The 65,199-nt window shown below is 55.3% G+C and overlaps 2 protein-coding genes across 7 annotated transcripts; one reads left to right on the forward strand and one right to left on the reverse strand.

Moving 5' to 3' along the window:
* The first annotated feature begins 1,476 nt into the window (after nucleotides 1-1,476).
* On the forward strand, nucleotides 1,477-24,186 carry Nr5a1 (nuclear receptor subfamily 5 group A member 1). Of its 6 annotated transcripts, none has more exons than XM_004849395.3 (7): nucleotides 1,477-1,666; nucleotides 4,871-4,987; nucleotides 5,058-5,199; nucleotides 6,993-7,618; nucleotides 14,068-14,187; nucleotides 15,588-15,735; nucleotides 22,682-24,186. In XM_004849395.3, the coding sequence occupies exons 2-7, from the start codon at nucleotides 4,886-4,888 to the stop codon at nucleotides 22,927-22,929; spliced, it is 1,386 nt and encodes a 461-aa protein (XP_004849452.1). In that variant the 5' UTR covers nucleotides 1,477-1,666; nucleotides 4,871-4,885; the 3' UTR covers nucleotides 22,930-24,186. The 6 variants fall into 6 exon arrangements, with proteins under 6 accessions (XP_004849452.1, XP_021117745.1, XP_021117744.1 ...); XM_021262086.2 differs by lacking the exon at nucleotides 1,477-1,666 and adding an exon at nucleotides 2,752-2,981; XM_021262085.2 differs by lacking the exon at nucleotides 1,477-1,666 and adding an exon at nucleotides 3,670-3,720.
* A 1,789-nt stretch (nucleotides 24,187-25,975) lies between these two features.
* On the reverse strand, nucleotides 25,976-50,842 carry Adgrd2 (adhesion G protein-coupled receptor D2). Its single transcript, XM_087183388.1, is given in 19 exon segments — nucleotides 25,976-26,187; nucleotides 26,812-30,458; nucleotides 30,780-31,107; nucleotides 31,535-31,688; nucleotides 31,912-32,014; nucleotides 32,554-32,657; nucleotides 33,254-33,395; nucleotides 34,035-34,090; nucleotides 36,805-36,891; nucleotides 44,939-45,044; nucleotides 45,273-45,399; nucleotides 45,685-45,819; nucleotides 46,490-46,601; nucleotides 47,681-47,959; nucleotides 48,201-48,286; nucleotides 48,607-48,726; nucleotides 49,002-49,577; nucleotides 49,889-50,324; nucleotides 50,807-50,842. Coding segments are annotated over 18 exon segments (3,186 nt in total). The 3' UTR covers nucleotides 25,976-26,187; nucleotides 26,812-30,259.
* Between the last annotated feature and the right edge of the window lie 14,357 nt (nucleotides 50,843-65,199).

Here is a 65,199-nt window from a genome sequence, read left to right on the forward strand (position 1 = left end):
AACGAGTGATAAAAGTCCTTAACTCAAAAACAAAATCACTGAATTAAAATGAAAAAGTAAATAATAAAAATGGGAAACTAAAAGAGGAATAAGCAAATGAAATAAAAATAAAGTGGGGACTTTAGAAGTACATCTTGTAGTAGGTGAAAAAGACATGACTATAAGACCATGTATGTTGGGAAATAAATTGTGTGTAATGTTGTAGGTATAATTAGCATATAATCAGAATAAATGATGAGTGTCAGTGAATTGGTTTTTATATGTTCACATTTTAAAAAATTAGTACCATAATGAGAAAAACACATACTAGATTTTAAATATAGTTGGTTTGATTATAAAATAAACAAACAAAAACCCTTCTCATGGCACGTGAGGTGTTTTGCATTATCTTCTCCTTTTCCTCAAATGAAGGAGTGGGTGTGGGCCAGAGTGCAGCAGGGGGTTCTCAGAAGTGTCCGGTCCCTAGTGTCCCTGTGCCTCTCCTCACCTCCGGACGAATAGCTGGGTCAGGCATCCTCCCTGCCTTTCACTGTGGGGTTCCCAGGGCCTGGAACGGTGCCTGGCACCTAGAGCACGAAGCCAGTATGACATGAAAAGGGAATGCAATGGCGAGCAAGTTGCGCATGAACAGGTACAGGGCCCAGCAGTCTGGGCCTGACAGGACCTGGAGATTGGACAGACACAGCAAAGACTGGGAGGGTGGCCTGGCCTTCAGGATCACACCCCCTTCACCCCGCCCAGTTCGGTCTTGACCTGGCTACAACTAGGTCCAGCCTGGGGCCACTCTACCCAACCACTTGGCTCCAGAAGTATTCTCAGCCCAGCCTCAGTTTCCCCACTAGGACTGAGGATATCCAAGGCATGGTAGATGGTGACATTCAGAGAAGCCAATGTTGATTGCACGCATGAAGGATTCATCATCTCACCCACTCACCTCTGCCCTGCTGTTCCTTTCTTCGTCTTCGGGAAGAGTGAAGGACCAGACCAAAGCCTCCTGGACCACCTGGTCCATCTTGTCAGCCCACCTGGTCGGGTTATCCAGGCCCCTGTCTCCACACTGCCTGCCCCGATTCCACTCCCATGTCTGGACAGAGCCGAACCACGCCAGGCCAGGTCCCAGGGAGGAAGCCATTCAAGGGGGGAGAGGCCAGGCTGCAGGCCAGCTAGGGGAGCAGCCCATAAATCAGGTCCCACTCCCACCCAGTCACTAACAAGCGGGCTGCTACCCGCCTCCGTGGGGTCCCTGCCTCTGGGCTCCCACAGCGGCCTGGAGCAGCCAGCTGGCCAAGGCCTCCAGAGTGCCTTGGCCTCTGCCCCGACCCGCGGCCCCCAGATAGATAGGGGTAGTTCTTTTTTTTTTCCTTTTAAGAGAAGAGAAAAAATAGACCTAAATGAAGAGAAACACCAACAAAGGAGGAGAGAGAGGCCTGCGGAGTCACGTGGGGGCAGAGACCAATTGGGCCTCCGGTAGCCCCCCCCCGGCGGGGAGGAGGAGGAGGACGGACGGACAGGGCCAGTTTGCTGTCCGCCCGCCGCCCACTGTGGTGGGAAGGAGTTCCTGCGCGCCCACCGCCACCATTGCCCCACTTGGGCGGCCGGAGCCTCCCTACCCCAGCCCGTGCCCACCGTGCACCCTCATCCGGTGTGAGAGCTCTCCTTCCGCTCTGTAAGTGAGGGCCCGGGCCCAGGCCTCTAATGGCCAGCCTCCCCCTCAGTGCCTTCCTCTGGCCTGGGCCGGCCACTGCCTGCCCTGCGGAGTCACCAGTAGCCACTGCTCTGGGCAAGGAAGTGGCCAGGGGTCTCCCCAGACCTGCCCTCCCATCATGGTATCCCCTCTTCTTCCTTGGGCCGCTGATGGGAGGAGCTAGGCCTATGGCGACAGACCCTGTGGGGTCCGAGTGTGTCCCGCTATCTAGCGGTGGCTGGGTGCTCACCCGGGGTTGTTAGCTGGAGCCTGGTGGGCTGTGCATGTTTGTGGGCCTCTCTCTGGGTCTTGGGGTCTCTGCCCGGTGTGTGCTGTCTCTCTGGAGATATCCGAGTCTGCATGTATGTGAGAGTGTCTCCAGTGTCCATCTGTCAGGTTGACGGCTGGCCGCCAGGGTCTATGTTTGTGGTTCTGGGCAGGTGGGTGAGCAGCTGAGTTCCTATGTGGGTACAATGGATCCATGGGCCCCCAGCCTGGGACAGAGGGCCCTGGCGGAGGGGGCAGAGGGGGTTCAGAGCCCAGCCCCCACCCACTTGGCCCCAGCTCAGACTTGTGTCTGTGCTGCTGGGACCCCAGGTGGACCCTGCCCCAGAGAAGCCCCGTATCCTTTCACTCCCGGCAGCAGTGGGGGCGCAGTTCCTGGTGTCCCTTCCTGAGGCTCCTCTCTGGCACAGAGTTGCTCTGAGGCAGAAGTTGCCACACACCGGCCATCCTTTCTCAGGAGCTGGGTGGGGAGCCTGCCACTAACTCCTCTCTGGCTATCTCTCCTCCCTGGTCACCGAGATTGTCCTTGGAGTCCCACAGACTCCATCTGCAGGGCCAGCTTTTCCATTTTACAAGTGGAGAAAGGCTCAGAGGAGCAAGTGATTTGCTAGGACTCCCACAGCAAGGGGGCTGCAGGATTTGCTCCTGACTTTTCGGTGAGCTGTGGGGTGATCTGCATGGGTTCTGTGGGCAGAGGCAGGACCAAAGCACCAGCTCCTCCCACAGAAACCCCAGGCCTTCTCTAAATGCCATCTGAAGATCAAATGTTCTGGCCTCACAGTCCCCAGTTCTCTCTGACCCCAGATCCCCAGGGGACCGGGCAGGATAGGAGTAGGTCCCTTTCTCCCTCCTGCCTCAGTTTCTTCACCTGAAAAACAGGAGCAGTGGGTGTTCCCCAGCCCAGGGCAATTGCTCTGCCCATCCCAGCCCTCCTGAGCCCTGGGCGAGCAGGGCCCCCAGCTTTTTGTCCTCGGTGCTGCTGCTGCCCAGCTCCTTTCTCTGCCCTTCCCAGGTGAGGGCTTGCAGGGCTGCAAGTTTCAACCTCCCACTCTGCTCTCCCCACTCCCTCACCACCAGAGCTCAGAATCTTGCAGAGTAGGATTTCCTCCATTCCCATGCCCAGGACAAAGTGCGGCCTACAGAAAGGGGTTTACGTTCCGTTTCCTGCCAGGCATGGGCTTTGTCTCCAACCCTTCAGCTCATCCTCAACCACCCTCTCTGAAGAGCGCCCATCATGCCACTGCACAGATAAGGAAACTGAGGACTAGGGAGGGGACAGATTTGCCTCCAACTCGAGTTAGAAGATGTGGCAGGGCAATGTGAGAACCCGGTTTCCAGCCTTGAACTCTTGCCTCAGGCCCCCAGGGCCCCCACGCTTGCCCTTACTTCCACATTGCAAAACGACCAGCGTCCCCAGATTGGCCCTGGCCACGACCAAGCTGGACTTACACACAGGAGCTCGCCTTCTCCCAGCGGAGGGGCAGCGGGCTGCCGAGGCTCCCTTGCACCCGCCCACCGACACCTGCCCAGATTGGGGAGCTCACGGGGTCGGGGGCGGGTTAGGGGTGGGGGCCGATGGGTGAGGGTGCCGCCGTGAGCAGGCTGGGGGGCGGGCAGGGCACGGGCCGGGCTGGGGGAGGACGCGGGCCGGGCCTCCGCCCCCGGATACCGCACGCGCCCATATAGCGCGCTGCCCGGCTCCGGCGCGGGTTCGCGCGGCGCGCGGTGGCGGCGGAGGGCCCGGGTCCCAGGTGCGCCTCGGGCGGCCCGCGGGCGGGGCGGGTGGGCAGCGCCGAGGCCCCGCGCACCTCGCGCCCCCGCCTCCCCGCCCCGGCCCGAGCGGCCGTCATCGCGGGCGGCGCTGCGCCCGGGTGCGGCTCACAGCGGCGGCGCGGCAGGAGGTGCGGGTCCGCACGGGCGGGACGCGGGGCGCCGTCGCGCCGCACCTCGCGCCCGGGACCGAGGCTGTGCCTCCGCCTGCTCTCGGGGACTCGACTGTCCGCCAAGGTCACTGCCTCGGCCCGGCCTCCCGGAGCCCGCTCAGCTCCTGCGCCCGACGTCTGGGGCCCCGCCGCGCTCCGGGGCCGTCGCGACGCCGCGGCTTTGTCCCTCCAGCCCGCGGGCCCCGGTGGTGGCCGCTCGACGCCTTTGGGCGCTTCGAACGGGGCGCCGTCGTTTTCCGCCCCTCGCGGCTTGGCCCCGGCCGGAGCACTGCGCGCCCCGACCCCTGGCCGGGCCCTCGTCTCTCCAGGTTTTCTCTCAGGGTCTCTGTCCCCGTGCCTCGGTGTCCCCGGTGTCGTGGTCCGCCTCTTGCCTCACGCTGTCTCTGGCCCTGCATCTCTCTCCAGGTTTTCCCTCAGGGCCTCTGTCTGTCCTTGTCTCTGCTTCGGTTTGTCTTTCGTTATCCATCTCCCACCCACCCACCCGTCTGTCCGTCCGCCCGTCCGTCCTTCCATTTCTCCACCCACCCATCCACCCACCGGGCTGCGCGTCTCGCCCCCCAAGGTCCCCTCCGACTCGGCCCCCTGCGTCCCTAGCGCCCGCTCGCTTTCCGCGGACTGCGTCGGTCGGGGTCCCTGGCTGTGGGCCCCGCCCGTCTCCCCGTCCCTCCCCGACTCCGTCCTCCCTGTGTCTGCCCACCTCCCCACTCGGCCGGGGCTCCCTGGCGCCTGTCTCCTCGGCGCCCGAACCCATCTCGTTTTCTCAGAATCGGGGTTTTGTTCTCGGACGAACGAATCCAGATCGAAGCGCCTGGGACCCGAGGGCCGGCGGCCGGGCGCGGCGGCGGCGGCGCGGGAGGATCCCCGGGAGGGCGGGCGGTGAGCGGGGGGCGCGGGCACGGGGCCCGCGGGCCAGGTCGCCCTCGCCGTCGGCCGGTGGTGACCGCGCCTCCCTCCGCAGGCGGACGCCGCGGGCATGGACTATTCGTACGACGAGGACCTGGACGAGCTGTGCCCAGTGTGTGGGGACAAGGTGTCCGGCTACCACTACGGGCTGCTCACGTGCGAGAGCTGCAAGGTGAGCGGGGCGCGGGCGCGGGCGCGGGCTGCGGGCCGGGCTGACCGTCCGTCCCCTCCCCGGCCCGCAGGGCTTCTTCAAGCGCACAGTGCAGAACAACAAGCACTACACGTGCACCGAGAGCCAGAGCTGCAAGATCGACAAGACGCAGCGCAAGCGCTGTCCCTTCTGCCGCTTCCAGAAGTGCCTGACGGTGGGGATGCGCCTGGAAGGTGCGTGCAGCCCGAAACCTCCCACCGGGCCAGGGGAGGGAGCAGAGCTGGGGCTGGGGCTGGGGCTAGGGATAGGAGAGGGGCTAGGAGGGTGTCCCTGGCCCCGGAAAAGTTTCTGGGACCAGCCGAGTGGCCCCCGGTGGTGGTGGGACCCTAGGGTCCTTCTCACAGGGAGAAGTCAGGGCAGAGGCGCTGGCTGGGCCCAGGGCCTGGGGAGCGAATGCCTTTGGCTGGCCAGAGTTAGGTGAAGTATCCAATATCGACCTGGTGAGCTGCATTTCACTGCCCAAAGGGGCCCCACCACAAGACAGAGACCGCATCCCACCAATACTGCACACCAGCCAGAGCCAGAGCTTGAATCCCTTTACCGGGTCCAAGTTGCGGTGGCACCATGCACAGGCTGGGGGCAAGGGCGAGTCCCTTAACCTCTGTGAGCTACAGGTTCTGCACCTCAAACAAAATGGGCTAGAGTAGTGCCTCCCTCCCTCGTTTCTGTGAGGATTGAGGGAAAGCAAGAAAAACTGAAGGTGCCTGGTCTGTAGTCAATACTGCACAGCTTAGCTATTTTTATTACCGTTATATTTTCTATTAAATACCCACATCATTGTCCAGCCTGCCCGTCTGTCTGACCCCTGAAAGGTCACTCAGTTCAGTCATGAGTGGTGGGTGAGATTCCTTCCTGCCATGTTCTTAGCCAGGCCCCCTGGCAGGTCGGGTGTAGAGAACAATCACCTGCCGGGAACCCAGGCCACCTCCACTTCCACCTCCTGCCTCCACTGTTGTCCAGAGAAAGGAGAGGTCTCACCTCTCTCCTCCACCCTGCAGGCCCAGCCAGGTGGTGCACCCAGCCGACAGCTGTTAGCTAAAGTGCTCTTTTGTTTTTGTTTTGCTTTTTGGCTAAAGTTTTTCAACAACGGAGAAGGGCTTCTGAGGGCCGTGTCCCTAGAGCAGGGACTCTGGTCTGTCTCCAGAGCCCACATCTCTATGTCTCGAGGGGCTGGAAAAGCTGGTGGTGGCAGGAAGGCGTGTCACAGCTCCCCTCTCCTACTCTCTCCTTCCTCCACCCTCTCTCAGCAGGGGAGGGGGCTGAGGTCCAGCTGCAGAATGCACCTGTTGGGTCTGGCTGGTGACATTCTTACCCAGGCAGATGGATATGTGGTCAGTAAGAGAGGTTTGCTTCCCCAACACAAAGCCGCGGCCAGCCCCAGGCTCAGCTTTGTCACGGGTCAGCTGATAACCAGCTGGATCCTGGGCACCCCCCTAGGAACAGAGCTGATCAGGACCCTGTTTCTGCCACCGTGTCTCTGCCAGGCCCTGTCACCTGTATCAGAGCTGAACCGCAGGAGATCTAAGCCAGCCACCTGGAGGAGAAATTCTGCCTGCCGGGGCGGGGGGGATGGGCACAATTCATTCAGCGGGGCATTGGAGGCGAGGACAGTAAATTCTGCTGGGTGAATCCAGGAACACTTCCTGGAGATGGTAACACTGAGGCACAAGAGGGAAAAAAATGGTTTTGTGACAGAAGAAATATCAAAGGCAGGGTGGAAGAGGAAGAAGGGCCAGGTGGAGGGGTAGAGAGTGAGTCAGGGAGAGGAAAAGGGCCCCAGGTCTCACCAGGGAGAACCTGGAAAGTGGAACAGGACCTTGAATGCCAGGCTAAGGAGAATGACCTCACTCTGGGGCGGTGGGAGCCATGAAAGGATACTGAACAGGGGCGTGGCACCGATCTGTTTGGGAAGATCTATGGCAGGGCAATGTGGAAGGTAAGCCTGACCCTCTGCTCCTGCCCACAGCCGTGCGTGCTGACCGCATGCGGGGTGGCCGGAACAAGTTTGGGCCCATGTACAAGCGCGACAGGGCACTGAAGCAACAGAAGAAAGCACAGATTCGAGCCAATGGCTTCAAGCTGGAGACAGGCCCCCCAATGGGGGTGCCCCAGCCTCCTCCTCCTCCTCCGGACTACATGCTCCCCCCCAACCTGCATGCGCCCGAGCCCAAGGGCCTGGCATCGGGTCCACCTGCTGGGCCACTAGGCGACTTTGGAGCCCCAGCGTTGCCCATGGCCGTGCCTGGCACCCACGGGCCACTGGCTGGTTACCTCTATCCTGCCTTCCCTGGCCGTGCCATCAAGTCCGAGTACCCGGAGCCCTATGCCAGCCCCCCACAGCCTGGGCCACCTTACGGCTACCCGGAGCCCTTCTCCAGCGGGCCGAGTGTGCCCGAGCTCATCCTGCAGCTGCTGCAGCTGGAGCCTGACGAGGACCAGGTACGGGCTCGCATCGTGGGCTGCCTGCAAGAGCCAGCCAAGGGCCGCCCTGACCAGCTGGCGCCCTTCAGCCTGCTGTGCAGGATGGCAGACCAGACCTTCATCTCCATCGTGGACTGGGCGCGCCGCTGCATGGTGTTCAAGGAGCTGGAGGTAAGTCCTCCTCCCTCTCGCTTGCCTGGCAACGTGTGCCCTCTCGCTGCCTGCACTCCTCCTCAGCCACCCCTTGGATGAGCTGTCCTGCCCTCTGGCCTCAGGCTAAGGAGCCTTTCTGGTCCTTCGAAGCCCCCCCGTGCCCTGCTGAGCCCTGGCCAGTCCTGCTTGTCTCTCTCCTTCTCTGTTTCTGGAGTCTCTGTACCTCACTCCTCTGCTTCTTTGATCTCTGCCTCTGTCTCTCTTTGTTGTCTCCTCCCCACCCCTTTGCTTGCCTCTGCTTCTGGTTGTGTTTTGTATTGCTTCTCGGCCTTTTGGCTAAGATCAAGTGTGGTTGTGTTTTGTTTCAGTATTGGGGGTTGCACTGAGCTATATCCCCAATCCCTTTTATTTTAAGACAAGATCTCACTAAGTTGCCCAGGGTGGACTCAAATTTGTGATCTTCCTGCCTCATCCTACCAGAGAGCTGGGGTTAGAGGCATGTGCCACCATGGCTGGCTTGCTTTTGGGTTCTATAATCTGTTTCTCTCCCAGTCTGAGTTTCTGTAGGCATCTCTCTTTTTTCTGAAACCCTAGAATCCCTGAAAGGACTACCTGGATCTTGTCTCACCCCTTAAGACCCCAGGCTAATGTCGGGAGGGGATCCAGCCCATCCTGTCCTTCCATTCAGGGAGGCTGCCAATCCCTGCCAGCCTCTGCTGTCAGAGACCGACCTCTTGGTGTCTGCATTTGAGATGTGTGTGGCCCTGCGCCTCCCCAGATAGAGTGAAAGGTCTCACTGGCTGGCACCATCTCTGGTGTAGGGTGGTTGCTTCAGTGAGTGCACATGTGTCTAATGTGTGTTTATGTGCTTATATGTGTGCAGTGGGAGCTGGGTGGCCAGATGGAGCAGCCTCCTGTACCTCAAAGCCTTTCTCCTCTGGGGTTGAGGTGCCTGAGGCTACAGTAAGCAGGACAGCAGGAGGAGAAACTGAGGCCAGACAGGGAAGAACTTTCCATCCACCTGGTCTAGTGAGCATAGGTCCAGATACCTGAGAGCTGCCCCTCCAGTGCCCTGGCTCCCTGTGAGGCCTTCCCAGGGGCCCTGAAGCCCAGACCAAGGCCCATTGTCCCAGCCTGGGGCAGTGCTCATGAGCCCAGGCCTATCAGGATTGCCATTCCCAGGTCAGCCGCCCTGGCTATTCCGGGGATTCTATAAACAGCAGGGCCCGTTGCCCTCCCTGCCGGGGCCACGGCAGCCTTGAGCGGCATTGTAGGTGCTGATGCCAGCCAGACCTGGGCTTCCTCTGGGTGCACTACTGGATGGGACAGGGGCACTGCCTGCCCTGGTTGGCAGGGAGGGGAGCAAGGTGAGGCACGGACACCCTGAGCTCTAGGGCACCACAGGGGCCCGGAGGGTGCTGGGGGATTCTGGGTGCCAAGAACTATTGGTAGTGGCTTCAGCTCTAGTGGGGAGGGCCTGTCATGGCTGAGGCCTGGGGATGCAAGTGTCTCGACCCCAGGCCCCTCCCACTCACCTTTCTGCCCCACCTTACTTGATGGGGCGGAAGGCAGGTGTTGGACGCTCCCCTGCCTTCCATCCTACTTGGGCTGAGGACCCCAAGGCCAGTGGGTTGGTTGCCAGCTTCCCCTGCTGACTTCCCATGGAAGCCTTGTGCAAAGGGGAGGAGCAACAGGCCATTCCCAGCCTCCAGACCCTGGATGCAGAGGCAGGGCACTTCCTCTGGCCACCTTCCTGGTATCTGGGGGTTTCACGCAGGATGGGAAGGGCTTTTGTCCCAGCTTTGCTGAGTGTTTTTTCCTGCTTCTGGCTTCTCTGTGGCCCAAACCTTCCTGCTTCCCCTTCCCAGAACCTCTCCTGCATGGAGCCCAGGCCTATGACCCGTGGTCTCCACCTTGGTAAAAGAGCCTTGAAGATAAACACCAGCCCAGCCCCTGCAGTAACTCTTGCGGCCATGTGGACATTTTTTCCCACTGGCTCAGTGGGCCTTGGGCTAGTATCTGCTTGCAGAGCCCACAGGGAGAGTCCAAAAAGGCGGGAGGACGCTGGGTGGCACTGTTCTCCACTTGGGCCCACCATCAGAGTCCCCTCCTCCAGCTGGGTTTCAGCAGACAGAAGAGAGGCTCTCTGGCTCGCACAGGGCAGCCCCTAGGTGGGTGCTGGGGACACTGGGGACCCAGGAAGCTGCCAGGCTAGAGCAGAAGACAGACATGCAAGGTGAAGTCAGTGCAGGGTACCCAGGCTCTGAGACCAATGGAAGGGGACAGAGGGAGCCAGTGGCATTGAAAGAAGATTAAGGGCATTCTGGGCAGTGGGAAAAGCACAAGTGGGGGCCAGAAATGGTGGCCCTGCAAGGCAGACTGGAGAGGTCTGTGGGGTCAAGGCAGAGCATGGAGCAGGAGTGGGCTCTGGGCAGAAGGCCTTATGCCAGGCCGGGACCTGAGCTTCCTGCAGAGGCCCACCCGGCCCTCTGTGGCACCCGTGATGTCTTACCACTCGGGAGGGGAGGCTGGGGCCTCAGCTGGGCATTTAGAGATGTGTCTGACCTCAGCCCCAGGTTCCACTGAGGCCTATCCCTCCTCTGTCCTCTTCCCCAGCCTGGTCAGCTGTCCCTCTGTCTCTGTGTCCCCACCTCCCACAGTCAGAGGGAGTTCTGTGACCACAGCACAGAAGTGAACACTAAAGACCAGAATCAGAGAGACCTGGTGTCAGGTTCCACCTCTGTTACTTAGTAGCATGTGACTTTGCGCCTCTGGGCCTCGGTTTCCTCATGTACAAAACAGGGAGAGTTTAAGTAATGTTCACTCCTGGGGTTGTTGTGAGGGTTTAGTGAGCTAGGATGGGTGAGGAACAGCACAGGGCTCCTGGGAAGGCCCACCGGTGGTCTGTGGCTCCTGTCCTCCTATCCCCTGCGCACCATGCTCTTCAGTGCACACCTGCAGGCTTGTCCAGGCCTGGCTGGGAAGAGAGCAGGCAGAGGTGCCCAGTGTCCACGTCTCCCTGAGCACCTATAAACCTGGGCCGGCATCCCCGTAGGATCCTAAAGCAATATGCAGAAACCCACCTTTCCCTGCTGCTCAGCATGGCAGGGGCCGGGGCCGGGGTCATCAACTCTCTGGACAGTTTTGGAAAGCACAGACCAGGAGGAGGCAGGACAAGATCGCCCGGGCGGCATGGTGCCTAATGACCCATCTTGACATTGCTCACCCTCTGTGTCCCCTGCTGGTGACTGATCTAATTCTCCAGCTCCATGGTCTTCTTTAAGCCACAATAACTCTGTCAGTCCTGGGCTGACAAATGACAGCCCCACAACGCTCACCCAGGGACTGCCATGGCCAGCCCGTGGCATGTCAGCCACTGGAGAATTACCGAGCCCTTGGCCTTCAGCTGCCAGATGGATGAACCCCAGGGGCTCCGGTCAGGGCTGGAGGAGAGGTCAGTGTGGCACCCATAAATACCTCTGCCTGAGGCAGGCTACGGAGTCAAGGCCCGGGGAGATTTGTGACCGTCCTGCGGGAGGGGTGGGCCAGGCTGGTGAGGGACCCTAGGGCCCAGACTGAGAATGTTCTTGCTCCCAGTGTGGCAGGGGACCTGAGGGGAGGGAGGAGAACCTGGAGATTAGGGAGAAATGTTAGGAGGAAGAGACTAGTCCTCTGGAGTTCAGCAGGGCTCTTGGTTACCTGCTTTCCTGTGGAGATGGCCAGCAGTTACAGCCTTCTGGGTTTCTTTTACATAAAAAGATTGTTGGGCCAAGGATTTAGCTCAATGGTTTCTCCGCCTGCTGCACAAGTGCAAGGACCTGAGTTCCATCCCTGGTACCAAAAAAAAGATTGTGTGTGTTTGTGTACACGCATGTGCATACAATGGTCGTCATTTTCAGAATCTATGTGCCCACCTGTCCATCCCAGAAGCAGTTTAACTCTGGCAGGAAAGTTTGCTTGCCTAACGGTTGGGGCAGTGTCCCTAGGAGAGCTGACCATAGGTCCAGAGAACCCTTGTTGACCGGCAACATGTGTCTGTGTGTTTTCTATCACCCAGAGAGGGAGGAATAGGCTCTCCCACTTTGCAGAGCAGGAAATGAGGGCCAGTTAGGGGCTTACACAGGGCATGGTGTCCAAGCTCAGGCACTGCCCTGCAGTTCTCTGCCCTGGTTGGCCCATCAGCCCCTGAGGTCTGGGACAGTGTCTGCTCCCAGGGCTGGGCCAGCTGGGTCACTGTGACCCCTCTGCTTCTGCCTAAACTCAGCCTGCTTATCTCCTAATTCCCCTTATCTCTTCTCTCCCACCCCTTCCTCCAATCTGGGCGCAAGGGTGTCTGCTTCCAGCTCACCGTGGGTGAGGGGCAGAGCCCAGCCCCGTGTGGCCTCCGTGTGGGTCGCAAAGGTGGGCCTGAGTTTGCCTTGTCCACACTGAGCCCCAGGGCAGGTGCCTGCCACCTGGGCCCCAGGGTCCCCCAAGATGGGACATCTAGCTGCATGTCATCTTAGGTGAGCAGTAAGTGTGTGGAGGCACAATGTCGCTAGGGGAGGGCCCAGATCTTCCAAGGATAGGTGCTCTGTGCCCGGCCTCCTTCCTCATGTGGAGGCTCCTGCCTCAGTTGCATGGGGTGGGGGAGGTGAGGCCAGTTGGGGCCCAGCCTGGTCCCTGGCTGGGTTTCTGCATTTCTGTGGGGCTTTGGCAAGGGAGAGATGGCAGTGAGGCAGGGTGATGGGAGAGACACCCACCTTCCCTCTGCTCTCAAACGGCCGGGGAGTGTAGGCTGAAGCAGGCAGACCCCAATAGTAGGTTCAGCTGCTCACTTTTCTCTCCCTCACTTTCTCATTAACTTTTTTTTGTTTGTTTTGGTACCGGGGATCGAACTTGGGCCCTTGCGCTTGCAGGGCAGGTGGCGGAACCACTGAGCTAAATCCCTGGCTTCTCCCTCACTTTCTTGCTTCTCCCAGACACAGGATCCAACGGCCAGAGGGCAGTCTGTCCACTGGAAGAGAGCATTTTCAAGGCCTGGGCCAGGCTCCCAGGGAGCCTGGGGCTGCCCCACTGCTGGGCCTCCTGGGGGGCTTCCTGGAGGAGGTGATGGGCCTACTCCTGCAGGACTGGAAGGGCAGGCCGGGTCATTTTTTCCACTCCTAGTGGTAAAGAGCAGGGATCTGGAGCCAGACAAAGCTTTGTGACCTTAGGGAGTTTCCTTGGCCTCTCTGTGCTCCGTTTCTTCTCTCTATAAAGTGACCAGTAACTGAACCAATCCTGTAGGGTTGTGGGGCTACAGTGCAGCAACTGTTTGCCTTCACCACGGGGTTGGCCATGACTGTGGGTGCTGAGAGGGGTCACATCTGCCCTGCACCTTCCGAGGAGGACTCGTGAGTCCAGGGTTCTTCTGAACACCCAGAAAGGCTTAGTTTGTCCCTGGAGGTTGTGAACCTGCAACGCCAGCCATGAACCCTGGCCTGGCTCTGCCGAAGAGTCACTGGCCCTCTCTGGGTGGCACATTCTTCATCTGAAAAGGAAGGGCTCAGGTAAGGAGTGCCTGGCTCTCTGTGGTTCTGGGGAGAATTTGCTATTGTCATGAATGTCTACCCTTGTTGGGCATGGTGATACACATTTGTAATGCCGGCACTCAGGAGGCCGAGGCAGGACAGTTGCCCTCAGTTTGAGGCAGGTGTGGGCTACATAGTGAGATCCTGCCTCAAAAAAAAGAAAAAGATGTCCACCCTGGTTATGCTAGCATGCAGTGACCCCACAGGGCCCAAGGACACCCACACAGGGGCTGTCCCCACCCCTGGGTGTCCTCTGTAGCCTGGATCTTCAGAATCTACCCCTTGTCACCATCCTGTTCCTGCTTCAGTTGTCAGCCACTGTCCTCTGCCACGCACTCCTGTTATGCCCATGGGCCAGGCAGGCCCTCCCGTCTTTTCTGGGCCTGAAATCTCCACATGTGTGCCCCCAACCCATCGCTCCTTTTTTTTGGTACCGGGGATCAAACTTGAGACCTTGCGCCTTTGAGGCACACGGCAGAACCACTGAGCTAAATCCCCGGCCCACCATGGCTCCTTTGGAGTGGTTGTGGCTGCCAGAGTTGTGACCCCAGACCAAATGGGCACCACATTAAAGTGAATAATCGCCTTTCCATGGTACTCCTGGGGACATGAGCCACTCACATTTCCTGAGTGCTTAAGAATGAGCACTTGGCCCGCTTTCTGGATGAGAGTGCTGAGGTGCAGGGAGGTTGCGGACTTGTTTGAGGCCACACACCTTGGGAGGGGCAGGGCTGGGCTGAGGCCAGGCATGTCAAGCCCCAAGCACCTCTAGTGCCCTTGTCCTTCTTTCTCAAGGCAGACAGGGCACAGAGGGGCAGTCACTTGCCTGGGTTGCACACCCAGCTGTCTCTGAATGGAGCACTAGGGGAGGAGGAGGACGGTCCCCAGCTGACCCTGCGTGGCTCCTCCCCACAGGTGGCCGACCAGATGACCCTGCTACAGAACTGCTGGAGTGAGCTGCTGGTGTTTGACCACATCTACCGCCAGGTCCAGTACGGCAAAGAGGGCAGCATCCTGCTGGTCACCGGACAGGAGGTGACCGACCCTGCTCCCAGAATTCCCAGCTCTGATGCTGTTCCGAGCCCCTCCAGGGCTGGCTTCCGGTGTCCCGAATTCCCTGAGCTCAGGAGACATCCACAGGCAAAAGTTCTGTGGGCCCAACCCTGGCCTGGAGGGCGTCCTGGGGTGTGGGCTGATTGGGGAGGCTATTGGGTGGCCCTGTGTCTCCTAAGAATGGATCCAAACTAAAACCAGACTTGGTAGGATAATCAGAGGTGACACACGGTGGGAACAGCAGGGCCAAGGCTCTGAGAGGGGGTTCCGAATTGCTGCTGGGGCCCAGGAGTGGGGTAAGGTAAAAGATGAGGCTGCAGGGCTGGCTGGGGTTAGCAGCCAAGACCTTGCAGCTTCTAGCTCTTGATTGCTTGAATGAGTGAATGAACAAATGAGTGAATGAATGCACAGGAGACTCCCCAGAGCTCAGAATGGGAATCTGGGTCACTTAGGGCAGGGATATGGAGGAACAGAGGTGGGAGCCACAGGAGGAGGCAGGAGGAGGCGCCAGGATGAGAAGTGGGGGAAGCCTTGGCTCAGAATGGGGGGCTGGGAGGAATACCTATAAGGAAGGGCCCCCAACTGGCAAGTGGATATGCAGGGGAAAGAGAGAGGGAGGGGAGGGAGGTGGTAGACATCAGGGTCTACCTTGGTGGCAGGAGACAGAGGCTCTCTTCCCTGTCCCCCCCGTTCCCATTGTCACCTCTCACCCAGATAGATCAGGACATAGGGGCCAGGGGACAGGGACATTGGTCCTGAGAGTAACTTTGGGGCACTTTCAAGTGCCAGTGCAGAGTGTCTGAGATGAGTGTCCATGCATGGATCAAAGCCCCATGGCCACATAGATGTCCTGTGCATCCACACACCTGTATTTTATTGTGCAGATCTCTTCACACACACAGGTGTGTGGGTGTCACCACATAAGTCTGCATATACACATAGGTGTGTGTCCGTGTTGCCGAGTGACTGTCCGAGGGCAGGCAGGGTGGGTGTGCACAGTTATGTGTGCCTTCTCTGCATGGAGCAGTGACAGCCCTGTGGACATGTCTGGCGTGTGAGTATGAGCTCACACGACCAGGTGTTGTGATCCAGTGTGTAGGGTAAATGTGCGACCACACCCCGTTCCCCAGCTGGACATAGCTCTCACTGCCAGCAGCTGCACAGCAGCCTGCTGTCCGGTTGAGTGCCCACCTGCCCGGTGTCGCCTGCTGTCATCCATGGCTAGGGCCAGGAAGGGCCCTTAGCAGGGGCGGCCTGAACGGGCTGCAGGGCTCTGGGCACATGGATTTGGGGGCCCTGATCGGCACTTCCTGCCTGTACCTTTGGCTCGAGACTCTCTCCTGGCACCCAGGCCCCCTGACCCGCGCCCTCTTGCTGTCCAGGTGGAGTTGAGCACGGTGGCCGCCCAGGCCGGCTCACTGCTGCACAGCCTGGTGCTGCGGGCCCAGGAGCTGGTCCTGCAGCTGCACGTGCTGCAGCTGGACCGTCAGGAGTTCGTCTGCCTCAAGTTCCTCATCCTCCTCAGCCTTGGTGAGTGGGCTCGCGCCAGGGGTGGGCAGTGAGCAGGGTGTGAGGGCTGCTGCCTGCCAGAGCTCAGTGCCTTGGTGTGGCGGCCCCCAGGGTCTGGACACCATCTGAGACTTGCCCTGTGTGGGACGAGGAGCACTCCTGAGAATCCACCCCAGATCATGCCTGCTACCTGCAGAGCTTGCTTTCGCTTCCCAGCTCCCGCCTTCAGGCCCTGCTTTTCCTCATCCTTTGATCCACAGGGACCCACCTTCTGATTCTCAGCTCTTTGGGGCCCAGACCCCTTTGCCCATTCATTCATTCATTCATCCTGCAAACATTTGTGAGGATCCGCACCATGCAAGGCCCTGGGGAAGACACTGAACAAAAAGACCCCAGCTCCCTGCGTCTCAGAGCTGACTCTAGGGAAGGAGACGACAGCGTCATGTGCATAGGGATGTTCAGGGATTAGTGAAAGATATGGTTAGGAAGAGCGTGCCCAGGGGGGAGAAGGAAAAGCAAGCAGGGCACCACGAGAAGGCGAGTCCAGCCCACCTGCTGTTCCTCCCCATGCCCTTCTGCTTCCATCCCGGCCTGTACCCCAAGTCTCCAGGCTCCCTCTAGTCTCTCAGCACCCAGAAAACCATTGCCAGTGCTGTCCCTACGCCCACTGACACTGTGCACCTGGGGTGTTCCTTGCTTCCAGGTGCTCCAGTCTGGGGAAGACCAGCATCCCGTGCCTAGGGCTGGTATTAAGGAAATGGGTGTGGCTTGGGGAATTAGAGTGGGGAGCAAGGCTTTGCTTGGAAGGCTTCTTAGAAGAGGGCTTTTTGAGCAGGGTCTTTCAGGATATGTAGGAATTCTCTGGGTGGATGAAATCTTGTAGCAGAGCAGAGGAGAGTGATGGGATGGAATGTTGGAGCAGAGGAGAGGAGTGCTTCTCACCTGGGGAGGGGCGGCATTGAGATGTTGTCTTTGTGGCAGTGGCATTGTAGCCACAGTCTGGCAAGGGGGTGCCTACCAGAGAGTGGGGAGTACGAGGGGCTGGGAAGGAGAGAAAGGAGTTGATGAGTGGAATTTGGGAGTCCAGTGCGGGGGGACTGGGGAGCCCAGCGTGGCCATGTGGCTGGGTACAGTGGGTGGGTCTCCCGACTAGCAGGATGGCTGCCTTTTGACACCCGCAGGGCCCCACCGGGGTGGCAGAGCACAGCCACTGTGGGGAGGGCCAGAGCTCGTCGGCCACTCAGGAAGAGCTTTTCAGGGCCCTGGCAGGCTGGGGGCCGGGAGGCTTCCTACCTGGCCCACGTGTCCCGAGCTGTGGGCTCTGAACCCCACACAGGCCAGGGCTGCAGGCTGTGGCTGGGGTCCTCGTGGGCTGGGGCTTGGGGACTGCAGGCTTGTGTGTGTACGTTTATTCCACGCATGTACACGTGCTGGGCGCGCACGCTGGGTTGTTGTGGGTCACATCATGCGAAGAATCAGTGTGAGTGAGCAGTGATGGGCGTTGGGGGTATGGGATTTAGAGGTGTGGGGTGGTGCTTGGAGGGGCATGGGATTTGGGTGTGGGATCTGGGGCCCTGGGTGATAGGTTGGTTTTTTGTTTTTGTTTTTTTCTGATACTGGGGATGGAACCCAGAGCCATTACACTGAGCTATATCCTGGCTCTTCAATTTTTTTTTTTAGTTTTGAGACTGGGTCTCTCTAAGTTACTAAACTGCCCAAGCAGTGTTGGAACTTGCCATCCTCCTGCCTCAGGTTCCCACGGTGCTGGGATTACAGGCATGGGCTCCACGCTTGGCTTAGGCAATAGTTCTGACCTGTCTCTGTCAAGGGCCCCTGGAGCGGTCTGGGGGCAGGTGGTGGGAGAGGGCCCCATCTAGGCTTGGGTGCTGTCTGAAGAGCCCAGCCCCTCTTCCGCCAACCCCCTGGCCCTAGGGAGTGACAGGCCCAGCCCAGAGCTGGTGGCCCCTCGGGACTCCCTGGCCCTCAGTGGCTCTCCTCTGCATGTGTGTGTGCTCAGGGCAAGGGCAGGCCCCGGGATGACCTCCTAGATTCTGACTCTGCTCTCTCTGCCTTGGTGCCCTTGAGAAAACCTGCCCTGCCCTGCCTCTACTTCCCTATCTGCAAAATGACCTCCCTAGTGGCTGTTACCTCGCTGAAAAGGGGGCAGTGAGAGAGTTCTCTCTGTAGTATGTGCCAGTGTAGTTAGCATAATCATCCTTATTAAGCTGACAGTCGCATGAACCATTAGTGAATAAGGCAGCTCCCTCTCGGCTCCATCTTTATCCCGTGCTGTGTGTTCCGCACAGGGACGAGGGCCCGCCCGTCTGGGCAGTCCAGAGATCTGGTGACCCTGGGCTGTCAGGGGCCCTGGAGCCACTTGCACCTTGAGAGAGGAGGTCCTGGCCCAGAGGGCTTTGGGTGCCAGGTTCCAGGTTGGGAGGGGATCTAAACAGGCCAGGAGGATGAGTGTGGGGCCAACTCCACCTAGGCCATCCAGGAGGGCTTCTCAGATGAGGTGTGTCTGAGCTGGGTGTTGCAGGATGAGTAGAAGTGTTCTGGGTAAAACAAAGCCAGCAGCAGCTTTAAAGGCTGCTTGAACCAGATTGGAGGCACAGCTTGCGCAAGGTTCTGGGGAATCCTGAGAGTTCAGTGCGGCTGGTGGGGGTGGAGGTGGATGGGGCCGAGCTGTGTCAGGCCTTGAACACCAGGCCAAGTTCCTTGAACCTGCCTCGGGATGGATGGAAGCTGGAGCAACAGGATCTGATTTGCATTTTATCAAAGCCCTTCAGACTGTGGCTGTGGCGTGGGTAAAGCACTGCAGGAGGGTGGCAGGGGCCCTGCAAGAAGCCAGTCCTGGGGTGACAAGGATACCTGGAGTCTAGAACAGAGGCTCCTCCCATGAACCCACCAGGGCCACAGGAGCCGGGCCTCAGGGACCCAGAGAGGGATGGCCACTTGCCTGGGACCTCGAGGTGGCAGGCCAGGTGCCACCTCGGGCAGGCAGCACCTCCCAGGCTTGGGCAGCCCGAACCTGCTCGCTGCATGCTGTCACCCACCCATCCCACCGCCACCCTGGTGCGCTGCTGCTGCTGCTCCTGCTGCTCCTGCTGCTCCTGCTCCTGCTCCTGCTCCTGCTCCTGCTCCTGCTCCTCCTCCTGTTCCTCCTCCTCCTCCTCCTCCTCCTCCTCCGCTTCTGCAGAAGGGTGCCATTTGGCGTCTAAATAGCTGTCTCGGTGGGCTTGGAGGCAGGTAAGGAGGTTTAATTAAAATTAGTGCCTCTCTCCTGGCAATCACGGTATTTATGAAGATGGGCCCGGCGGGCATTGTTCCCCCGAGGACTTAATCGAAGCTTAATGGATTGACCTAACATTCGATTTCCTGATTTCCATTGAGGCGCCGCGGCAGCATTCCCTTAAGCGTTTGCAATTTACCCACTGCTCCCCGCCAACAAAAGGCGGCCTCAATAGCAGCGGCACTCGAGGGGCCATTGTATGCGGGGGCGCCTGCCTGAGTCACCGCTATTGGGACAACATTCTTTATGCCTCGCTGGAATGAAAGGATTATTCAAATATTCAATTAAACCGTGAAAAGGGGGCTTTTCTGAGATCCTGGGGGCCCCAGAGCTCTGCAGCGCGGGCGGCTCCCCAGGTGGGGGTGCCACCGCCCGGCCCCTCCCGCCTCCCGCTGCCCACCTCCAGGACTTGGGGCACTGAGCAGGCTGGGGACACAGGCGGCTCCACTGTGCACTCCCACCCCGCAGCGCTCGGAGCCCAGACCTGGGCCCACAGGCCGGGTCCAGTTCTCAGCTGCTGTATGGGGCACAGGTTCATTTGTCCCCATTTTGCAGATGACAGGAAACTGAGGCAGCAGAGAGGGGAAGTGGCATATTGGGCCACCCAGCTGGTAGAGCTGGGACTGGAACCCTTGGTGCACTGAGAGGGTGTCTCCAGGTTTTTGTGAGCCCTGCCCTGTCTCTAAGGAGAGAAGGGCACCTGACGTCTGGGACGTCCCTGTCCCTTAGAATCTGCACAACACATCATGACTCATCAGAGTCTCAAGGTGAGGGGGACATGGAGTCCAAAGCCCAGAGCAGCCTCTCTGGGGGGACTGGGACCCCAGGTGTTCGTCGGATGGAATGGAAAGCAGGCCCCATCCCCATCCCAGCCCAGCCCTGTTTGCCCACTGTGATGGGTTCAGGCTCTGAAACTGGGGAGACGTGGGTTTGAATCTAGGCTGGACTCCTCTGGGTGGCTCAGGCCTGCTGTCGCCCTCCTAGCCTCCAGGGTGCCTCTCAGCTACCCAGATCTGGGGGGACTAACTGATGGGGTACAAGGGATGGAAGCCACCGGGACTGTGCCCACACCCCCAACCTGTAGCTGACTTCATGGGGGCCATGAGGGTCTCAGTCTTCGGGGAGCCGAGAGCAGAGGGCTGCTGGGGGAATCTGTCCCTGAAACTGTCCTTGTCCTGCACCCCCTGTGCCCCACCCGCCGCCCCTGCACACGGCTGCTGGGAACAGTAAATCCTGGTAAAGCCGAGGCCCTGGTCCTCCCCAGCCCCACCCGCTCCTGCCCTACTGCAGCTTCTAGCCAGTCCTCCCACCCCCGCTCTCCCTCTTGGCCCCTCTACTGCTGTGTGGCCTTGAGCTGATCCCTGTCCTTCTCTGGTCTTCCATGGTGAATTGTCAGGAGAACAGTGTTAGGACACTTGCCTTGCCCCAGGGATTGTGGGAAATGAGGGCAGAAGAGACAGGATTGGGATGTGGAGAGGTTGGGAGTGGGATGGGACCAATAGGCACCTCTTGCTTCTAGGAGCCCAGCGAGGTGAGGTACCTTTCCAAGAGTTCCCTTTGAATGTGCCTGGAGCTGGCCAGCCAAGGGAGTAGGGCTGCCACGTACAGTTGAGTGGACTGTTCACTGCACAAGGGCATCGAGGCAGGGGAGGGCTGGGGGCTGAAATCTAGCTGTATCTCTGTAGACAAGGAGGAAATGCTTTCTGATTGGTACAAAGGTGCCTTATGGGCTCCTGGTGACCCTGGAGAGGTGAAGAGGAAGATGATCCTGGCTCCCTTACTTAAGGGAGGGTGAGCAGGCCTGGGGAGGAGGCGGAGGATCCCGCCATATGACCAGGGCCCAGCTCGGGTTTCCCTAAATCCAACTTTGGACAACACAGGCCTCAGAGGGCGCACTGGGGGCGGCCAGGGATCAGGGTTGCCAGGGTGCCAAGCTTTCCTGGCGCAGTGGGTGTTAGGAGGGATTAGCCCACCCCACACACCCCCCCCCCCGCCCGCCACAGCAGCAGGGCAGGCTGAGGGTGGAGGGAGCGGGACAGGTAACCACTTTCTGAGCCCTTAGAAGCCCCATCCCCAGGAGGCCAGGCTGGGACTGGGCACAGGGACGTGCTGGGTTCCTGCCGGGCAGGGCATCAGTGGGAAACGAGGTCTAGTGTTGGGGGCCTGCAAGGTGGGACAAGAACTTGGGCGACGGGAAACTTCCCTGCTCTGCACCTCTACCCCTCCTCCTGGAGGAGGAAGGCTTTGTAGTCAGGCGGGGCTGAGCAGGGTCACTGCTCCTCAGCCTTGGTTGGAATTTGGACCCCCATCGGTGTGGTGGTTTCACCCCAAAGGTACTTGGGTCTTTTGTGTGTTTTTTTTTTTTTGGTACCGGGGATCGAACTCAGGTCCTTGAGCTTGCGCAGCAGGCGGCGAAACCCCTGAGCTAAATCCCTGGTCCTTCCTGTTTGTGTTTTGGGGCAGGGTCTCCTTGTGTAGTTCAGGCTGACCTGGAACTCACTATGTAGTGCAGGTTGGCCTCCTACTCCCGCTAGTCCTCCTGCCTCAGCCCCCGGGTGGTAGGATACACCCGCCTCCCTTTTTGGGTCTTGAGTGGACTCAGGTGCAGGGATGAGCCCCTTGTGCCCCTCCATCTGTGGCAGGAGTGGTCACTGGGCCACGCACCGCCGTTCTTTCAGGTCTGCCAGGATCTTCCATAATGATCTGCCTCGAGTACCAGCTTTTTATATTTAAACTTTATTTTTCATGGTCCTGGGGATGGAACCCAGGCCCTCCCCATGCCAGGCCAGCACCCAGCTCCTAAGCGGAGCCTCTGAACCCAGTTACTGAAGAACTCATGCACTCGTGTCACTTCCCTCCGGCCTGCCTTCTGCAGCTCAGCTTAGGCCTCGTCTTCTCCACGTAGCTCAGGCCATGCCCTCAGCACCATAAGCCCTGCTGTGGCGGACACTGTGTTCTCCATGGCCTGAGAAGGGGCTCCTTGGGGTGCTGAGCTCTTGCTGGGTCCCCGGGGAACCCAGAGTGCTGGGGCAACCGCTCCCGGGGTCCTGCTCTCTCCTCGTGGCAGCGATGGGGTGACAGTGCAGACAGGCAGGGTGGTAGTGACCATGGTGATGATGGTGACAGGGTGGCTTTGGTTGCAACAGCGGTACCGGCCATGACCACAGCTGTAGTGAGAGAGGAGCAGTGTGATAACACTTCATGTCCTGTGCGTCACAGCCTGTCCTCCTGAGTGTCCCCCTGAGCCGATGCTTGGCCTCTGCAGGACAGCCTTGCAGGGACTATTGTCACCCCATTCCAGATGAGAAACCAACTGAGTGGTTCAAAGCACATCCCCTGACATACACCCGGCGGGGCTGGCGCTGGTCCTGGGGGATGACGAGTGTCCACTGCCACCATCACGGCTGTAGCAGTGACAGTGGTTTGGCTGTAGACGGCACCAGTGCCCATGTTAGTGGAAGACACAAGGATGTCTGTTTGGGTGACAGTGATGGTGGCAGTGTCTCAGCCATGGTGACACCTTGGTGATGGCAAGACAGTGATGAGGGACCTGTGGCCAGGATGTCCTGGGCTTTGGTGGTTTCAGGGAAGGGAGTGGTGGTGGTGCCAGTTTCAGTGTGGGCCCAACCTGACAGGGATGGTGACCAGAGGGTGACGGAGCACCTCCCTCTGCAGATGTGAAGTTCCTGAACAACCATAGCCTGGTGAAGGATGCCCAGGAGAAGGCGAATGCGGCCCTGCTGGACTACACGCTGTGCCACTACCCGCACTGTGGGGACAAGTTCCAGCAGCTGCTGCTGTGCCTGGTGGAGGTGCGGGCCCTGAGCGTGCAGGCCAAGGAGTACCTGTACCACAAGCACCTGGGCAATGAGATGCCGCGCAACAACCTGCTCATTGAGATGCTGCAGGCCAAGCAGACCTGAGCGGCTGGAGGGGAGGCACCAGCCTGAGCTAGGAGCTGCTCATGGGACAGGCAGGGCCTGGCTTAGGGGGTGGCCCTCACCTGCCACTGGCACTTGCCTGCCACCCAGAGTGCCCCAAGGAGGCGGCTGCCAACCACCTCCTTCCCCTGCTCCCAGCTTCCACCCTGGAGTCCAAAGCACAGGGCAGGTTGGGGGAGGAAGTCTGGGATTCCCTGGGGGCCCTTCATGTCCTCCCTCCGCCTTGTCCTGGAATCAGAAGCGGAGGAGGTTGAGTGGGCATCAGTGGGGGAAGGAGAGGGGGTCTGCAGAACCCCGCAGAGGGGAGGGACGCCCTCTATTTTGTACACTAGAGATAAGTGGGTTTGCTAAATTGGGCTGGGGCTGTTGGCCCTAGAGAAACCTGGACACTTGAGGGCCAGAATACCTCCCTCCAGGCCTCAACCCATCTCACTTCTGCAGGGGAGGCTCTGATCCAGGATTTTGCTATGACTGCCTTCTCTCCCCTCCTTCTGCCTTGCCCAGGAGGAGTTTGGTACAGTCCACATCTCGCCCGCCCACACCTGGCCAGCCAGGCTGGGACTAATCTGCAAGGGTGTAGCCGAGAGGGTTTTGCCTTTTTCTTTGTTTCCGTCTCCTAGACACTCCTGGAGAGGCCTGTGTGTGCTGGAGGGCAAGGACAGATTTGAGGACTGAGCAGGACCTGGTGGCTAGCACCAAGTACAGGTCCAGGCTTCTTCCCAGGCTCTGGTCCCCAGTATCCTGGGCTGTTGGGGGCGGGGAGCTGGTTGATTTTTCTGAGCACCCTGCTGCAATCAAGAGAAGACCTGTTTATGTCCTCCGTGGCACTGGGTGAATCACTGGGGCCCATGGGGGATCAGAGTCTTGTGGGTGGAAAATGGCTAAACCCAGGAGGGCACATAGGTCCCTGGATCAGGCCAGTGCTGAGGAGCTCTCCCTTGTGGCCCTGTCCCAGAGGTCCCTGGCTGCAACCCTGGAAGCTGGCCTCAGTGCCCTGACCTCTCCCGCTGTCCACCCTGCTTTTGCGTCACTGTTGCAGCTTGTGGTGAGCCTGCCAGGTTGGGTGAGGCTGGGCGTCCCCGCCCCTGCTTTCTGCCACCCTATCTCAGCCCCCACCTCAGCCCCCCAAAAATGCATGCCCCTGCCAAGGCCAGAGACCCACAGCCCTGAAACAAGAAGTGCCCTTACAAATCTCCCCAGCCCCTGAAGCCCTCAAATAAATTTTGCAATTAGTTTCCAGCTCCCTTTGCTGATGTGCACTCTGGGGCCAAAGCAGAAGCCCCTCGGCGGATTTTGGGGGCTGGGTTGGGGTTGACATGAAGACAACCTTTGGTTCCCAATTCTGGGGAGGCAGGATGGGTTGTAGGTGCCAAGGTGAGGGGACACCTGGCACCGGGGGGTTGGGCCCCTGGGGTCCCAGCCTTAGTTCCACCCTGGCAGTGCCAGGTCCCCCATCTTGGGTAGAAAGGAGAGGTTTAGTGAGCACCTACCGTGTGCCCTCCCTTGCCTCACTGTCCCTAGTGTCCCTGGAGTCTCGGATTCTGATCTAGAAGGGAAAGGTGTCTGCCAAGGGACCTGGGGGACAGGGCCCAAGTTGGTTCCTCCTCTCAGCCCTTGGTTACCACCCTGGCTGACTCCTTGCCTCCACCCAGGTGTGCTAGGTGGCAGCAGCGAACGGGGCGACGTTGAAGATGCTTGCTTTGTCCCAGGCACCCAGGCTGGCGCCTTGCCTCTGTCCTGCTGTGCCACCTGTCTTCAAAACCTCTTCTGGAGGTGGCAGCCCCAGATGGCAGATGAGGAAACTGAGGCATTGAGGAGTGAGTGGCCCATCCCAGGCCACACAGCTGAGGGATACAGCTACCCAGCATGCACAACTCCATTGTCCTGATCCACTTTACCAACTGCAGGGCCACTCCTGGTCCTCGCAGGACTTCCATGCAAATGAGAAGTCATCTCCCCTGGGGAGAGGTAGCAGTGACTACTATGGAAGGAAAAAGGTGACCCTCTCCTTGGCACCTGCAGAACCAAAGCAGGGACCCTAGTTCCTGCCCCAGGGCACTGTCCAATCTTGTAAGTGGAGACTCTTGATCAGATTATAATCCAGTGTGATGGAACTGAGCAAGATAAAATGAGGAAGTGATCAGTTCTATTCCTGGGGAGACAGGAGAAAGGGCAGGAAGGTTTTATAGCTGAACTGCCACCAAAATTGGGTTTTGAAGGATGCCTAGGAGTTCACCAGCTGAAGAGAGGTTGGGGTAGTCCAGGCAGAAAGAACAGTGTGAGAGCAAAGGGATGGAAGGAGGTCAGCGGGCAGTGTTTCGAGAGTGAAGAGGGCAGTGGAAGGGTACAGAACAAAGAAGGGTGTCTCTGAATCCTGTCAGCAGTCCTTAGAATTGTTTGGGGCAAGACAGGGGACTCAGCCTCCCGATAGGTTTCGTCTCAGACCCACCAGGAGGGGTTCAGGGTCTCGGTACTTCTCACACAGTCCTCCTCTGCCTCATCCACACCCCACCTCCAGCCTCGGCCCTGGGCTCTGCCAGAGTTGGAGGCCCCAGGCTCCTTGCTGCCTGGCCCTGCCTTGGGCCAGGCCAGCATTAAGCTCGGTGCTGAGCCCGAGGCATCCTGAGCCTCTCTACTTGCTGACCCGGAGGGCCCTGAGACTCGGGGAAGAATCTCACTGGTGGCCGCACAGCGTTTGGGCCTGGCCCTCTGCTGTCACTTGGGAGCTGTCTGCTCCCTTCTCTGCCACCCCTGTGCTGTGTGGCTTGGGGGACCCCAGGTCTGAGGAATGGAACTGTACCCCTCTTCTGCACCGGAGGGGAGTGGTGGTCTTGGCTGACTCCCAGCCCTAAGGTGATAAAGGGCTTGGGGACACCAGTGCCAGGGACCCACCATGGTGACCAGGCTGGGTCCCAAAGCCAAAGTGGCTGCTTCTACCCACACACCCCAGGGAGCCTGGTGTCTCTGTCCCCTCCCAGGCTAGAAGGACCCCAGACACAGACCGCAGAGCCTCAACTGCACCGTTTATTATCAGACACTGCAGAGCATGGGGCAAGGTGGGGGACAAGCTGCAGACGAGAGGGGGATGGGGGATGGGGGAAGCCCCGGGGCGGGGCCACACCCCCAGGTGAGGCTGCAGCGGCTGGTGCTGGCTGCTGTCCTCACTTGGGACAGCCAGATGCGCCTCACATCCAGGTCGGGATTCGGGGATGAGGTCCCCAGGCCGGCTGAGCTAGATACCTGGGGTGGGGGGGCAGTTCTTTGAGTGGCTGCCAGGACCTCGCAGCCCCAGACGGGGTGGGGGTTGGGGGAGACCCTGGGTGGGAAGCCTGGCTTCCGTCACCCTGGCTGACACCCCTCAGGGCCCCTCGGAGCCTCCGTTTCTCCATCTAAGGCCAGCGCACAACCCCAGGGTTCCTTGGGCTTTTAGGAGGAGCGTGGCGGCACCGTGAGGGACACACGTCGGGCAGCCCCCCCCCCCCCCGGGCCCGGAGTGTGTGTGTGGGGGCGGAAGCCGGCAGCATTGCGAGGCTGAGGCCAGGGCTAGGGCTGGGGTCCGAAGGGTGGGGCCGAGGTGGAAGCGGCTCCGTTGCTACGGAGCGGCCCTAGCAACGCACCCATTCAGCAGAGACAAAGGCGCTGTCACTTGAGCGCAGAGGCGCCGTGGGGCTCTTGTTCCCTCCCGCAGACGCCGCGCCCGCGGGTGCGGGGGTGGAGTAGGGGGTGGGGTACCCCTCGGTTCACCCGACTGGCCTACAGGGGGCGCCTGGCCCATCTTGCTAAAGAGGAGCCCGGGCCTGACGTGGGTTCCCCTGTGCCTGCGCGCACACCTATGGAACTGGAGCCGTGCCTCAGTTTCCCCACCTGTGCATGTTGGCCTGGCTTCTGCTTTGGGGCAGGGCAGCAGGTTTCCCAGGTCACTGCCAAGAGCTCCTTAGCCAGGCCTCTGGGTCCTGGGTGGGAATGCCAGTGTACAGGCACTGGGTTTGATCCCCAGGATGGGGCCTGAATGTGTGACTCAGGTTGAAGAGGCTGGCAGGCAGTGGGGTCCCCAGGGCTCCCTGACCTCAGTCCTCTCCCTGAGCAGGGCCTGGCATAGCCCAGGACCCTCACGGGGGACTTTCAGGCCAGCTGGGGGCGGCAGCATGAGGGGACAGTCCCTCGGCTGGGGGAGGTCAGTATGGATGCTTCTGACAACTGGCCCTGGGGGCCAGGTCAGAGGTCTTGGGCCCAAGGGGTGGGGGACCAGTACCTGAGGCCTTGAATGTTGTCAGCTCCACGGCCTGAGGACAGAGGGACAGGGTGGGCCCCCGCTCGGCTTCCCCTGCACCAGGGCCCTTGGCTACCTTGGAGATGGCGCCTCCCTCCACCTGGTGGCCTTGGCATTCAGGCTGTGCTGCAGCCTGCACTGCAGCTCCCGGGAGCTGAGTCCAGGTCCCCAGGGCCTGCAGCTACCGCCGCGTCCCAACCCTGCCTGATGCCCAGCCTCACCAGTCTCTCGGGCTCTGTGATGGAGGAGAAGGCTTCGGGGATCCTGGAGCAAGGGGTGCCTGGCAGGGGAAGCACGTGGAGCTGGGAGACAGGAAGCCCTCCCTGCTCTCACCCTGCTGGGGCTTCCTGGTCAAATCCCCCATCCCAGATCAGCGAAAGGAAGCAGGCCCAGCATGGTGTGCAGGAGCGGATGGGGGCTGGACTGGCACTGGGACCATTTAACCCACACACTCACCCGTCTGCAGGAACCTCCCCCCTCTGTTACTGGAGGGAAAGTCACCCCACAAGCCCCACCCTTGCCTGGGCACCAGAAGTTCCTGCTTCCTCCAGGTGGTGGTAGTTGGGGGGTTGGGGAAAAGCTTTTTTTTTTTTTTTGAGAGAGGTCCTGGATATGTAGTTTAGACTGGCCTTGAACTCACTACAATGGCCAGGCTGGCCTCGAATACACGGAGGTCCTCCTGCCTCAGCCTCCTGATTGCTGGGATTACAGGTGTGTACCATCACGACTGGCTCAACAAATCATTTCTAAGCCATTTCTCAAGGTTCCAGTCTCCTAGGCCTCAATTTCTTGTCTTTCAAACAAGCTGACAAGGTGTGTCACTGTCCTCCGGGCCCTGCCTGCGCACTGGGGAAACTGAGGCACGGCAGGGTGGTAAGGCCAGACCTCTGAGAGCCCCATCTCTTCCTGGGGGACCCCAGGCTGCGGGGCTGTCCTGGGAGCGCGTCTGGAAGGTACGGGCGTGGGCGTCGGGTCCCCCGCTGGTCCCCGGGAGCGCTGCTTTCTTCTTTGTCACCCTCGGAACAGCGCCGAGGTGAGGCGGGAGACCTTTCTGCCCGGCCTGGGCCCCGCCCGCGACCTCGACTCACCTCCCCGTTGCAGGCGGCGTAGACCAGGAAGATGTAGGGCCCCTGGGGACAGAGCCGGGGTCACTGCCGGGAGCCCCTGCCCACCCCACCCCGCCCCTCCGCCGCCTTGCCTGGGGTTGCGGTGCCCCCCAGTGGTCACTGGACACAGAGAGACGGCCTAGCCCTGCCGCCAGGGGGCGTCTCTGACCTCCGTCCCTCGGGCCCCACGCACACTGCCCATCCCTGCAGCCCGGCCACCCTGCAGAGGTGGAGGGACACTTTCCAATGCTGCAAGGCCTTGTCATCTGGAAAGGGGGACCGGCCGACACCCCCGGAAGCATTCTCCCCATGTGACGGACAAGGGCCCCGTGCCCTGAGGTAGGGGGACACAGGAATGGGTCTCAAGGTGCAGTGTGGCCCAGCAGGTGGGGTTTGGAGCCTAGCACGGAAAGGGCAGCAGCTCGTGCCCTGAGCCCAGGCCTGGGGGACAAAGGGGCATGGGGACCCCCAGGGCTGGAAGCTGGAGCCCATGGTTCCAGTTCCCAGCACCAAATGAGACAGACGGCACTTTCCCCTGTGGCCCCAAGGTGGCCCCTGGTGACAGCCCCCAGAGCCAGCCTGCACCCTCTCTGCAGCCTCAGCACTGGCCTCCCTCCGGCCCCTCTCACCCGCCTCACCAGAGCAAAGACATCTTTCCAAACTGCCACCTGGCTACGCCAGCACCTGCCTGGCACCTCCATGGCTGCCAAGCTGCCCTGTGACAGCATCCGGCCTCCTTGTAACAGCTGTGAAGGCCCTCTGTGGTCTGGCTCCCCACACACTCCATTTCTTACCAGTCCTCCTCCTTTTCCTCATGTTTCCCCCAAGGTTCCTTGGCTTGAAACTTGCTTTTCAGGACTGGGAATTGAACCTAGGGCCTTTACACTGAGTTACCTCTCAGACCTTTAAAAATTTTTTATCTTAAGGTAGCGTCTCACTAAATTGCCAAATTGCCTAGGTTGGCTTCAAACTTGGGATCTTCCTGCCTCAGCCTCCCAATGTCCTGGGATTACACTCAGCCTTGAAACATTCTTTTCTCTCTCCCTGTAGAGCCTTCAGGTCTTAGCCCTCCAGGATGTTCCCATTCTGTAAGCGGCCCCCCGTCCCCACCCTGGCCTGACTGTCCCTGGTCTCCAGCCTCAACTGTATCACACCATGGTAGGTCTGTCTCTCCCTCACACCGAGACCTGCACAGGTCTGGTTTACCTTGTCCAAGACTCACAGTGAGACTCTCCCCACCAGGTAGGTGTGAGCCACAGCTAGTTATAGAAGTGACGCTTTGTTCTCTACTACCTGGTGACTGGGTGGAGAAAGCCAGCCAGGGTCACAAGATGCCTGGGGCAGCGATGCCAGGGCCAGAGCTGGAAGGGGACCCCACGAGGTGCAAGAACACAGGGCTGGGAGGTGGGTCTGGATTTGGGGCCCAATGCTGCTCCTTCCCACTCTGATCCCTTGGGCGAGTGAGTGCAGGAGGCCTCGGTTTCCCCACTGAGATGGACAGGGAGACAGAAACAGATCCACCAGAGCAAGCATCCAGACATCAGAAGTGGCTGTCACCACCTCAGCCCCATCTCCCCTGGTCTCCCAGGGGAGCCGGGGGCTCTGAGGACACAGGGGCTGACTGATGTCCAGGGCTCGTCCCTGTCCAGCCTGGGTCCTGGGTGCCCCCACTCTTCAGCCCAGAGAGGGACCCAGGATGAGGAGAGCAGGGCGGGGGGGTGACAGGCAACAGGGAGAGGTGTGGGAGCCCAGGGGCGAAGCAGGGGCAGGAGACCTGCCTGGTGCTCCCCTCCCTCCCAGACCTCAGCTCCCAGGGCCGTCACTGGTCACTGTGTGTGCCTATCTGGGTCCCCCAAGAGCAGGGACCTAGTGGGCCTCGTATCGGTGTTCCCAGGACGCAGGGCTTCTCAGGCGCTTCCCAGCGGTCCCCAAGTCATCACGGGCTACTCGTCAGTGCCCCACCGCTGTCGGCCCTGCAGTGGCTGCGGACCCAGGGGCCAGGGCCGGGAGGTACCTGGAGGGAATTGAGACCCACAGTGGCGTAGGCCCAGGCTGGGCTAAGGTGCACCAGGATGCCAACCAGTCAGGTGAGGCCCAGGATGGGCAGCAGGACCAGCACTGGCTTCACCGTAGCCCTGTGGAGGGTGGGCAGGGCTAGGTGGAGCAGGGCAGAGCACGGGAGCCTCACGGGGGTCCACACCCCACTCCTGGGACTGCAAGTCCCCTGCTTAGGTGGGACTCAGGCTGCCGCAATCTTCTGGCCCTCTCCTGTCCCCTTCCCAGACACCCAGAGGTGCCGTGGAGTTGGCACCAGATCTCCAGCCCTTTCTGAGTTTCTATCTTGAGCACAGCCACACCCCTAACACAGACCCCTGTGCTCACACCCACCAGCCCCACACGGGTGGCAGCTGGCCCTGTGCACCCCACTTCACCCTGGCCTCCAGTCCTGGCCTCACCACATCTGGACCCTGAGCTGCTGCTGCTGCAGGCCGGGCTTCGGCCTCAGCATGCGTGTGCGGTGGCGGGCACTGGACACGGTGACCATCACCACACGAACCAGGATGCAGGTGTTGCCCTGGAGAGGTGGGGTCAGCGGCCAAAGGGAGCGGGTCCCTGACATGTCCCACCCCGGAAGCCCCTCCCGGCTCACAGCCAGCATGAAGAGTACAGGCCCCTCGAAAGCCCAGATGGCATCTGTGTGCACATTGAGCCAGTAGTGTCCTGACGCCATGTAGTCACCAGGGCTTGTGGCCAGGGTAACAGCCACAATGACCACAGGGGCACCTAGGGAGAGAAGAAGTGGCCTCAGGCTGTGCCACTCACCCTCCTGTACTGGGGATTGAACGCAGGGCTGCTGCACTGAGCTACATCCCCAGCCTATTTTAAAATTTTTTATTTTAAGACAGGGTCTCGCTGAGTTGCCCAGGCTGTGCTAGAACTTGCCATCCTCCTGCCTCAGTCTCCCAGAGTGCTGGATGACAGCTGTGTGCCACCACGCCTGGTTATGTCACCACTTCTCTCTCCAGGACCCAGCCCCTGAGCCCCGACTGGAGCTCAGTGTCTCCTAGAGGCGCCCTACTGGGGGACACCAAGGAGATCTGGGAGCAGGACTGGGTGGGCCCAATCCTGTGGGTGGCCAGGAGCCATGCAAGCTTGGGAGTCGGGGGCAGAGACAGAGGGGGGTCAACGCAGAGCGGGGCGCGGGCCTCACCCCAGCCTGCAGCATAGTACAGCCACATCCTGGGGCTGGGGTGCATGCTCACGGCCACCACCTTGCTCCAGAGCAGCAGCCCCTGCACCAGCATCCAGGAAAACGCAACCAAGAAGAGGAGATGCATTGCAGCTGTGATGGCCACACAAGCCACCTGTGGGGAGGGGGGGCCCCCGCTGAGGCCCTCCCGGGGCCCCACACCCATGCTTGGCATTGCCACCCCCACAGGGATAGTGGGGGATCTCTGCATGGGCCCTGGGCTCCACCCTCTGGGGCCTTTCCCCTGGGCCCTGCTCCTCCCAGGCGAAGATGGCAGGGGCGAGGGGACAACAGAGCAGCCGCAGGTGCTTTCCTGCCCCCGCCCCACTACTGCCCACCTGCTTGGCCTTTGCCCACTCGCTGGCCATGAGGAAGCCCTCAGCAGAGGCCAGGGAGAAGGTGAGGTTCTTGTGGACTGTGGTCCGCTCCGATTTGGGGACCCTGGACAGCAGGAGTCGGTGAACAAGGATAGCACCACTGGCCCCTGTGCCCTGAAAGGCTCACGTGCTGGGGGTGGCTTTGGGAGGTGACTGGATCGTGGAGGTGCTGCATTCGTTAGTGGATAAATACACTGATGAGCTCGTAGCTGAACAAGCTGGGGCGGGGCCTGGCTGGAAGGGGGAGTCATGGGGTGGGGTCTGGGGGGTTCATCGCCCTCCCCAGCTCCTCGCTTCTTGTTCTGCTTCCTGGCTGCCCTGATGAAAGCAACTTTCCTCTGTGAGATCTCCCTGCCCTGGAACCAGCCATGGATGGAATCCTCTAAGAACCCTGAGCCCAGAGCAACTCTTAAATTTTTGCTGTCAGGTATCATGTCCCAGAGATGAGAAAGGGACTAAGGGTGACTGCACAGCGGCCCAGCATACCCCAAGGGGAGGCCTCCCTGCATGGTCACTGTGGCCAAGTGGACAGACACCGGCCCGAGGGGCTGTGGAGGCCCAAAAGGAGCAGCATATGGCCCAGGCGCTAGGAGCTGTCCTCACCCGGCCACCAGGAAGAGCAAGAAGGTGGTGGCGAGGGTGCAGAAGGACACGCCACAGCCCACAAATGAGAGAGTCCTCAGCAGTGACTCCTCCTCAGGGCCTCTCTGCAGGGAGGGACAGAGAAGACCTGTCACCGCCCCCCCCACTGGACCCCTCCCGTGCTGCATGGGAAAGTAATGGCACCAGCTGGCCAGGCCAGGCCTGCACACAGTAGGGGCATGGTGAGTGGGCACCAGCACTCTCCTGCTGGGTCCCTAAACTGGCCCCAGCTGGCCCTACCTCCAGTGATTCAGCAGAACTGGAGTCACCCGTATGCCACAGGAAGGAGGTCCCCTGGGACAATGACTGCCCACAGGGGGAGCACAGAACCATTAAAAATGGGGCTGTGGATGGGCCTCACCCGGGCCAGGGCTTCAGCCACAGCCGAGACCCCTGCGGAACACCAGACCGCAGGCCCCAGGCTCTCCGGGACACCACGGGGCACCCAAAGCCGTTACCACTGTGCCCTCTCAGAGGCCCAGGCCTTGGTCCATGACCTGCCCTTCTCTGTCTTTCCAGTGTGGGGACTCGTGTGACCGGCCTGCCGTTCCTGCCCCACCTCCTCGCCCTTGCACAGATCAGCCCTCTGTTTGGGGTGTCTTCCCTCGGCCTTTTGCTTGGTGCCTGCTCATCCTGTAAGAGCCAGTTAAGTCCCTCTCACCTGGACATCGCACACCTGCAGCAGGATGGCGAAGTTGGTGCTGTGGTCGCAGAAGCAGGCAGCTGAGTCCTGGTACAGGGCGAGCACGGAGCAGCCGGTAGTGGCCCAGGAACCCCGTCTCTGGGCTAACCCCATCTCTGGGCTTGGGGGCAGGAGGAAGCAGAAGGCTCTTGAGCTGGGGTGGCCACAGGGCCATGGCAGCGGCAGGCAGGGGACGGCTTCTCCCAGTGCCTGGGCTCACTGCTGTCCTGCCTCCAACCAGCTGTGTGACCTTGGCCAGGCACTGCCCTGCTGTGGGCCTCAGTTTCCCATCTGTCAAATGCACTCTACCTTCTCAGGGATGGCGGGAGGAGGAGCTGATGCCAGTGACTGCCTTTCTTGCTGACACTGGTGACTAAGCGGCTGTGACTGGTGTCTACTCCCTCAGCTAAAGACCAGGCCAAGGAGCTGGGCCAATTCCTGGACCCTTCAGTGAGCCAGGCCCTGGCCTCACACAGGTTCAAAATCAAGCTCCATTTCATGGATGAGTCTCCTCTTAGGCATCTCACAGTGACTGTCACCTCCTTTGCATACCTCCTGGGACAGGGAGCTCACTACCTCCTGGGTAACACAGTCCCTGCCCAGCTCATCCTGTAGCCGGGTGGGTCCTGGAATTGACTTAGCACAGCTGTGCCTGGAGGTCAAACACTTGTCTGCATCCTGCCTCATGTGTGAAGAGAACTGATGTCTTTAAAAAAAAAACAACCTGCCTTATTTCAATAACCTGGAAATGGAAACTCACCTTGTACTGAAGTTCCAGAAAGCACAGACAGGCTCCACCAGCTTCCTGGGGAAGGCCTAGGGTGGAAACAAGAACAGGGCAGGGGCGTGAGTGGGGTGGGGGGTGAAGAAGGGGCTGGAGGGAAGGCGACATGGGTGCGTGCCCCTTCTAGCATCATGTGCAGGACGGAAGAAATGGGACCAAGGACATGGGCATGGGCTGGGAGCCATTAACTACCACACAGCTGGGCATGGTGGCACACACCTGTAATCCCAGAACTTAGGAGGCTGAGGCAGGAGGATGGCCATGAGTTCAAGGCCAGCCTGGGCTATGTGGTGACGCTCTGTAGCCAACCAACTTTTTTGTAGTCAAAAAGCCAAACCAAACCAAACCAAACACTACCCCACTCTTCCCTGCATCTGGTGAGATGGACTTGGGGTCTCTGGCTACTGACACACAAAGATCGCCATGGTTCATTGTTCAGTAAAGAAAATTGCACACCGTGATGCACAGCTGAGCGTTAAGGTCCACGTAGCTGTGAACACACACACACACAAACACACACACACACACACACACATGGTCTCTGAGCAAACACACACCTGATAGGTCTACATCTGGATGGAATATAATGAACGCATTAGCTATTTTGTAATTAAACAAGGACAACAAGGCGATCGATTTTATACCCTGTCACTAGCAATGAGGAGACATCAGGAGGCCCATGGTACGAGCCCCAGGCCGGGGAGCAGACAAAGCCTAAGCTTGGGACTTGGGTCATCGTCCTGACCAGGGAGAGCAACAGCAGTGGCACTTCCTGGTGTTTGCCAGTCACTTTCAGGCCCTGTAGTATAACTGATTGCCATAGCAACCGAGGAGAAAAGCGTAAGTTTGTATAACTTCAGGGGAGCACACAGAAGCACCGAGTGGGTGTAGCCTGCTGCAGATCGCATAGCTCCGAGCCGAGCCTGTGCCCTTCTTTGAAGGAACACTCCATGTTCCTTCTTCCACTTGTAACCACGACTCCAGGGAATGTATCCTTTCTCAGACTGGCTGAAGTATCCTATATATTCATTTGTTCATAATATATTCCCTTGCTGGATGTGACAGTACATGCCTGAAATCCCAGTATTCTGGAAGGCTGAGACAGGAGGATTGCAAGTTCAAGGCCAGCCTGGGTAACTTAGCAACTTAAAATAAAAAGGGCTGGGGATGTAGCTCAGTGCCAAGGTCCTGAGTTCAATCCCAGAACTGTAAACAAAACAAAACAAAACAAAACTCCTGGGTCTCAGGTACTATGTTAGGTGCCAGGACACAAACAAAACCATCCCTACAGTCTTAAAATGGATGATTACTGCGCCCCTGGTGGCCTTTCAAGGATGTAAGCTGGAACATAAATGTAGCTGTACACTCCAAAGTCACCAAACTTGTGTGCCCAGGCCTCCAAGCCAGGAAGTGGCCTCCAGACTAAGAATGGATTAGGAGTGAGGACTGTTGCAGGCTGGGTGGGGCTAATTGGCATAGACAACGCCCTGCAGGTTCCTGAAGGTCAGGTTCACTTCAGACCACTCCTGTGCGGGGCTGCACGTGCCAGGACAGAGCAGCAGGTGACAGTCTAGCAAAGGACACTGTCACTGAGTCAATGCAGAAGACACCAGCAGGGGAAGTGAAAAAGCACCATGCTCACGTGGCTCAGTGGGAAGAGCAAGGGTTTTAGTTCTGTGAAAGGAGGGACATGTTGGTAGTGGTCGTTTTGACCAAGATGGCGCCAAAGGCTAAGAAGGACGCTCCCGCCCCCAACAGAGCCAAAGCAAAGGCTGCGAAGGCCAAGAAGGCAGCGTTGAGAGGCGTCCACAGCTTCAAAGAAGATCCTCTGTCACCCCCTTCAGGAGGCCAAGGCACTGTGGTCTTGGAAGCAGCCCACATGTCCCTGGAAGAGTGGCCCCTGGAGGGACGTGTTGGCCTCACAACGAAGACCACAGACAGCAGCCCCATCGGGTTCATTGTGGACGTCAAGGCCAACGTGCTGTGATCACACAGGCTGAGCAGCAGCTCAGTGACGTGGATGAGGCCAAGGTCAAGCCCTGACCAGGCCTGAGGGACGGACGGACAGATGGAGGCGTGGATTTGACCATTCCTGATCGTGACACCCCGAATGCTGCCAAAAACCAAAGATCATCTAACCTGATTTCAGCTGGCTAATTCCAAATGCACACTTCATCATTAAAAAAGAGTGATATTTATAGTATTCTGTGCCCAGAAAAAGACTGGAGGGAAAGGTACCAAAATGTTCACAGTGCTTACCTCTGGGTAATAGGATTTTTGTCTTCTTTATCCCTTTCTGTATTTTCCAAATCTCCCACAATGAGTTATAAAATTTATTTTCTTTATAAAATATTTAAAACTATATTTTGAATGGGTAAATGAATCTCAAAGTGAGTCCTTCGAGGATGATTAGCAGGTACGCAGGGGAGCAGCTGGGTGGGAGGAGAACATCCCGTGCTCTACCGTGTCCATCCCCAAGCTTTTTGGCACCGCGGACTGGATTCATGGAAGACAATTTTTCCACGGACAGTGGGTGGCAGCAGTGGGGTGGTTTCAGGATTAGATTCTCACAAGGAACTCGGGTAACCCACATCCCTCGCATGTGCAGTTCACAGTGGGGTTTGCACTCCTGTGAGAATCTAATGCCACTGCTGATCTGACAGGAGGTGGAGCTCAGGTGGTGATGCAAGCAATGAGAGTGGGTGTAAATAAACAGGTGATGCTTCACTCGCTCACCTCCACTCACCTTCCGCTGTGCAGTCTGATTCCCAACAGGCCATGGTCCAGGACTAGTTGGGGTTGGGGGCCTCTGCTCGATAGCATAGTAGAGTAACTATGGTTGACAACAGTTATATTGCAAAGTAGTTAGTAGAAGGGTTTTGAATGTTCAAATGACAAATGATGGAGGTGATGAATATGTCACTTACCCCAATCTGATCATTGCACGCAGCACACATTGTACTAATATATGACACTGTACCTCATAAGTATGTTCAATGATTATATGCCCATTAAAATGTATTAAAAGTTAGTCCTTTTTTTTTCTTTTGGGACCAGGGATTGAACCCGGGACCTTGCACTTGCAAGGCAGGCGGCATACCCAAATAACTTATATCAATTAAAGACCTACAACTCACAACTTGAAGTCTTTCTGCCAAGAAAACGGTAGGCCTAGATGACTTCACTGAAGCCTACTGAACATTTGCAGAGGGGGAGAGAACATTTCCCAGCTTACTTCATGAGACCAGCATTAATCTGTTAGCAAAATCAGGGGGAGATTACAAGAAAACTACAGAACAGGTTATTCATGAACATAAGTGAAAAAGTTATTAACAAAATACTAGAAATTGGGCCCACCAATAGATAGAAGGATAATACACTATAAGCAAGTGTATTCTTACATATTAGCAATGAATGATTCAAAATCAAAAACAATACCATCTATAGTCATATCTAAAACTATGGAATACTTTGGGACACATCTCTCAATGCTGAGAAAAATTTAAGAAAACCTAATAAACAGGGGTATATAGCTTGATTGTGGATTAGAAGTCATTACTGAGACACCAGTTCTCCCAAACTGATGTCTAGGTTCAAAATCCAGGTGAGTTTTTCTGTTGATATTGACTAGATGATACTAAAATGTGTACGGGAATGAAAAAACCCAGCTTAGCCAAAGGAAATTTGAAAAAAAAGAAAAAAGAGCAAGGATAGAGATCAATGGAACAGAATAAAGAACCACGTATAGCACTACATATTTGTGGACAATTGATTTTCAGCAAAGGTGATGTGGTGATTCAATGGGGAAAGAATAATCTTTTCATCAAGTGGTGTAAGACTGGGTGTCTACATCGAGAAAAATGAACTTTGGTCCCTACCTTACACAACAGACAGAAATTAACTTGAAATACATCATAACTCAACATAAAAGCTATAATGATAAACTTTCCTGAGAATATCTGTGTGACCTTAGGGTTGGTAAAGCTTTTTGAGGATACAAAATCATGAGCCATGCAAGAAAAAAAAAAGAATAAATTGGACTTCATCACAATTTAAAACTTATCTTCTAAAGGCACTGTTAAGAAAGTGAAAAGGCCAACCATAGACTAAGAGAAATTATTCACAAAACATGTATCTGAAAAAGGGCTTGCAAGGACCTTCTGGGAAGATGGTGGAGTGGTGAACAGCAGGGAAACAGCCTCTCTGAAATTTGGTGTCCAGACACTGGAATATAGCAATGTGAGAAAGAGAGGAAGGAGGGAAGTGGGTCCCCAGGACCTAGAAAGAATCTGAATTGAGAATTGAAGCCTACGGGGAGAGCAGAGAGATAGACTTCAACAAAGAAGGAGGTGGCAAGTGGTGCTTTCTCTCTAATCCCTGACTCACTATGTGGGAAGGGTGACTTGAACTTGCAGACACACTGTGACTACTGGCAACCCCAGAGGCCTCCATGGAGAAATGCACTGGTGGAACGGAGCAGTGGATATAACAGACAGCAGTGGCTCGTGAGTTATTTGGGTTCAGACATCCCCCAGGAGAGGGTGATTTGCTGGTGGCCATCTTGGAGAGGGCCCAACTGAGCTCAGAACTCAGAGTAGCTACAGGCTGGCTCCATCAGTGTGAGGGAGAACTGAATTCAAACTAGCAGGAGGCACACAAGGTGTTGCAGGCTGAACAAAATGGGTTCCAGCCTCACAGCCAGAAAGCAGCCTGGGTTTCAGAACTAAAGGTGCAGGCTTGCTGGGATTATCCATTATCCTGCCATAAATCTACAGCTGGCTTGTTGGGATTAATCAACATGGATCTGGACTCTGTCTGTCTACTTTGTCTAACAGTGACAGCAGAGACATGCCTTAAAGTAGACTTTCCCCTCATATTTTCTTTTTTTGTTTCCTTTTCTTGATTATTTGCTCATTATTATTATTATTTTTTGTACTGGGGATCAAAGTTGAGACATTGTGCTTGTGAGGCAGGCACCGGAACAACTGAGCTAAATCCCCGGCCCTTGCTCTTGTTTTTATATAAGTGTGAATATTGTTTCTAGTGGGGTTTTTTGTTGTTGTTCTATTCTGTACTTGTTTTGATTTCTTCCCTCTTTCTTCTCCTGTCTTTTTCACCAGTTTCCCAAAGTTTGTAGAATCTTTGTTCTCCAGCCTTGCTTCTAAGCAGTTCCTCTTCTTCTATTTTTCTATTTTTTCCCCATAGCCTCTTTTAAATTTTCACTCTGAGGGTAAAATTGCCATACTGAGGGCATATTTACTATATACAAGTTTCTAGTTTGTTTTAGATTTTGTTATATAACCACAAATCTAGATCATACAATTAAAGGTGGCAAATTAATAGTTACCAGAGTTCATCATTTTCTAGGCTGTATTTGATGTTATCCTTGTTGCTGATTATACTACTTTAGCGAAGGTGACATAGTTGTTCTAATCAGTTGTATGTCCTGGTGTGCCAAGAGTGAGATTACCTAAGGGTAATAAACGATACTATAGGCTAGTGCCAAAGAACCAGGAGCTAGGCCAAATAGGCAGCAACTTCTCATCCCAAATAAATTGAAGAGGTACAATCTTGCAACAGACTCAACACCCAAAAGCCAGCAACACCTGGAAAACATCTTTGAGAAGTAGTCAAGACTACTAGATTTAATAACCAAATTCAATAGCATAGCTGGATACAAAGTGAACACTCAAAAATCAGCAGCATTCCTGTACACAAATACAAACTGAGAGAGAAATTAGGGGAACCCATACCTTTCACAATAGCATCCAAAAAAAGAACTACCTAGGAATCAATCTTACAAATAAAGTAAAAGACTTTTACATGGAAAACTACAGTACTCTGAAAAAGTTCGAAGAGGATATCAGAAAATGGAAAGGTAGGGGTGGGGATATAGCTCAGTGGTGCTGCCACCTGCCTCACAAGCGCAAGGTTCCAAGTACCAAAAAAAAAAAAGAAAAGAAAAGAAAATGGAAAGGTAGGAAGAACCAATATAGTAAAAATGGCCATACTTCCAAAATTATTATACTGATTTAATGCAATCCCAATCAAAATTCCAATAGCATATCTCACAGAATTAGAGAAAACAATCCTAAAATTCATTTGGAACCAGAGAGACATAGAATAGCAAAAGCAGTTCTGGGGTAAGGCATAGGGCATCACAATCCCTGACTTGAAATTATTCTACAAAGATACTGTGATAAAAATAGCATGGTAAAGCTTCTGCACTGCAAGAGAAACCACCAATAGAGCTAAGAGACAACCTACAATGTGGGAAAAAATTTTTAGCAGCTGTACCTCAGAAAAAGGACTACTATCTAGAATATATAAAGAACTGAAAAAAAATCAGACCCCACAAATTTAAAGACCCAATTAAAAAATGGGCATCTGAAATGAACAGATATTTCTCAGACAAAGAAGTAAAAGCAGCAAATAAATATATGAAAAAATGTTCAACATCACTGGTGATTTGAGAGATGCAGATGAAAACAACACTGAGATTCCACGTCACCCCAGAAAGAATGGCTGCTATCAAGAAATCAACCAATGGAACCGGGGATTTAGCTCAATGGTGCCCCCGCCTGCCTCGCAAGCACAAGGTCCTGAGTTCGATCCCGTATACCAAAAAAAAAAAAAAAAAAGAAAGAAAGAAATCAACCAATAACAAATGCTGGTGGGGGTGTGGGGAGAAAGGAACCCTTCTCCATTGTTGGTGGGAGTGCAGACTGGTGCAACCACTGTGGAAATCAGTATGGAGATACCTCAAAGAACTAGGACTAGAGGTCCAATTTGACCCAGCTATTCCCCTGCTGGGTATCTTCCCAAAAGAATTAAAAGAATTATACCACAGATATATGCACACCCATGTTTACAGTGGCACAGTTTGTAATAGCTAAAGCTTGGAAACAGCCCAAGTGCCCATCAACTGGAAACTGGATAAAGAAGATGTGGTGTTTTTTTTTTATAAAATGGAGTACTATTCAGCCATAAAGATTGAGAAACTAGAGATACTTATAGCTAAATAGATGCATATTGAGGCCATACTCTTAAGTGAAATAAATAGGACACACATGTGTAAATACCGAACAGTTTTTCTGGTGTGAGAAACTGAAAGTGTAAATAAGGATTAAAATGAATAAATGATAATGTGAAATAGGAAGAAAAGGGACAAAGGGGTAGGGGAAGTGGGAGAGGAGGGGGGAAGGAAAAATTATGAGAAAAGGAAAAAATTGAAACAAAGTCTTTGTAAATAGGGAAGGGTGGAGGGGGGTGACAGGAGGACAGGGAATGGGGAAAAAATAAGAACTAAGATACATCATGTACAGGTACAAGTTCCCAATGATAAATGTAAATGTATTGTATACCTAAAATGTACCAATAAGAGAATTTAAGAAAAAAACCCAACAGCATGGTAATGGCAAATAAAAAACAGACCTGAGGCCTGGGGATTTAGCTCAGTGGTGCCGCCATCTGCCTCGCAAGCACAAAGTCCCAGGTTCGATCCCCAGTACAAAAAAAAAATGACCTGAGGATCAGTGGAACAGATTAGAAGATGCAGAAACAACCCCAAACATACCCAGCCACCTTATCTTTGACAAAGGAGCTGAACACCTTCACTGGAAGAAAGACAGCCTCTTTAATAAACGGTGCTGGAAAAATTGGCTTTCCACATACTGAAAATTAAAACTAGACCCACATCTTTCACCACGCACTAACCTAAAATCAAAATGGATCAAAGATCTAAATATTGACACAGCGCCGGGTATGGTGGTGCATGTCTGCAATTCTAGCACTTGGGAGGCTGAGGCAGGAGGATCGCCAAGAGTTTGAGGTCAGCCCGGGCTACATAGCAAGTTCAGGGCCAGCCTGAACTACAAAGGGACACCTTGCCTCAAAACGACAACAGCAACAACAAAAAATTAAAACAGAAACACTAAATCTGCTGGAAGAGATGGTAGGTAGAATGCTTGAAGACACAGTGTAGGCAAAGACTTTACGAATAAAACCCAGATCACACAGGAACTATCACAAAGAATCAACTGGGATCTCATCTTATTAAAAAGCTTTTGTGAGCAAAAGAAACCAACGGAGTGAAGAGACAACCCACAGTGTGGTAAAAAAATTTTGCTAGCTGTACCTCAGAAAAAGGACTACTATCTAGAATATATAAAGAACTCAAAAAAATCAGACCCCTCAAATTTAAAGACTCAATCCAAAAATGGGGATCTGAAATGAATAGACATTTCTCAGATGAAGAATTAGAAATAGTAAATAAATATATGAAAAAATGTTCAACATTTGAGAGATGCAAATTAAAACAACACTGAGATTCCATTTCACTCCAGAAAGAATGGCTGCTATCAAGAAATCAGCTGCTGGGCATGGATCTAAATATTGAAACAGAGCTGGGTGTGGTGGGGCATGTCTGCAGTTCTAGCACTTGGGAGGCTGAGGCGGGAGGATCACTGTGAGTTTGAGGTTTGACTACATAGTAAGTTCAAGGCCAGCCTGAACTGCATAGTGAGGCCCTGTTTTCAAAATAAAAAAAATAATCAGCCAATAACAAATTCTAGAGGGGATGTGGGGGAAAAGGAACCCTTCTCCACTGTTGGTGGGAGTGTAGACTGGTGTACCACTGTGGAAGTCAGTGGGGAGATACCTCAAAAAACTAAAGCTAGAGGTTCCATTTGACCCAGCTATTCCCCTTCTTGATCTTCCTGAAAGGATTAAAAGCATCCTACCATACATAGTGATATATGCACACCCATGTTTATAGTGGCACAGTTCATAGCAGCTAAATCTTGGAAATAGCCCAAAGGCCCATCAACTCATGAATGGATAAAGAAGATGTGATTTGTGTGTGTGTGTGTGTGTGTGTGTGTGTGGTACTGGGGATTGAACTCAGGACCTTGTGGTTTCGAGGCAGGTGCAGTGCCACTGGGCTAAATCCCCAGCCCCAGAAGATGTGATTTTTTAAAACAATGGAATACTACTCTGCCTTAAAGAAGGATAAGCTTGAGACATTTCTAGCTCAATGGATGCACCTTAAGACCATACTCTTAAGTGAGATAAATCGGACACACATGTTTAAATACCATATTGTTTCTCTGGTATGAGAAACCAAAAGTGAAAATAGAACCAAAATGTGTAATAGATTTTGGAAGATGGGAGGAATAGATTCTAATGAGAGGGGAACAAGGGAGGGGGGAGGGGAAAAGGAAAGAAGGGACAAGAAAAAAGGAATAGAAGGAAAAAATGGAACACAAGCTTTTGTAAATAAGGAGGGGAAGATGGGTCGAAGAGGGGGAATGGGAAAAAAAGAAGCAAGATATATCATATACAGTACAAATTTCCTATGATGAAAGTTATCATTATGTATATCCAAAATGTACCAATAAAGGTTTTGCTTGATAAAAATGGGGCCTTGTGTCCAAAGTATATAAAGAATTCTTACAACTTGAAAATGGAACAAAAAATAATTGGGGAAAGGTTCGAATATACATTTAAGAAAAGAAGGTACATGCATGTCCCACAAGGGAATAAAAGATGCTCAAGCTCACTGGCCTTCAAGGAACTGCAACTTTCAGCCACAATGAGATGCCCATGCATAAGCAGCATAAAGAATGACACTGGGAAGACTGACAAGATGTCGCACAGGCATGGAGCAACTGGGACTCTCGTGTGCTGTGCTGGTGAAATGGGAATGGTGCATCCACCAAGAAAAACAGGCTGCCCTATCTTTTCAAGGTTAAAATGCACTTCTGATGTAACCCACCAGGTCCAATGCCAGGAATTTACCCAATAGAAAAAACCCATATGTCCACAGAATGGCTTGTATGTGAGTGCACATAGCAGATATATTAATAATAGCCCAAACTGAAAACAACTAAAATCTCCATTAACAGGTAAATGGAATAACAAATGATGGTAATCCACACAATGGAATACTACTCCACGCTGAAAAAGAACAAACCACCAAAATGTGCAAACTGTGGATGATTCTCAAAAATGCCATCCACACAACAGAAGCCAGACCTCATTCACTCTGATTCTATTTATAATAAGCTCTAGAAAAGAGAGACACAATCTATAGTCAAAAGCAGAGCAGTGATTTCCTCATATGGATGCTGACTAGGGAAACGCACAAAGAACCCCTTAGGAAAGCCGAGATGTTCCAAACCTCGACTGGGGCAGTGGTACATGGGAATATACACTGGTTTAGACTTGTCAAATGCACACTTCATTACAGGTCTATGCAGCCGACCCCCTGTACCTTTGTGTTCTGCATTCATAGACTTAACCAACTGGAAGTGGAAAGTGTATATTTAATTGCTGTCCCGAAAGGGAGGCCTCTGGGTGTCACCTATAAGGGGCGTGACATGTCTTGGCACTCTTTCCATGTCAGTTTACAGAGACTCACCTCACTCGGCGCAGGACTTTGGCTGCCTCGTGGCACCATCAGGGCACCAGGGTAGATGGACAGGCGTGTTGTCCACACCCCAGGAAGCTGGAGGCAGGGAAGCCCCAATAGCTCCCCATGTTCAGCCAGCGCCCAGGGGCATCTGGTTTTATGAGTGCCACAGCCCTGGAATGAAACCCTTGCTCTTGCCACTTAAAACTGGGGGCAACGACATCGCGTCTCCTGAGGGCGACAGGGAGCGGGTGGTGGGAGAGTTAAATGCCTGCTGATTATTTGAGGCTCAGGGTTCCTGAGGGCACCGATATAAAGTAAGTGAGCGAGATGTCACTTCCCTTCCTGTTCCCTTAAGGACAGAGAGGGTTGCTGTAATAGTGTTTCCCTGATGTTTAGACCTTGGTTGTGAACGACACACACAGTATTGGGCATGGGAGGGGCACTGGTACTCAGGAGCCCCCAGTACCTGGGCCTGGTGCTGCAGGTGGAAGGTCACGGCAGTGCTGACTGGCCCGGCAGCGTCTCACACCTCGGAGGAGAGGATGGCTGAGCCCACCTGGGTGCTCAGGAACCTGCAGGGAGGACGGGGCATTTGAAGCGGCTGTGGGGGCACAGGCCCTGTGGTGCAGACAGTGCCTTCTGCACTCAAGCACAGCACTCAGGGCGCTGGGCCCCCTCCCTGTGCTGGTGGCCCTGTCCCCTCCAAGTCTCGGGACTGAAGCCAGGACCCTAGCGGAGTGAGCTGTGTCCCACCAGCCTCCCTCTCCGCCTGCCCAACATAGCGGCTGGGTCCCCCTCACCTCTGCAGCCTGCTCGCCTCCTCCTTCGGGCTGGCAGGGAGCTTGGGCTCCAGGCTGGGCGCCCCCAGGGTGCGCTGGAAGACACTAGATGAGAACCAGCTGTGGATGGCGGTGACTCCAGACAGGCCTGGCTGAGGGCGAGGGGGCCCCAAGACGTGGCCAGGTGACTGGGCAGGTGCTACCAGCTGGCTCTGAGGGGAGGGGTCTCCACTTCACAGGCAGGGAAACTGAGGCTCACCGCTTAGCCTCGACACTCCGACGTCCTCTGTCCTTTGTCCTATTCCCCATCCCTGCACAGCCTCAGGTGGGGCCTTCCTCTCCCATGCACTTCTGAGGAAAAATCTGTGGGTTAAATGAAGAGGCTAAGCGACACTACTGCAGGGCAGGTGCTTTTACCCTGGTCCTCACCCACCTTTCCCGAGGAGCTGCCGCACTTCCCCGGGGGGGATGTGGATGTGGCCAGGCCCCTCCGGGTGCCCGCCAGGCATCGTGAACATGTAGCCAGTGGTGCTGGCCTCCCTCAGGTGCAGGCTCCAAACCTGCAGGCCTGGAATGAAGCGGTTGGCAGCCGGGCCTTGGGCAGCGTGCCCTGGCCCTCTGCAGAGCACGATGTAGAAGCTGCAGCTGGCAGCTCCACAGGGTCACCTGCCCCTGTGTGGTCACAGGCCTGAGGCCACCATTCTTGCTCTGGGAGGCCCAGCCACTGGCCCAAGGGTGGGACCTGAGCACTAGTGAGCCACCAGAAGCCAGTGGGTGCCAGAGGACATGAATTTGTGCTTGAAGGCCACCATAGTTGGCCTCCACACTCAATCTCCAAACATTTCCTGAATATGCACTTGGCCGGGCCCTGAGCACAGTTGGCTCAGAAGCACCCCACGGCACTCAGGGAGTGTCAGGACGAGGGAGACAGTCCTGGTATATAATCACCACAAAGGCAACAAGAGGAATCTTCAGATGCTGGGCTGATGGGGCAGGGACAAACTATCAGGCCAGAGCTCAAACTGGGGACAGCTTCCTAGATAGGAGCAGATGTTCAAGCAGGGTTCTGAAGGATGAACAGGAGTTTGCTAGGAGATCAAGAGAGAAACAGCATTCTGGGTGGAAGACAAAGCACAGGCAAAGGGAGAAATAGCATGGAGGGTCTGTGGAAGTGCAGAGAGCTTCCCAAAGCCAGGCTGAGAGCTGAGCCCAGCTGTGGGTGGTGGGTGACAGCTCACCCACGTGGTGGTACTGGATGTGTATCTGAGGCCGCTCAGGGCTCAGCGTAGTTCTCAGCAGGGGTGCCAGGTGCTGCGTGGTCCTCACCAGGGCCATAGATCCGCCAACCACCTGGGAGGAAGGGACCCCCTCAGCACCACCGACACTCTGTAACGGCTGCCGGAGCCCCGCCCTGGGGACAGCAGATTCTCAATGCCCTGTGAGGTGACCACACTGCTCCAGACCCTGCAAGCCTCCTTGGGGGCTTGGGATCAAGTCCCGGGTCCCCAGACAGGCGCTGGAAGCCCTGCCTGGCCCAGCACTCCCTGTTCCATTCCCATCTCTCTCAAGCCCCCATTCCCAGTGACAGTGAAGGCTTTCTGGCACTCAGTGCCTGCCAGCCTGTCACCTGCCAATGGGAGCACATGCAGGTGGTGGGCCACACGTCCCCCAACTCTAACTCAATGCTAACCCCATAACAGGTGCCTGGATTTTAATTTTTTAAAAAGCCACATCGGGGGTGAGACTAGGGGAGCGAAGGGATGGCACACGCTAGCGGGACACCTGCTTATGCTCGGCAAGTCACCCAAGTCACCAGTAACTCCTCCCCATTGTGTCACCAAGACCAGTGTGACAGTCCCCCTTCTCCAGGCCAGAAAACTGATGTTCAGAGCCCAGCCTTTCCCAGCCTGCCATAGTGCCTGAGATCCCCAGTCAATTTGGCTTGCATGCTGCCTCTGATGGGAAGCTCACTTTCTGTCCTGGTGACAGGACCAGCCCGCCAGGCAATGCCATCTCCACCCCTACCCCCCAGGCCCGATTCTGTCCTGAGGTGACACAGTGCCACGTCTAAGCCTTCGGCCCCAGAGATCTGTGGCCCATGTCCACGGCTGAGGCCCCATGGACCGGGATGAGGACTCCAACGGCCTCTCCAGTGGATAGGGTCTTTCTCGTACTCAGGTGGGAAGCAGGTTCTTGGACATGGGAAGGCCCTTCCTAATTCATAGCTCTTAATCAGTCTTAACCACAGACACGGTTGTTTAGGTAGATTCAACTTAGAAACTAGACAAAAGAGGAGCTTCTTTCCTCCAAGGGATGGGGAGATAGAGAAATGGCTGCTGACTCACCCACAGCGACACAAGACAGGGGCCAAGCCAGGACCAGAGCCCAGAGCCCAGAGCCCAGGCCCCTGGCCAGCCCTGCCACCTCACCTTGCTGATGGACAGCCATGCACCAGCCAACTGCTCCTCCAGGGCCAGGCTGGTCACAGACATGATGCCCCGGCCCAGCTGCTCCCAGGGCCCCACCAAGGGTTCTGGCTGCCCCGCCCCTAGGGCTGAAGCCCTCTTCAGGAAGTGCAAAACAGCCAGCAGCACTTCGGGCCCCAGGCAAGGCTCCTGTACCAGCACTCTCTCCAGGACACTCAAGAAGCTGCAGGCCTTGTTCAGGGATAGCGGCCTGGGGGTTTTGGAGAGGGGGTCTGGCAGGAGCTGTGGGTAAAGGAGCCATTGTCTGGCTGGAGCCACTTGGGCTCTGCCAGGGTCTCCTTGGTGGGTGCAGGTGACACTTGCCACAAGCTCTTAGTTCTCAAGGGCTCCTAAATAGGGAAGATGAACAGCCTCAGTTGCTGCGGATGCATCGGGCGGGTGTCCCCTTTTGGGGGAGGAAACTGAGGTACACTGAGGTGACCCTAGTGGCCCCAGACCCTACAGTCTCCTGGGAGGGGCTCACCACAGTGTCGTTGGCCAACTCATTGACTTGGCTGATAACATCTTGGCCGGGCCAGGACTGGACATCCTGCAGCTGCTGATAGGTCTCTGTAAAGGGGTAGATGCCAGCCTGCTCAGCGACCCCATCCCCATTATGTGATGCCCAGGGCAAGAAACCCACATCCACAGCTGGAGCCTTGTACACAGTGTGCTAGACAGAGAAATTGAGGCACCAGCAGCAAAACCACTTGGCCAAGGTCGCTGTGCTGGGATCTAGGCCCAGGTCTGTGTGGCTCCACTGCCCTGTGGCCTAGATCCTGCGTAGGCCCTGTAGCTCGAAGCTGTTGAATCCCCTGACTCTGCCAACAGCTGGTTGCTCAGCTCGATGCGTCCCCCTCAGCAGAGCCTAGGGCACAGGCCCCGCGCACCTTTCCCGTAGCAGCAGAGGAAGCGCCGCCGCTGCAGGCAGAACTCAGAGCTCCTCGCTGCCCTGCCCTGGCTGCTGTTGCCGGGACCAGGGTTCCACGCGGGGCACTCCTCTGAGAGAACTGGCAGGACAGGGGACGGGTCAAGGCCGCACAAGGCTCCCGAGCTGTCATGTGACCCACCCACCTTGGGGGCCCGGAAGGTGCGGGTACACCTTTGGCCAGCGCCAACTCAGTGCCAGGCTACTACGGAAGGGCGAGGCCAGAGTTGGGTCCCGCGGGACGGCAAAGGGGTGCGCCGAGTTAGGCTTCCTGAAGGGAAGATACCTGGAGCCAGAGGGTGAGGCCTGAGCGCGCCCGCCAGGGGAGGGGCGGGGCCTGGCGGGCAGGGCGCCTACCCGGGCAAAGAAGGAGCACGCGCACTGTGGGCAGCAGTGAGGGCGTGACGTCCAGGGCGCCCGGGTCCCAGCGGAAGAGCAAGTAGCCTGGGGGCGGCGCGCGGCCTCGTGACCGGACCAGCTGCGCGGGGCTCAGCGCTCTGGCCCACAGGTGGAAGTCAATGAGTTTGCCGCTAAAAGCGTCTGGAGCTGAGAAGCCGCCTCCCGGGGTGCCCTGATCTTGGCCCAGGACTAAGATGCCACCGGGCGGCACCGGGTGGCCCGTGCCCAGTCCCCGCGCCCCTGCGCGCCTCTGCCCGTCGGCGAACAGCGCCCAGCGCCCGCCGCGCTGCTCCCACGTGGCGCACACGTGGTGCCGGCGACCGTCGGCCCGGGAGGCGACCAGGAAGGGCGCGTGGTGGCCGCGCACCACGAGGGCAGCCCGCACGGCGCCCCCGGGCTCCGCAAAGTCGCGGAGCTGCAGCGCGTTGGGCAGACCGGGAGCAGCGAGGGAGAAGAGCGCGGCGGCGTCGGGAGAAGCCCCGTCCCACTGCACGCTCCGCTCGCCAAACACTAGGACAGCGGTGGTGTGTGCGCCTGCGGGGACACGCGGGCCGGGGCCTCAGTTTCCCTAGCGGCGCATGACCCTCCCCTCTCAGCTTCTGAATGCAATTTGACGCATCTGCGAGGCCCCTCCTGGGATTTGGGGTGCCTCCTGCCCCCGGAAAAGAAGAAGCGAAGGTCCTAGGTTCCCTGCCCCAAAGGTCAAGCCGTATTTCCAGTCTAGGCAAGGGAACCTGGAGGTACAGTGAGGTGTTACTTTGGGCGCTTACCACGACTATTGTCACCGTGGGCTTCCATCTCTGAAGGACCCCTGAGCCCCTGCCTCACACCAGGCCCTCACTCACGCCTCCGAGGGGGTCTCTGCAGAAAGGCTTCACTTTGGCCCACCCAGACGGAGTCTCGAAGCTGTGGAGCAAGAACTTCATCGGGAGGCCCCAGGGCCAGGTGGCCAAAGCGCTGTTCGCAGGACTCTTGGGCTTGCCACCAGCTGAGCCGCTGACCTGGGAACTTACAAATCCTGTCCATGGTCTCCACCACCTCGCCTGGGGCCACCAGGTCTGGAGGGCATAGGAGAGGGCCTGGGAGCGCATCTTGTGGGCCTTCAACCTCTGCAGTGGGCAGGGCCAACCAAGGACATAGTGCTGGGACCCTTTTGGCCCTGGACGGACTTGGCCCCTTGCTATGTTCTGTGATCTGGTCAGACCTACTCCCTTGGCAGAGCCTTTCCAGACCTGTGCCACAGGAATGAGGTGGACACGAGTGGAGCTTTCCATCCAGGGCCTCCCATGGTGGGGTCTGAGCTTAATCTCGTTTCTTCTCTTCCTTGGCTTTGGAGGAGGGGGGATCTTCATACCAACCTGCGGCCCCAGGGTTCCTTGATTCAGTTGGGAAGTCGGAGGAGGTGCCAGAGAGACTTTGGATCTGAGAGAAGAACACAGGTGGGCCTTGGCCAGGTGTCCCCTCCCCTGTGCAATCACTGAATGCCTACTGTGTGCTCCGGGGGCTGCGGTGGAAGCTGCAGGCTTTGGGATCGGTGTGATCTTGGGCAGGTCACTCCTCTGCCCTGAGCGATTCAGCCTTGTGAAAAATAAAGCTGGTGAATGAGGGTTAGCACCTCACAGGTGCTTTTACTCTATTTCTATGCCCAGGCTCATCTTTCATAACCTTTGCAGTGGCCTCATGATGTAGGGTGGCCACTTGGAACCCTAGCATCTTTGAGTCCCCTTATAGTCCCGCAAATCTCTTTTCCAAAGCTCAGGTACCAGGAGGTAGAGGAGGCAGTAGCACCAGCGGGCCATTCTGGATATCTGGATCCAGCAGGGGCAGTGGAGGGACGGCAGGGTCACAGGCCTGGCCTGTGTGGGCTGAGAAAGAAAAGTAAAGGAAAGTAGCTCAGCATCCTGCCTGGCTACCCCCTCTGACTCCGGCAGGGTCACGGCGCCCTTTATTTTGGTCCCAGATCTCACTGGGCTGGGAGCCAACCAGGGATTGGAGCCCTGGAAAGTGTGGCCACCCGCAGAGGATGACATTTGCTTGCACAAGGGGATGGTCTCTGGGAGCCCCTTCAAGACTGAAGCTGGGAAACAGTCTCCCCGGTGAGCAGTGAGGGTGGGAAGCAGCACAGGTGATGGGTAGAGGTGGGGCTCCCGTGGCGTCCAAGGCTCTGCCTCATCTGTCCCATTGTTCCCCATTTGGCCACCTGTTCACCTGCTCCTCAAACTGCAGCCTTTTCCACAATCCCTAGGTATCATCGGTTCTCCAGATCTCTGTCCTCCACACCGGGGATTGAACCCAGGACCTCTGCACTGTTATCTCTCCAGCTGTTTTCATTTTTTATTTTTAAAATTTTGAAAGTGGGTCTTGCTAAGTTACTCAGGCTGGTTACTAAGTACTCAAACTTGAGAACCTCCTGCCTCAGTCTTCCAGAGGGCTGGGATTTCTTCTCCAGATCTTTGGCACGCTGTCCCCCATCCCGCAGTGGTCTCTTCCCTTAGCGACACCTCCACCAAGGCTGGTTCTCTATTTCTCAGACCACTCAGCCTTGGTGATAGGTCTCCCGCAGCTGGGCACTGTACTGAGTTGGGGTTACCCTAATCATAGTTGAACTGGGGCTCACTCCTGGCAATTCGGGGGGCTTTGCAGGTGGGGCAGAGCCTTCTGGAGCCATCGCCAATGACAGTTCATGCCCTTTCTTCCCAAGAGGTTCACCTTTTTTGGACTCTGAAATGGACCAATGTATTATTACTTTTCCCCCTTTAAACAGCATCTGAGTTCTCCAGCCTCCACCCTCAGCGCAAGAGGGTAAGGAATTAATTTGGGAGTTTAGTCCGGGCTGACTCAGTGCCTAGCATGCACTGGGCACGTAGTGGGAGGCCCGTAGATGCCCACCCCTTGTTCACGCTTGCAGGTGTTTTTTCCTGAGGGCTCAAGCCCTTTGGCGCCCCTCCTTGGTCGCCAAGCCCTCGCTAACGCCGGGGAGTAATGAATCTCTCCTAAGCAGATGGGCCTGCGACACGTACCTACTCTCCCGGCTGGTCCCTCCCATGTTCCCATCCCCAGGTCCTCACCCGCGTCGCCGGAGGGTCAGTCCAGTCTGCCTGCTGGATGTCCCAGCTGCTCGCCGCTTTGCAGCCTCCCGGGGCGGGGCTGGGGCGGGGCCCGGGGCCCCGCCTACTGCCCGAGCCCCGCCCCCTGGGTGGATGGGAGGGGCCCTTCAGTGCCAGGACGGGGCCTGTTGTCACTTCCTACCCACAACACGCAGGTAAAGTCACCCGATTGGAAAATCGAAGACCTGGGAGACTCGGACCCAAAATAAACTTGTGGTGTCGGAGGAGCCAGGAGGAGCCACAGGCCCCACCACTTCACCTTCAGCGTTGCCACAGCGAGGGAGGTCTTACACCCACTTCCACAGGGACGGAGGGCTGTTGCCCCAAGGTAGACGGCTGGCGCAGCGCCTGGCCTTGAAATCCTGTCTCTGAGTCTTTATCCAGGCCAGAGAGTAAGGCAGGTGCCAGCATGGTGGTGCATGCCTGTAATCCCAGCTGCTCTGAGGCTGAGGCAGGAAGATCAAATTTTGAGCCTAGCCTGGGCAACTTAGTGAGACCCTGTGTCAAAAGAAAAAATAAAAAGGGGTGGGAATATAGCTCAGTGTAAAGATCCTAGGTTTAATCCCCAGTACTGGGGGTGGGGGGGGGAAGAAAGAAAAGGAGTGAGGGATGGAAGAGAGCCCAGGGGAAGGATGCAGAGAAAACTGGAGGGACTAGGGGATGCAGAGGGGACGTCCCCTCATGGGAAGGGGCCACAGAAACTGGGGTAACCTAGCTGGCCTCAGGAATAGATTCCTGGTTGGCCTGGGGCCAAGGCTTTGGGGTCACAGGGCCCCAAGTTCATGTTGACGCTGATCTGAGACACACTACCTAATTTCTCTGAGCCTCAGTTTCCCCATCTGTAACGTGTGGATGATAAACGTGAGCACATGAGGCATGGGCTTGCTGTGAGATCAAGATGACTCTGACTGAAAAGGTATAAAGCCTCAGGCTGTGTATGGTGCAAGCACAGGGCCCAGTCAGCATCCTGGTCAAAACTTACCCTTGTAAGAATGAATACTTGCTGGCAACACAAGTGTTTACTTTTCTTTCTATTGTGGTAACATACACAGAACAGTAAATTTACCATCTTATGAAGGTTTTTTTTTTTTAATCGTTTATTTCTAAAAGAAGAACCAAGATGAATGATATATTAATGCTCTGTGTGCTATTTTTCCCCCCAGCTTTTCTCTGAGTTTGAGAATTTTCAAAATAAAAATGAAGGGATAAGAGGTCACTATTTGTGGCAGAGCCCTGAGCATTTCCCAGCTTCCTGGGCCAGCAGAGTGAATGCAGGACTTGCCTCTCCTGAGTTTGTGACTAAAGTGTTAGTCAGCTTTCTGTCACTGTGACCAAACACAAAGGAAAACAACTTAAAGGAAAGGTTGATTTTGGCTCCTGGTCTCAGAGGTTCCAGTCCATGGTCCCTTGGCTGCATTGTTCCTGGTGAGGCAGAAGCGTCCCAGAGGGAAGGTGGAGCAAAGTAGCTCGCCTCATGGCGCACAGGAAGGAAGTCATCACCAGACATGGCCCCTTGACCTTGGACCTCCAGAACCATAAGCCAAAGTAAACCTTTCTTCTTTATAAAGTAGCCTACCTTTAGTAACACAAGACAGATAAATACACCACCCTGTACCATCTTGTTCAAGGCAGATCTTGACGGCCCATTTTACATATGTACAAACTGAACCCAGAGAGCAGACAGGACCCCCCCCAAGGCACCTGGCAAAGAAGTGGGGGCTCCAGGTCTCCCTCCTAAGTGTGCCCTTTCTCTCAGTGGTGGGAGTGGGGTTCACTCAACCCTGTTGTGTGATGTCCTTTGTGTGCCCTCTCTGCCTTGCCCTTCCTGCCCTGTCCCAAAGCCCTCCCTGCAGCCTGGGTAACAGCCTTTCAATTCTTGACCTCCAGCCCAGCCCCTCTGTTCCCCAGGGGCTGTATTTCCCAGAGTCCTCCTGGAGATGGCCGAGTACTGTAGTGGGCGGAGGGGTCCTTGAATGCCAACTTGCGGGCCCTCCTGGGCAGTCGGGGCCTAATCTCTCCTCCGCACAGCCCAGGCAGGCATTGTCTGGCTGCTGGGCAGCGGCCATCCATCGGCTTTATGGGTGGCAGCTCTGACAGGTCCCTTGTCTCCGTGGACGGGGCCTGGAGGCTGAGGGTGACTGATAGCCATCGGGGACCTCAGGTTCATTGTCCAGCTAGTGGGGTGGGGAGCGGTGTGGGCATCCAGGCCCCTGGGAGCCTTGAGGTGACCTGAGGACATGCTGGTCCTCATCCCTGGCCCTGGCTCAGCCCCTCAGCCAAACTTCTAGTTCAGAGCCAGACATCTTGGAAGGGAGAGCTGGCAACTGGGATGTTGTCATCTTGGGCTCCCCCTGCAGTGGAGCCTTGGCCAACAGTCTCTCTATTCCATTTCTCCCACAGAGGGTGAATCCCCTCTTCCTCTGTGGATATAAAGGAGCTGGGCATGATGGCGCAGGCCTGTAATCCTAGCACTTGGGAGGCTGAGGCAGGAGGATCACTGTAAATTCAAGGCCAGCCTGAACTACATAGCAAGATTGGAAGCAGAGTTTCTCTCCTCTCCCACACCCTGCCCCAGGGCCCAGAGTGTCTAGGATGGGCCCAAAGCCAGCCTAGCCTCCTCTCTTGCCTGCCAGAATGGTTCACCCCACACAGCACTGAGTGAGCACTCATGGGTTTCCTTCCAATCCTGTCCCTCCCCTGCTCAAAACCCTTCTGTGGCTCCCTTGTGCCTCTGGGACAAAGTCTCACCTTCCTTTGGTTGTGAGCATGAGCAGGATCCAGCCCTGCCTCTCTCCTCCCTCACTGGGCCTTTCCTTCCTACACTGGCCAGAATGACCGCCTTCCTGTCCTCCTCTCTGGGCCTTTGCACATGCTGTCTCTCTGCTCGGGAATAGGCTGGGCCTACACACAGACACACACACACACACACACACACACACACACACACACACACACGTCAGGTCTCTGTTCAGACCTTCTAGGACGCTGGCCCTGCCTCCCTGCACTGAACTCGTTCAGGAGCTTCTGGTCCCTACAAACCCCAGGGAATTGTCTGCCTGCCCACACCCGCTCCAGCACCCAGGCCAGGCTTGACAGAGCGGGCATTTGTGTTTGTTGATGGACTGAAGAATCGGTCCCGCAGAGCTGGGCATGTCCAGGCAGATGCCTGTAACTCTAAGGTCTGAATGTGTATGATTTGGGAGCTTTGGGGGGCAGGCAGTAGGACCAGGACTCTGCCCATGGGCCCCGAATCCTGACATAGTCACTGCTGCCTGAGGCTGCCAGAGGCCAAAACAACTGTAGTGCTCAGTGCCAACTTGGTCAGTGGGGAAAACCCCTCTCACCCGCCTGTCCCCACCTGTCACCAGGGCCTCTCTGGAAGCTGCAGGCAGCTGATGCAGTGACTTGAGCTGGGAGTCAGAACCCATCCCTGTCCTACCTGAATTCCTGGCCCCTCTCTGCCACCAACTGGCACAGCGACCTGAAAAAAGTCTCAACCTATTTGTGACATCCCCAGTGCAGAGCCTGGTACACAGCAAAGACTCAATAAATACCTATTTGTGTTCAAAAGAAACCAACAACCAGGCTGGATATGGTGGCACACACCTGTAATCCCAGCACTTTGGAGGCTGAGGCAGGAGGATCACCATGAGTTTGAGGCCAGCCTGTGGTACCTAGTGAGTTCAAGGCCAGCCTGGAATACACAATGAGACCCTGACTCAAAGAACAGACAAAACAAATATTACAAAACCTGGTGCTGGCATGGGTGTGGTGAAATCAGTAAACTCAGGTGTGGTCACACAGTGTCAAATAGCCCAGTCCTCTTAGAAATCAATAGAAAAACATATGAAGAGCAACAAAGACATTAAAATCCTTGGCTAAAGTAATTCTATACTCTGGTAAATGCCCTGTGTATAAAGATCATTAGTCATACATTATTGTATAAAATTGGAAAATGGAAGCTATGTAAATGTCTCACAAATACATCAAGACTTACCCACTTGAAGAAATACTAAGTCATTAAAATGAGATAAGTAAAACAACACAGTAAGGAAACTGCAAATGAAAACAAAAAAAGAAAAAAATAGGAAGCAAAAATTCTATGGGTTGTAATGTCAAATGAGTGCAACTTAATGTGAAGTGTGGCATATTGTGTCAGGGACTGAACTGGCCTTTGTTCCCACCACCCTTCTCCTTTGTCCCCAGAAAATACTTGTTTTCTCTGCCTCTCCTGCAGCTGTGGGCAGTCAGTCATGTTACCACTGAAATGTAAACCAAAGTGATTTAGGGAAATGCTTTGCTTTCATGATAAAAAGATCATCATAGCTTTCACCAAACTCTTCTATCTACCCTGAATGGAGGTGAAAGGAGTGGTGCTGCAGTGGCCTTCTTGTGACCATGAGACAGAAGTATATCAAAGAGAGGCAACCTCTCAAGGCTAGTAGAGCAGCAAGATTGAGAGACTGGGTCCGTGACATCGCTGACACTCCCCAACTGGGGGCCACCTACCAGAGTGATCTTTTAGGTACGTGAGGAAAACAATCCCCCATTATCGAAAGCACTGTTGTAGTTACTTGCAGCAGGGAGCATCCCTAATGGACACGTGGACAAAGCCTCAGAAGCCAGGGGACAGTGGACAAACTTTGGAATCAAGCAAACTGGGGTTCAAATTTCATTTTTCCTTCTGTATCATCATGGGATTTTAGGCGAGCCACTGCTCCTCTATATCTCTCTTCCTCTAGCTTTAAAATGAAGCAAATAACGCCCCCCCCCCCACACTCCCAGAGGTTTTCAAGGGTAGGAAAGGACAGATTTAAAAGTGCTTTGTTCCCAGTTAAGAGTGATATTAGCTGGGTGTCATGGTGCACTCGAGAGGCTGAGGCAGGAGAATCGTCACAAGTTTGAGGCCCGCCTGGGCTACATAGTGAGACCCTGTCTTGAAATAAAACAAACACATGAGGGCTGGGGATTTAGCTCAGTGGTTTCACCGCCTGCTGCACAAGCGCAAGGACCTGAGTTCGATCCCCGGTACCAAAAAAAAAAAAAAAAAGCATAGAACACATGAAAGGAAGGAAAGAAGGGAGGGGGAGAGGATCTGTTGGGTTGGAGGGGGAAGTGTCCGTGGTTTTCTCCTCTAGGTCCCCCAGGCCCTGGGGCTGGGTGGCATGGCTGATGGGGCCTGGCCTGGCGGTAGGTGGAGCTCGAGGCCCACGAAGCTCAGCTGATGACGGCTCACCTGGGTCCGGCAGGCAGCAGGCGCTGGGGAGGCCAGCTCGGCAGCAGGCTGTGACTGGAGGTAAAAATAATCAGGGAAGGACAGCTGCTTCCCTGTCAGCAACCAAGAGGGAAATAAAGCTCACGTCCCCTCCAGCGAAAACCTGCTCTCCGGGTCCCCTGACTCCTGCCACCAACTGCTCAACATCCGCGTGCCAATCCAATTTGAATGCCTGCCGACCCCGAGAGAGGGCTTATTTTAACTTCATCAAGTGCAGAGAAAACATCCAGGCTGGAGGAGCCGGGAGGGGGTGCCAGCCGGGATCCCTGCTTCTGTCCCTCCAGTGGCTGACTTGGGTCCCCTCCTGCTGGGGGTTCCCTGATTTGGGACAGAGTCCTTCCCAAGTCCCCACTCATCCCTCAGCCCACATCCCGAGCCTGTGACGGGCTCTGGTGACCCCTGTGACGCGTCTCGGCGACCTCTGCCCACGCCACCTTTGCCCAGTTCCTCTGCTTGGTGGATGCCCAGAAATTGCAGAGACCTTAGTCATTTGTTCTGCAAGGCAGCTTGGGCTCCTGATGGCACCCTGTCCCCTCAGGCAGATGGGCTCGCTTTGTCCAGGCCTCTTGGGACCAGTCACATCCGGCTGCCCCCCAGTCTTCCCTGCTTCTTCTCTTGTCCCCACGCGACGCCCTAAACCCCTACTTTCCACTCGGCCCTGTGCTAGGTGCGTGGGACAATGTGAATCCCAGCAGGTCCCCTTCGTAAGCACCACCCGCGGGCACAGCATTACAGTGACCATAAGCAATTCCTGGGGTGTGGGGCCTCGCAGTGACAGCGTTGCCCCAAAACAGTGGCTCTCAACGACCAGAAGAATCATGTTTGCACTGGGTTTGGCTTTTTCATGGAAGGGACAGTGAGTGTCCGGGCAGTCTGAAGTGGGGGACAGAGGACACTATGATGGCCTGCTGTGCCCGTGTGGGGAGCTGGCAGGGCTGTAGGATGAGGGCCCAGGCAGAGCAGGGCTGGCTGCTCCCTGCCAGTGGCCCCTCCCCATGCCATGGGAACCATGCAGGGTGAGGGGCTGGGCCGGGTGGAGGTTGTCTGCTCTGGGTGTGGAAAACCTCAAAGTTTAATTGCTTCCTGGGCCACATTGGAATGTCCTGCTGTGGAAGAGTGCGATCCTGGCTGGGTGTAGTGGGCACTGCTGATGGAAGACCTTTGTGGGGGTGAGAAGAGGAGAGAACTCTGCAGGGGGCTGGCAGGGGAGAGAAGACCTGAGGCAGGAACCAGGCAGTTGGGTAGCAGCCTGGAGAGGCCTAGTGATCTGCCCAGGGCTGCACAGCACAGCACGAGCACAGGGGCAGCTATGACCCCAGGTCCAGCTCTGACCTGCGCTCTTCACTTATGGCTAGCTGGTACCCGTGGCTTAAGATGTGTTACGGGGGTCAACCACAGACCCTCCATAGCTTTGACCCCTTGAGCCACGTGCTGTGGTCTCCAGGTGGAAGATGCCAGAGGCATCCCAACAGATCCTCCTTGGTCCTGGCCCCTGAGACCTGGCTGCCTTCACGCCCATGTGTCTGGCCCTGCTTTTTCAAGGAGATTCTCCTTCCCATCAACTAGGGATTCCCTGGGGCTGCTTCTCCTCCTTTAGGCCCCCATTAACCCAGAATTCACCAGAGTGGCCCACATCTAGTCTGGTGTGACCCCAGCTTTGTCATTCAGAGCTCTGCCTGGGGTGCCTTGTTGTTGGGTAAGAACAGCAGGCGTCCTGGCTCTAGAGTTTCTGAGCTGGAAAGCTGTGAAGCTGGAGCTGCTTGTGGCCACATATCCAAGCAAAAGTGACTTAAACATGTACAGTTTTGCTCATGTGTACAGTTTTGCAGATGGTGGCCAGTCCAAGGCCCATACGGTATTCAGCCTCATTTTATAGCCCCACATGGCTACCCAAGCTCCAGCCATTGCATCCATATTTTAGGCATCAGCAAAGAGAAGAGAGGGGCGAGTAAAATAGAAACTTCTTCCAGTTGAGTCATCACCTTTTAGGCAACCTTCCCAGAAGGACTACAGAATACCTTGGCTTATGTAGTTTGAGGAATGTCATTTATTAATGGGGCATTTTAAAACTGTGGGGGCAGGGTGGGCAGGCTGAACCAAGTGACTCGCTCTTCCTCCCATCATCCCCTGCTGCAGGGGTTTGGCTCACATGGTGCCTATACCACCTAGGAACACCTGGGTAGTGGGGTGAAAACTGAAGAAGCCAAAAAACAGACGGGGGCGAGGTTGGGACCCAGAGAACAATGCTCACATTGTTGGGGGGGTGGCTGTGGGCATGAGCCAAGGGGGCTGAGACCCTAGAGCGGGTGATTTCCAGGGAGAGCCTGGCAGCGTCAGGGCACGGGGCCTGGGCGACGCCCTGCAGTTGGACACTGGGGTGGGTGCCATCCCCTTCCTGCTCTGGGGCAGTGGCTGAGGTCCCTGTGGGGAATGGAGATCCCCTTCCACATTAGGAGGGTTGACTTGCCCCCATTTGCCACCACTGCCACTGATGGGCTGGGTCACACAAAGGATTTCAACCACACTGACCACCAACAGTCACAGCACAGTCCCTGAGTCACCCACTGGCCACAGTCTGCTGGTGGCCAGGTCACATGGTTTCTGGAGGCCCCAAGGGACCTGCTTGGAAGTCCAGTCAGGGGGCCAGCCAGCTTCTGTGCGCGGGGTTTGGTGACAGGTTTCCCTCTCTCTACTGGCTGTCAGTCCTCAGGGGTGATTTGTCCTCCTGGGGCCTTCTGCCCCCCAGGCTGGTCCCACTCTGTTTCCATGATCCAACTTCCCTTTCCACCACATTTCTTTATCTTCCTCTTTCGTCTGTCTTTTCTGTCACTTAATTTTTTGATACTGGAGATTGAACCCAGGGCCTTTACAGGGATCTACATCCCCAGTCCTGCTACTTTTTCTGCTTCTTTTTCCTCTTTTTTTCTGTCTTAAGGGGCTTGTGTGGTGACCTGGAGCCTACCTGGATAATCCAGATTAATCTAATTTTAAATCAGGCCTGGTATCACCTGGCTTTAATCCAGCACTCTGAGAGGCTGAAGCAGGAGGATGGAAAGTTCAAGCCCAGCCTGGGCAACTTGGTGACTGGGCAAGACCCTGGGTCAAAATGTGAAAAGAAGGCCTGGGGATGTAGCCTAGTGTGAAGGGTTCAATTCACAGTACTGCAAACAACAAACAAATAAACAACACAGAGCCCCAAGAATTTAGTGACCTCAATTACATCTGCAAAGTTTAATGGGTCACCTTTACTGCATAAATTAGTGAGGGTTTCCTAGGGAATAGAACAGGGTGTGTGTGTGTGTAGACAGAGAGATGGGGGGATAGATAGATTGAGCTTTATTTTAGGAAATTGCCTCTCATGATTGTAAAGACCTGGTAAATCCGGAATCTGCAAGGTGAGCCAGGAGGTTGGAAACCCAGGGAAAAGCCGATGTTCAAGTCCAAAGTCTTGACTAGTCTGTGGGCAAAGTTGCTTATGCTTGGGGCAGGTAAAATTTTTTTCTCTTAATTCCTTCAACTGATTGAAGGAGGCCCACCATGCAATAGGGATAATCTGCTTTACCCAAGGTCTACTGACTTAAATGTTAACTTTATCCAAAAAACACCTTCACAGAAACTTCCAGAATAGTATTTGACCAACTACCTGGGCACTGTATGGCCCAGCTGAGTCGAAACATAAAATTAACCAACTCTTGGAAATACCTCATATCTTAGTTACTTTTCTCATTGCTGAGAAAAAGTTCCCAACATCCACAAGATAAAGGAGGAAAGGTTTATTTCAACTCACAATTTGTAGAGGTTTCAGTCCATAGGCAGTTGGCTTCAAGGCAGGGTGGCATGACAGAGGAGAAACAGTCCATGGCAGGGCAGGCAAAATGCAGCAGAAGCAGCAAGCCTGCCTTCTTTCTGTCTGTCCCTTTATATTTCATCCAGGCTGCAAGGGTATTGATTGGTGCCACCCACACCCAGGGTGGGCCTTCCATTATCCACACCCTTAATCCAAATTCACACACCCAAATCCAGCCACCTTTGAAACTCCCCACCCAGGAGCACATGAGGCTTTGGGGGCATATCTAGATACCAGCCATAACACCCAGGTTAGTGTTTGGTTGAATAACCCTGCAATGGGAAGTTGGGGGCACATTCAAAATTCTGAGCACCTCAGGTGGGCATATAACCCAGGCTTCCCCAATCAGGGGATTCCCTGGCCCTGGCCAAGGACATTCATTCCAGGATGGGCTTGTGACCCCCCAGGGTCATTGGGTCTTCTCCTAAAATTGCAGGGAAAGACATATCCTTCTGACTGGGGTAGCCAAGCCGGAAGATTGGTGGCCGTCTCTGCCACAATTTAGGGAAAAGCCAAGCAGGAGAAAGCAAAATGGAGAGGGAGAAGGAATTTCAGAGACTGTTCTTTGAGTCCCCAAGTCTAGACATCTCTCAAAACAACATTTTGATCAATTTCACTAAAAACTAGTTCTCCAATCTGGGCATGGTGCTGCACACCAGTAATCCTAGCACTCAGGAGGCCAAGGCAGGAGGGTCAGTATAAGTCCAGCCTGCACTACATAGCGAGACTCTGTTTCAACAAACAAACAAATCAATTTTCCAAAAGCTAGTTCACAAAAAAACAGTGAACAAATGATCATTCCACTTATGAAATGGGCAATTTACCAAATGGATCAAATATACCCGTTAAATAAAAATAATTTCAAAAAAATAAAAATAAAAATAATTTCTTGCACATCTGTAATCCCAGCACTTGGGAGGCTAAGCTAGGAGGATTGCCATGAGCTTGAGGCTATCCCGGACTACATAGTGAGATACTGTCTCAAAAAACTTACTATTACTACTACTACTAATTCCTTTTAACTATCAATGATGTAGGTAGGAATGGATGGCTACTGAGGTTTTCTGCAAATTTTTAGTCAGCTGGTTTTGATTCTCCCCAGCAGTATCTTAAGGAATGTTCAATTTTTTTTTTTTTTTGTACCAGAGATTGAACTCAGGTCCTTGTACTTTTGCAGCAGGCGGCAAAACCACTGAGCTAAATCCCTGGCCCCAGAATGCAGAATTTTTTTATGAGACTAGACTGAGTTAGTCTTCTTATAAAAATATTTTATATTTAGAAAGCATATCTTCTCAAGGAATTTCCCATACAGTATTTCCTCATATCAGTCAGGGTATGCTGCACAGTGCTGCAGTAACAAACATCCCCAAATCTCAGTGCCTTGAAACAGTAGCTTTGTGGTCTGGTGTATTTTCCTTATGCTTCATGTCCAAGCTGAGGGTCTGCTTTTGCATCATGAGTGTACCCACTCTGGACCTCAGAACAACCACCATCTAGAACCTTGGGAGTGACTGTAGCTAAAGTGGTTTAAGGGGGGGGGCACTTGTGGAGGCATCTACTATGGCATTCAAATGCCCCAGACCTAAAGGGACAACATTGCTTCTTTTATTCTTTTATTGTCTTTTTTTTTCTTTTTTTGAGACAGGTTCTCATTATGTAGCCCAGGCTGGCTATAAACTCAGAGAAATCCTCCTGCCTCAGTGCTGGGATTACAAGTATGCACCACCATGCCCAACTTCTGGTCACTATTCTTTTGTCCCCCCAAGCCATAAGTGATCCAGAAAGTTTAACTTCCCATGTACTCAGAAAACATGTTTATAAATATTTGGTCACAGACTAATGCCTACTTCAATTTTTAAAAAATAGGGCTGAGGGCCGGGGAGTTAGCTCAGTGGTTCTGCCGCCTGCCTCACAAACACAAGGTCCTGAGTTCGATCCCTGGTACCAAAAAGAAAAGAAAAAGTGTGGTGGTGCATGCCTATAAACCTAGCACTCAGGAGGCTGAGGCAGGAGGATTGCCATGAGTTCAAGGCCAGCCTGGGCTATGTAGTGAGTTCAAGGCCAGCTTGAACTACATAGTGAGACACTGTCTCAAAAAAACCCCCAAAAGTAAACAGTTTTCTGGGACTGGCCTGGGCAACATAGAGAGACGTCATTTCAAACAACACCTTTTCTTGGAGGGGGGCTTTCAAATGGGTGTTGTCCTTTTATGTATTTTTCAACTTGTTCCATCATTTTCTTTTTTTGCTAAACCTTTACTATTTTGGAACATTTCACCAGGTATTCATGCATCAGTTCAACCTTGGTTTATTCCTGGAGCAAACAGAAATGTTTACTGAGAATGAAATTCAGCAGAGTAATTATTCTCTTCCAGACATTCTTACTTCTGGCCCTTTGCTTTCCCTGGTTTTGTTCTTTTGCACACAATTTTTCTACAAAGCACTCTGACAGTTGATGCAGGAAGTGGTTCCCTAGAAAACAAACCCTGAGGATGGGATTCTGAGATTGGGTCACTCACCAGTCACATTCGACAGGAGCCACTGGCAAAGCTGAAGAGGGCAGCAGTGGTTTCTGGCTTGCTATGGCGGCACATGTGGTTAGTCCCCCAAGGTAGACTGTGTTGATGGATAGCTGGCAAGGGTTGCATGGTGTCATGCAGCAGCGGCAGCACTTGAACGACACAAACACAGGGCATCGGGAGTGACAAGAGTTATGGACACGGCTGGCTTTTCTGAACTGCCTTGGGGACCTTGAAGAAAGACAGTGATGCTGGGGTCCAATAAACAGAAAGCCCACACAGCAGCATTGGAGGGAACCCGATTTCTATAGAGATTGAACTCAGGCCAGGCTGCGGTTTTAAGAATGACCCAGCTCCTCAGGGGAGGAAGTACAGATAGCCAATAAATACATGGAAAATTTCTCAACATTGCTGGCCACTAGAGAAATGCAAATTAAAACAACACCGAGCTTCCATCTCACCCTAGAAGAATGGCTGTCATCAAGAGATCAAATGACAACAAATACTTGTGAGGCTGGGGGGACAGAAGAATTCTTCTGTGTTGTAGATGGGAATGTAAACTAGTGTAGCCACTATATAAATCAATATGGAAATTCCTCAAAAAAGTAAAACTAGAAATTCCATTTGACCCAGCTTTTCCCCTTCTAGGTATCTTCCCAAAAGAGTTAGATATCATATTGAGGCAGGAGGTTAGGGCATGGCAAACCAGCTGTCAGTCATGGCCAGGCCACATGCTTGGAACAGCCTCCAAGCCCTGCGCCTGACACCAATCAGAGATTGCTGTTGTCAGGTTGTCTGGGCCAAGGTCAATCGTGTTTTTTGTTTGTTTGTTTGTTTTTTGGTTTTTTTTTTTTTGGTACCGGGGATTGAACTCGGGTCCTTGTGCCTACGGGGCAGGCGGCAGAACCACTGAGCTAAATCCCCGGCCCAAGCGTGTTTTTGATAGGACGGCCTAGATCTGACATCAGCATAGGGTATGAAAGACAGTGGCTGAACTCAAGCTGGCTGTGAGCCTTTTCACTGGTCTGGCCTGCTCTCCTGAAGGGTATACTTCTTCTCCTACTCTAACTGGCCCACACTTACTTGACAGAGCACACTTCTTTTCCTACCTTTAATCCGACTATTATGGCTTATATCCACAGGACCCCCAAAGCCTCATGCACTGAGGTGGGGCTTGTGGGAGTGACTGGATTGTGGGTGTGTCAAACTGGATTAGTCCACTGATTGGTTTACCACAGTTCTGGGTGTGGCTGAATGGATTTATTGGAGAGGGAAGACCCACCCTGAGTGTGGGCGGCACCAATCGCTAGGCTTGTAATCTGGATGGAATAAGGGACAAGGAGGAAGGTTCATTGTGTCCTGCCTGCCTTGCATGGACTCCTTCTCCTCTGCCATGCACCTCTGCTATG

The sequence above is a fragment of the Heterocephalus glaber genome, unplaced genomic scaffold (assembly GCF_053883595.1).
Source record: "Heterocephalus glaber isolate CG9 unplaced genomic scaffold, H.glaber_assembly_v1.0 deba00001479, whole genome shotgun sequence".
NCBI classification, from domain to species: domain Eukaryota; kingdom Metazoa; phylum Chordata; class Mammalia; order Rodentia; family Bathyergidae; genus Heterocephalus; species Heterocephalus glaber.

Excerpts from the sequence above, each read along its gene's own strand:
- Nr5a1 (XM_004849395.3), top strand. The coding sequence starts at position 4,886 with ATGGACTATTCGTACGACGAGGACCTGGACGAGCTGTGCCCAGTGTGT. Across the intron at positions 4,988-5,057 it reads TCACGTGCGAGAGCTGCAAG|GGCTTCTTCAAGCGCACAGT; the intron begins GTGAGCGGGGCG and ends CCCGGCCCGCAG. Across the intron at positions 15,736-22,681 it reads CCTCATCCTCCTCAGCCTTG|ATGTGAAGTTCCTGAACAAC; the intron begins GTGAGTGGGCTC and ends CTCCCTCTGCAG.